This window comes from Arachis hypogaea, chromosome 19 (assembly GCF_003086295.3).
Source record: "Arachis hypogaea cultivar Tifrunner chromosome 19, arahy.Tifrunner.gnm2.J5K5, whole genome shotgun sequence".
Lineage (NCBI taxonomy): Eukaryota > Viridiplantae > Streptophyta > Magnoliopsida > Fabales > Fabaceae > Arachis > Arachis hypogaea.
This window is the reverse complement of record NC_092054.1, coordinates 15916251-15988339: the sequence shown is the minus strand read 5'-3', so window position 1 is coordinate 15988339 and position 72089 is coordinate 15916251. Positions and strand designations below refer to the sequence as shown.

Sequence of the window (72089 nt, the reverse complement as noted above, 5' to 3'; positions counted from 1 at the left end):
TTAAGACAGAACTAGCAGGATCAATTAGTGTACCTAATGTCAGAGCACAGGATTGATACTTGAGATTGCCATCTATAATTAATATATCGAAGCGAGAAACTTTTGCCTATGTAAAAGATAAAGTGACAAAGAAGCTGAATCATTGGAAAAGATCTTTACTTTCTACTAGTGGAAGAGAAATTTTAATTAAGGCAGTTAGAACAGCTATTCCAATCTATACTCTCAGCTGTTTTAAGCTGCCTGAGAGTTTGCTAAATGAATTACACAAGTTAATGATTCAATCCTGGTGGGGACAAAGAAACAACGAGAAGAAGATGCAATGGATTAGTTGGGACACTATGAGTAGAGAAAAGGCTGATGGTGGAATGGGATTTAAAAACATAAGGGCTTTTAATATGGCTATGCTTGCAAAACAGGGATGGAGACTAATTAGCAAATCGCATTTTTTATTTCATAAAATATTTAAAAATGAATATTTTAGACTAACCTCCTTTCTAGATGCAAAACCATGCCATAATCCTTCATGGGCATAGCAAAGTCTATTGGAGGGTAGAAGGATACTGGAGGTGGGGGTAAAATGGAAGGTCTCATCTCAAGGACTAGTCAGGATCAAAGAAGATCCTTAGTTTGGTTCACATCCACCTTTTCATCTGGGCAAGTCGGAATGCGAAGATGGGAATATTGTGTGGCTAAGAAACTTTTTGATGCCTCTGGAGGATGGAATCAACAAGCTCTGGATGTTAATTTCTGCTCTGCAATAGCTTAACAGATTAAGAAAATGGATATTGAACAGACTCTATTATATGGACCAAATACATCTCAGGCTATTATATTGTGAAATTCGATTATTCTATAGCCTATCAATTTTTTCACGAACCACTAACACAGATGCACCCGAGATTAAAAAAAAGGACTATGAAAACACATTTGGGGATTAAGATGTGCACCAAAGATCAGAACTTTTATTTGGAAGATGATACATCAGGAATTAGCAGTCAAAGAAAGACTTTACCAACGCCTTTTCCAAGTCAGCGAACTCTGCCCTAAATGCTATGTCACGACAAAAACTACCCTCCACACGTTGCTCTTTTACCCAGAAATCCAGGAGGTGTGGAATAAGTCGCCGATAGCAAGTGTAATCCCAAGACAACAGAATCTGGAACCATGGCAGTGGTGGTTCACTTTAATTGAGAATGGCAGTAAAATTGGAGAAGCAAAGAAAAGAATGGCACAAATAGCATACTTACTCTGGTGCGTATGGCTAGCGAGAAATTCGTTGATTTTTGAAGGAAAGAGGATTGAGGTTGGAGATATTCTGTTCCAAGCACTTACATATATGAAGAAGAGTATTTTCACCATGGAAGGCACAACACTTATGCAGAACGAAGATAAGATGAATTAGGGATCCTGTCTAATTCTATTCTCTTTTTTTTATTTGTTTTCTTTTTTCTCCATATAAGTCAGTTTGGGAGACCTCTAATTTTATTACCTTTTACATCTTTATGCATTACTAAGTAGGACAAGTTGTAATTTTCTTTTAATTTGCAATATACCATCTTAATGTCTTTGAAAAAAAATTGTAATAAGTCATGTAAAAGAGACCATAAATATTATTTTATGACTATTTTCACTATCTTTTAATTTTTTTTACTATCACATTAAATTTTTACGTAACAAAAAATATTTTAAAGCGATAGTATATTTGTACTATTATTTAAAAAAATGTAAAATGATTCTCATTTTAATTTTTGTCACTCAGGATAAATTAAATTTATTTTATTTAAAATCATAAAAAAATATCTTTAATAAATCAATCTAATTTTATTATATATAATTAGAAAATTTTGTTCAGAACCTTTTTTTAAGGTAATAATATTTTGTAAATATTCATAATTACAATATAAAATAAGAATAGTAGAAATATTATATAATAAAATTTTATTTAACAAAACCAATACAAATAATAATTTTTAAACAAAGAAAAGTTTTATATTGATACAAAATGTATGACCTCAAGCTGAAGTCTAGAATTTAACTAATGTTATGACCTAACATAAAAAAAATTTATTAACACTAATCAAATTCATTTATCTAATTTAAAGGAGGTAAAAACAGTAAAATGATTAAATCAATATATTGGGAGTTAGAGGTTTTATTATAATAGATAAGAATTATTCAGTCATACCAAAAGGAACCTATCCTTGACAACTTACATTAGAGCGATAAAAATTGAATCACTCAATCTTCTTTATACAATATGCGAAGTAAATTACTCACCTCACTTAATTACACTAAAAATGTGCATAAAGCACTTAGAAAAATTTTATTCATCAAAAGTTAGGTAAATTGTCTCACTAAAGGTGTTTAAATAGACTCCTAACAAACTAACTAAAAGATGAGATAAGATAACTAATTTAAATTAGATGTGATCTTATTGGATTAGATCAAATTTTATTTAAATTTTAAAATTCTAAAGAGATGATAACTAATTTAAATCAGATTTGATCTTATTAGATTAGATCAGATTTGATTTAAAATCCTTAAAAATACTACTAAGCAAATCAGAAGTAATTCAAATCTTCCAACAAATCCTAACAGCAAAACACATTAAAAATAAATTACTAAAAATTCGAAAATTAATAAAAATTATGTCTCCCATTGAATTTGAAAAGTTTTATTGAGTTTCTTGTTGTCCTGCCTTAGCTCAATGGGCCTTATGAATCGTTGTCCTTTCGTCACCACTGTTATTGAGACGAACTCTTATCTTCTTGATGTAAGACTGTCATAGCATAATTCTTCTAGTACTCCGATCTTTGAATAGGACAAGATTATAATTTCTCCCCTTAACTCTAAGATGACAAAAATAACTTCTTGATCAGGTATCAAATATTTTCCACGTGCATCCTGTGTTTTTGCTGCAAGTGGGCTCATCAATAATAATTTTTTTATCAATATAGATCTCATTATTATAGACAAAATTTAATCTCATTTTAACACCTCAAATATATATACAGAGAAATTTTAGGCAATTTATACGGTAGCATTGGTCTTAATGTTAATATCAAAGATATAATCATTAATGTTAATTTTTAATGCAATTCAACTCTTTGGCAATAATCTTGATCTTGAGTGTTTTAGGCATGAATGTGTTTCAGTGAAGGAATATAGACAGAGGAGAAAAAGGAAATGATCTATTATGATTCCCAAGTAATCTTCTATTACATCCAATGAAACATTTTGATTGTTAGTGGAATGAATTTTTTTTTAAATTTTGGCGATAAAATACACTTAAAAAAAATATAAGGACTCAATTAAAAAAAATTAATGCAAAGATTAATTAAAAAAAAAATATAGAGATTTAATTAAAAATTTTGTAAAATTATAGAGACTAATAGAGTAATTAAACTTAAAAAAAATCAAAATCTTAGAAAAAAAATTCATGCATTCATAAGAAGATGCATGATAATCAAAATAAAACAACTCGAGTGGATTGATAAAAAAATTACACAGTTAATTAAAAGATGTTAGAATTTTTATTTTGTTTGTAGTCTAATTTATTAATATAAAAATTAGTTTAAGTAGTATTGTAATTATTAATTAATTTTATTGGTAATTGATTTATTCTTTTATAAAAAAAATTATTGTTCATGAAAATTTATAAAATTTGAATTTTTAATTCTAATCATCACAATAAATAAACACAATTTGATTTTATCTGACTTGATGATTTAAGAATTGAAAATTCTAAATTAAATTAAAGAATATAATAACGACTAGTCACAAAAAAAAAAGAATATAATAACGACTGATATCTAACTGAAGAAAGCAAAATGTGATGATAGAGAAGATAATGGAATGAGAATATCTATGGGGTTTTCATTGAGATTTACATGAATGTTGCGTGAGTGTTGTTACCTACTTTGTAGAGTGAAATGGGATAGAGGTGTTTGGGTTGTTATATTTGGTAGGTGACACATTTGTTTAGTCATTAGTAGTTGATTTTGTATTGTATTTATATAGTGATTGATTTGATATATATATATATATATATATATATATATATATATATATATATATATATATATATATATATATTGTTAAATTTTTGTTTTATTTAAAAATGTAGAAGAAAAAAAAAATTATTAAGAGGTTTTATCATCACTACAAGACTATTTATTATAAAATTCAATAATATGCGCCAACAAAGCCGTCCTTTTCATCCTTAGATTCTCTCTAACGACCAACTGAACCTAATATATTTTCAATACCGAATTTCTACCTATCCTTAACAATGGGGATATGCTTATAAAGTGGTGGAGATTCACAAGCCTATTGGACAAGGAAAGATTGGTGCATGCTGATAACAAATATTTAATACTTTAGTTATAATATTATAGGCTCATCATTAAATATTTTTTATTAACTAAACAAATGCTGTATTTTTTAATTAAACAAATATTAATTCTTTATTTATTATATTTTATATTAATAATTTTGATTTAGAATTTAAAATTCATAATTTAAAATTTAAAATTTAAAATTTATTTAGAATTTAAAATTTTAAAATTTAGAATTTATAATTAAAATTCAGAATTTAAGATTTAAAATTTAAAATTTAAATTTTAAAATACAATGAGTGCTATATTGCTTTTTTTTTAAACGTATTAGACTATTAGTATTATTTGTAATAAAATTTAGAAATAAATAATTATAAATATTTCTAAATATTATTAAATATATTTTAAGATCGTGTAACCAGATTTGTGTAAAAAGCTCAATTCATAGTTTTGGAGACACCTTCATGTAGAAAACGTTTTGACTTGGATGATGGTGATTGGTGAATAAAACATTGGCCATATCTACGTTGTGGGCATAATTAGTTTCTAAGAAAGTGCCACTCCTTTAAAATTGGGAAGGGTGTAAGCATGCAAAAGAGTGCAAAGAGTCAAAAATAAATTATAATGATTGACATTATAATTAAGTGGGTCGGATGAGCGATCATGGTGCCATTAATGTGTGATTGGTCTAAGTGATGTAATTATAAAATCAAATAAAATGCTCTTTAAAGATCGTCACAATGCAAGCATAAAAAATTTATAAGGTATCTTATAAAAATGTGGATCAATCTTGTTGTAAGCTATGAAAATTTTGCTAGATGATTTATATATATATATATATATATATATATGGGATAATGTAATATATTTTTTATCTCTAATGTTTATGTTTTTTTTTTAAATATTTTTAATGTTTAATTTGATTCAGTTTTATTTTTAATATTTTAAATTTATTTAATTTTATTTTGTGTATATTTTATTTGTGTCAAAACTATTTTTAAATGCTATTAATTTTGTTTTTAATGTTTTAAATATTTAAAAATAATTTTAACATAAATAAAAAATATTAAAAATAAAATTAAAAAAAATTAAATATTTTAAATACTTTTTAAAATAATTATAAATGTTAAATATATATGTGTGTAGGGGTGTTCGCGGTGCGGTTTGGTTCGGTTTTTGAAGGAAAAGCCATCCGATCCAATCGTTTAATTAAGCTGCGGTTCGGTTTGGTTCAGTTTTTTTCAAGGTCATCCGAACCGAACCAAACCAAACCAATTAAAATCGGTTTGGTTTGGTTCGGTTCGGTTTGTTCGGTTTTTCAATTAAATAAAAAAATTTTCTACCATACTATTATGCAATGTCATAAAATTGAAATCAACAAGCCAAAATACACAATAGCTAACAAAGTCTTGATCTAATGAAATATAACGACAATAGAATTCAAATACGACAATTAAAGAAGTTTAATAGCTCAACAGTCAACACATCTGAAAATAAAAATAAATTGTCATTAAACTGATAGCAAAGTTATGGTGTCTTCTCCAACAAAATAGCTAAAACTTCATAATGCAAACCAACCTGAAATAAAAAAAAAACAGTTACATAACAACAACAACAACAACAACAACAACAACAACAACAACAACAACAACAACAACAACAATAATAATAATAATAATAATAATACAAGGAGAACAATTCATACCATAAAACTTAACAAGATGTACTTTAATCAGACTCAACACCAGAATCTTCTTCATTGGGATCACGAGTGGGTGCAACTTCTACAAAATATATAAAACAAGAAACAATCATAACAAATAATATATATTAATAAAAACTAGATTAAAATAAAGAAAATTATAAGTAGAAACTTAACCATACCTAATTCTAACTTCTCCAATTCCTCGATGATTTTTTGCATTGCGACAACAAGTGATTTTTCATGTTACTAGTGCCATTTTTATGTGTATCACATGCATAACTAGCCCCACACCAATTACATTTAGCTCTAGGATACTGTGGATTACTAGTTTCATCTTTAGTAAAGTGATCCCATGTCCAAGACCTAGGTCTAAAAGGTTTTCTCTTACCTTCGTCGGTCTCAGTTTCAGCAGAGTCATCAACGGGAGCTTCTTCAACAGCCCGCCTTTTCGCTCGGCCTCTACTAACAAGCTTCCTTGTGTTTCGTTGAGGAGCTGGCACAGGAGGCAAAGCAGTCGGAGATCTGATGCTTGTTGATTCATTCGGAATAGGAACTGGAGGCAATCCAGTGTCGCCCATATTCTCACTTGAACTGACGTCAAACTACATAAACAAGCAATAACCATTAACCAGCAATAAACAAGAAATAAACAAAAACAGAACAAAACTTGATAATCTGAACAAGCAATGAACAATTAAACCAGCAATAAACAAGCAATAACCAGCAATATTCAAGTAATAACCAGCAATAAACAAAACAGAACAAAACTTAATAATGTGAACAAGCAACGAACAAATTGAACTTGGCAAATTAAACACTAAACAGAACAAAACTTGATAATCTCAAATTAAACCAGCAATGAACCAAACAAGCAATGAACAAGCAATAAACCATTATACCAACAAATTGAACTTGGCAATAAACAGCAATAAACCAAACAATAAACAAGCAATGAACCAGCAATAAACCAGCAATAAACCAAACAGAACAAAACTTCATAATGTGAACAAGCAATGAACAAATTGAACTTGGCAAATTAAACACTAAACAGCAATACCATTATACCAACAAATTGAACACTCTGACTTGGCAAAAACAATATGAAACATACATGAAATGGTAAACATTACTTATAAACTATTTTTCAGGTTAAATTATGTTAATGATTAATTGATTATATTAAAATTGAACTAGATCCCTAACATCATTTTTCAGGTTAAATCTATTCAATTCTATCAATCTTTATATTAAAATTGAACTCCTAGATCCTAACGTACAAAAAAAGATGATTAAACTAAAGTATAAAATTTTGAAAGAATCTATTGTCGAGATTCAAAACATGGGATCCGAGGCAACAATAACCCTAACCTGAACAAACTGAACATTGAACAATAACCAGCAAGCAGCAATACCAACAAGGGAACAATGCATCAGTAAGGTTTACCTGAATAGATTGCTCGGGCTCCATATGCACTTGAATCGGTGGCTGGGTGGGAGACTTTCTGGGTGGAGGAGGCGAGGTCGGAGGTGGTGAGGTGACCCTACAGAACCAGAAACGCTGCTGGGTGGAGGCTTTCTGGGTGGAGGCGGCGAGGTCGGAGGTGGTGAGGTGACCCTACAGAACCCAGAAACGCTGCTGGGTGGAGGCTTTCTGGGTGGAGGCGGTGACGTCGGAGGTGGTGAGGTCGGAGGTCCTGTGGGTGGGTGGGTGACTGGGTCTTCGTCTTCGTCTTCGTCTTCCTTTGAGGAGCTGGCTTCGACTTCGAGTATCAAGGACAAGGAGTGAAGAAGGTGAGATTTGGAGGAAGAGGAAGGCTTCGGCCTTCGAGTATCAAGGTGGTGGGTGGCTCAGGCTGGCTCCGTGGGGGGTCTGGCCGTCTGGGTGAGTGGGCGAGATGTGGTGGCTCCGATCTGGAGTTTGGGCGGCGGGGTTAGGTTTCCATGGGGGGAGGGGGAGCGGGGAGGGACTCGCGCAGCAAGGTAACGCGTTTGGGGGGGGGGTGGGGTTACTGGGTTAGGGTAGTTTTAATTTTAGGGTTTTGTTAAGAACTGGTTCGGTTCGATTCGATTAGGGTTTTGGTGGCAAGAACCGAAAACTGAACCGAACAGTAAAAAAACCGCAAAACATCACTTTTTTCGGTTTTTTCGATTTTCGGTTATTTCGGTTTTTGATTTTTTCGGTTCGGTCCATCGATTTAATTCGGTCCGGATCGATTTTGAACACCCCTATGTGTGTGTGTATTTATATTGAATTGATTGACCCATATTAAACACGCCTAAATCTTTTATCATCCAATAGAAACAAAATGAAAGGCTTTGTCACTGTTCCACTATTAAGCCAATAACATCCATCAATTGTTCATATTTGAGCACCCTTTTCCATAGTCATTCAAGAGTCGAAGTGATTTATCCATTAAAATAGAGAATCAATTTTTACTCAGAAAATATTAGTTGATCTTTTATTATAATATTTTGTTAATTTTTATTTTCTTAAAGGGTTTAAAATTTAAAATGTGAGTTGTGGTTAAGAGAAGATACATGGTGCAATATAGCATTAACAACGAGAGTTAAGACAGAAAATGCAAGTGAAGATTGAGATAAGGAGCGATAACAGATAGATGGTGCAAGTGCAACAACAAGAGAAGATGCGGTGAGAACAAAGAGAGGAGATGGGAGCGGAGGCCAAGGAGAGATATAAGGTACTGTTAGAAAATGAAACATGCGATCAGAAGAGCAAAATTTATATAATTGACGCAAATGAATACTAAATATTTTAGAGTATATATACCCATTTTAGTTCTCAAAGAATTTTAAATCAGACATTTTAGTCCTTAACTAAAATTAATTACTCGATTGGTCTTTAACAATTAATTCTGTCAGTCATTTAGGTTCTTGGCTCCGTCAATTCTAATGGAAGACAAAATGGTCTCTGAAAACTCTAACATAGGCATTAGTTTCTTAAGTATGAATTGGTTGAGAACAAGTTGAGGATTTTTTTTTCTGTGAATATTAAATTTATAAAGTGTGCATTGTGTAGTTTGAAGTTACAGTGTTAGACAGTTAGTGTTATGCGAGATATGATGAAAATTGGGAGAGAACAATGTCGTTTTCGAACAGAGGAGATCAGTGACCATTTTGTCTCCTGTTAGAGTTGTCAGGAACTATTTTGTCCTCCGTTAGAATTAACGGAGTAAAGGACCTAAGTGACTGACGGAGTTAATTGTTAGGGACCAATGGAATAATTAATTTTAGTTGGGGACTAAAGTGTCCAGTCTGAAATTCTTTGAGGACCAAAATGGATATATACTCAATATTTTATTATTATTGATTTAATTACTCTGTTGATTCTTATAGTTTTGTAAAATTTTTAATTAGGTCCTTATATTTTTTTTCTTTAATTGGGTCCTTACACTAATTTTTTTTAATTGATTCCCTATATTTTTTTCTTTTTATTTGAGTCCCTGCATTAATTTTCTTCTTTTAGTTGGATCTCTATACAATTAAGTCAATTACTACCAAGAGAGACCTAATTGAAAAAAGAATTTGGTGCAAGGACCTAATTAAAAGAAAAAAAAGTATAAAAACCTAATTGAAAATTTTACGAAACTATAAGGAACAACAAAATAATTAAACCAAAAAAATATGATATAACAAAGTTATCAAATCGAATAATTACTTTATCCTAACCAAATTTCTGACACAGAAATATAAAATGGTAATTTATGATATTCCACTCAAGATTAAGTTCTAATTATATCTAAAATGTCAAATTAAATGGTGTAAATGCTCAACTCAAATACAAAGTAAAAATATCAAAATAATACAAGACAAATCTTCTCTAAACAAAGAGTAACTAATAACTTAATACTCAAAACATGTGAAAACATAATATACAAAGAAAAACCTAATAATTTTCTCTTTAGCATTTACTAATTATGAATCATAACTCTTAAAAAATGGTATGCATGCATGCATAAAATTAAAAACCAAACTACTTATTTATAATATTCTTGTAGAAGCAAAACAAAAACAAAAAATCCAACCAAACAACTTGCAAACAAGTTGTCATAATGATCATAATATAAAGATTAGTCAACATTTTTAACTATATTATAATATGACACTTGTAACTTGGTTCATGATAATTCTACTATATTTTTTAACTTAATATTTGTGCAATTTGATTTTAATATTTGTTCGACTTGTGGACATTTATTTTTAATACATTGACAAATTAAAATTGATTTTGACTTCTTTACAATCTCCACCTCAAAATCAATTTTGATAATATCTTCAAAAACTCCACCTGAAATAAAATATTAACATATAAATTTAGTTAATATAAAACATCAAAATAGAGTCTCCACAAAGAATCAACCAATGAGGTCGATATCTAAAGAGCATCTCTATCATCTTCAATAATATTTGTTGAAGCATTTGAATTATATTTTTTTGAGATAAATACCAAATTAGTATTCGAAAGATTTTGACATTAACAAAATAGTACCTGATCTTTGTTATTGACAAAATGATCTCCAAAAAATTTTAAAATTTGACAAAAATGATCAACTGCCAATTGAGTTACCTGAATTTAAAATTTAGGGATGACGTCTCAGTTAATATACAAAATTTACCCAATTTTAATTTTTATAATTTAAAAAAACTCCAATTTCAATTTTTTAAAAGACCCTAATCCTCTTTTTTTTTTCTCTAAAACTCTCATCTCTTTTTCTAAATCATCATCATTTTCTAAAACCCTAATCTCCTTTTTTTTCTTCTTCTTTTTTCTCTTAATGATGCTATTTTTGGGAATCAGATAGTGATTAACGAGGCTCTGGTTGTAGTTGTGGTGGTGGTGGTGATAGCGACAGAGGGGGTGAGATCTTCTGCAGAGGCATCACATGGAAGACCTGTGTTCTTGAGACAATGGTTCAGTTTGCGATTGGAAAGACGTGTGAAGAGGGAAAATGAGCAACGGAGATTTATGATCCAAGAAAATATGTTCGCGTTTGGCTTAGAACCTTCAACACCATCAAAGAAGCCACCAGGGCTTATGACAGAGAAGCTCGTAAGATTCGCGGAAAGAAAGCTAAAGTGAACTTCTCCAACGAGGATGACGAACACTCCATTCAACAATCTCGTAACATTATTCCAAACCTTCCTCCTCCTCCCATTTGAAGATCAAGTAATCATCTTCCTCTGTATCAATATGGTGATGCCAACAACAACAACAACATGAACAACCAGGCAAGGATTCTGAACCTCAACTTAGAGTTTAGTTACGATATGAATTATGGAGGAGCTATTGATGTTGGTGGTGCCATCAACGCATACTCATTTGTGAGTTGTGTTGATGATAATTCTGAGTATGGGTCTAGTTCTGGTTTGGCATCGGAGGTGATAGGTGGGTCAAGTGGTGATCAACAACATCAAGAAGAGAAGAAGAGCTACGAGGTGGAGAAACTTTTGGAGGAGCTAATAGCATATGAGAAAAAAATGAGAAATGAAAAGGGGTTCAGTCTTGAGAAGAAGGGGTTGAGTATCAGAGAAGCATCTTTGGTTAGAAGAATAAGAAGAAAGAGGAAGGTAGAGGCAGCAATGAATGAAAATGAAGAGGATTTAATTGGGAAAAAAAATTGGTGGATGATGATGAGGAAAGGGAAGAAATGAGAGTTTCAGAAGAAAGGGGATTAGGGTTTTTAAAAAATTGAAATTGGGAGTGTTTTTAAAATTATAAAAATAAAAAGTGATTAAAAATTTTGTAATTATTGTAATTGTTAACTGACACGTCACCTTTAAACCTTAACTCCAGATAACTCAATTGACGGTTGGTCGTTTTTGTCAAATTTTAAAATCTTTCGGGGATCATTTTGTCAATAACAAAGATCAAGTACCATTTTATCAGCGCTAGAATCTTTCGAGTACCGATTTGGTATTTATCTCATATTTTTTTTTAGTATAGGACAATATCTCTTCCAATGGTATTGTTGTTGACATTTCTACATCTTTCATCTTGAGATTTAAACCCAAATCTATACTTTTTTTTTGTTGTTGTATCTTTTCAGTTATCTCTACTAACCAAAGCAATTGCTGAATCATGAATTCATGATGGTCACTCCTATCATGATCCATTTTCATGACTTAGAAGCAATGATTTAATCTCATCAATATTTACATGTTACGTTTATGGATGGGTATTATTTTACGAAAATGCTTGTGAGTGAGGTAGTGAACAAAGTAATATTATAGCTTGTTGTTCTCCAAAAAAAAGATTCACCCAACTCTATCACCAAAAATGTAAACTCAGCAATATGCAATTTCACTAAAGTTCCTTTTGTCATACAAAGCATATAAAGACATTGTAAAATACCGAGACGGTTGGCTATTGTCTTGGTCATGTATAATGTCTCCAACTTGGTTCATAGAGTAGTGGTTGTTTTTTCTAAACGAACTTCTTGTAATATGTAACACCCTACCACACCGAGCTTTATGACTAAGATGTAAATCAGAGGTGGCGAGGCGCTACGACCTCTGAAAATAAAAATACTAATGTATATAATTGAAGGAAGTTGTAACTAGGAGTCTTGAAAGAGAAGTTAATAAAAAACGGAACAGAAATTGCATTCCTTACGAAAGTTACGCATAGATGGATAAACAAGTTCGAAAGGAATGTTTGAAATATATACATATAGATCAGAATTCCAAAATACAGATAACAAGCTCCGACTCGACCTGCGAAGCTAAAGCCGGCAAGAGTATATATATATATATATATATAACATAAAATACAATTCCGAACTATAAAATAAACTCTTGTTTCTCCAAGTCAACTTCTAGGAGGGACTAAGTACATAATACAAGGAGTAGAGAACAGCTATGTAAGTATATATACAAGCAGAACATAATGCTAAATCCAAAATATAGCTCTTCACCCCCATAAGGTCTCTAGAATGCTCATTGCGATGCCTCCCGACCTACATCTGAAAACAACAATATATGTATGGAATGAAAATTGGAGGTTCTCAGCATAGTAAAGGTGCCCACGTACATAAGATATAAGGTCCCGAGAAAGCTATAGGCGATCCTAAAACTCAGACACTCAGATATAAAGCTTAGAATTAAAGTTTTAAACCATAATATAAGGTGAGCTATCTAAGGTTCCTAAGTCTAACTCAATTCTACTTATTCCCTTAGCGTCTCACCTTCCTCCAATCCTCCAAAATCTCGGTGCACAGACAAGCAATACAGACAAAATAAACACAAGTAGGATACAGATACAGTAGGCAACAAATATAGCAGGTAAGCATAATAATCACATAGCCAAGTCCAATTAATGCACAATCAAACAAAACACACATATGCATATGATGTATGCCTACCCTATGGCTGATGAGTCTCATCTGTCGGTTATATAGCCAACACGACATGTCCGGTAGCTAACCCAGACATCATCCTCTTGAAAACTGGTAAGCGGTAAACCACCTCAATTCCCGCCATCTGCGGGCGGTAAACTATCTCGATCCCCACAGACATTTTCAATTGAAAAATAGCACACACGTGGGCGGTAAATAACTACGATTTTCACAAAATAATTTTATATCAAATCTGGTGGGCGGTAAACAACTACGATCCCTACAAAAATAATTCCAAATCAAGTTCATTCTCATCATCATATAGTATTTTACTTCATGCAAAATCATTCATTGTCATTATCCTCATTACTTGATACCCCATTTCATTATCTTCATTAATATAATCTCGGCATTCAACACTTCTTCAACCACAAATCATTATTTCTAAACCTCACCATTAAGTTAACTAAATCTCTAGGTTTTCCCCCTCCCTAAGATTAAAAACTAAATTAGAGACTTTAGAAAGTAACTATAAAGGTTTGAAAGTTAGAAATTGAATTAAAATCACAAAAATTGTATTTTTTTCAAAAACAGGGGTATTGCGTACGCATGGATGATCTCACGTATGCGAGGGTACAATTTGCCCCGCTCGCGTACGCGAGCTTTGTCCGCGTACCCGAGCTCCCCTGGATAAAGGCAATTGGTCGTATCGCGTGTGTACTCATGTACGCAAGTCCTCCAAAATTATTAAAAAACAATTAAATTCTGCAAAATTCACTTTTACACACCAAACTTCCGACGAGCATAACTTTTTCATAAAAAATCATTTTTTATCTCTAAACCATCAAAATCACAAAATCTCACAATTATCAAAACCCAAATCACGAACTGAAAAGGGGAGAACTGGATGAGAAAATATGATTTTCATACCAAATTATTTAGTGAATTTTGTAGAGAATTCCGAGACAAATGCGTGGCCACTGACGGCTCGTCAATCAGAACTCCGGATTAAAAGTTATGTGGAATAGAAATTTGAGTGAAGGTTTAGGTGTTCTTCATGCCCCCTTCCTTCCCCAAATGTTCCCCGCGTGTTTCCCTTTGATTTGGGAAAGAAGAATAGCTCTCATGTGTTTGTGAGTTGGGTTGGGTCTTGGGCCTGTTATAGGTCTAGTTCAACCAACTCGGTCCATTCGACCTAATTTTGGGCCAAAACCTTTAAAATTAGTGTCGAAATTCGTATTTTAATTATTTATTCCATTCAAAACTATAAAATTTAATTTTTTAGTTTTTTTAAATAATAATTAATTTATTAGTTAATTATTTATTTATTCCTCAGAGTTTACACAATGCATTATCTGTAATGCATAAAAGAATGGTTAAGAGAGATTTTTATCGAATTCTTTCTCGTTCTACATCATTTTTTATAATGTTAAGTTTATTTTCTTTGCCATGAAATGCTACTCTAACACCTTATTGTGTAAGCATTGCTATTATACGAATTTTTTACATTCCAAAATTGATACGATCATTAAACTGTTGAATCTCGAATTTCATGGAAGACATCTTTGAACAATTGGCCCAGAATTCAACCTCAAACTCTGATACCACTGTTAGAAGATGGAACATGCAAACAAAAGTGCAAAATTTACACAATTGACATATATTAATATCAAATATTTTACTAAAAAAATATATATGATATATAACAAAGTTACAAAATTGGGTAACCATTCTCCTTTAACTAAATCTCTGATACACAGATATAAGGTAGTAATTTGGGACACTCCACCCAAGACTATGTCCCAATTACACTCAAAATACCAAAGCAAATGATGTAAACATTCAACCTAAATATAAAGAGAAGATACTAAAAGAACAAAACTAATCTTTTCTAACCAAAAGATTGACTAATGACATGGTATTTAAAACAAATGTGGAGACACAATATGTAACAACCACCCCTTCTAGAAACAAAATTAAATTCGAAATTTGAAAATCAGTTAGGAGATAAGCTTAGAATTTTGAATTTATGGATAGGAACCTAGTAACCACCCTCCGTTTGAAGTTTAAAATATCCCAACCACCCTATCCCCAAATGTATATAAATAGGGGAGCACCCATAGGTAGAAAATCACTCCTCTCAAATACTAATCCTCTCCCTTCTCTCTCTACAAAGAAATAATATTCTGTGTGCAAACACAATAGGCAAGCTCGAAGAAGCGTTAGGAAAAACAGTAGGAAATTATGCATTTCTCACTTTATGTTGGCATGTAGTATGCTCTAGTTATTTTTCTTCCATCCATGCATGATTACTATCTTTCATGTGTCTCATGGCATTAAGTATATTTTTCTCATCCCTTATCCATATTGACCATGTCCATCTATTTTTGTCATTCATAATCTCCTGATTCATGAGTACATACTTTTCTACCATGTTTTATTTAATTATTTAGTATATCTTAATTTTATCCGATGCATTTACATGACTTTTCATATCATTATATCATCAATGTTTCTTTAATGTTGAGAGTACATACCTTTCTACCATGTTTTATTTAATTATTTAGTATATCCTAATTTTATCCGATGCATTTACATGACTTTTCATATCATTATATCATTAATGTTTCTTTAATGTTGAGAGTACATACCTTTCTACCATGTTTTATTTAATTATTTAGTATATCCTAATTTTATCCTGTGCATTTACATGACTTTTCATATCATTATATCATTTATGTTCCTTTAATGTTGAGAGTACATACTTTTTACCATGTTACATTTAATTATTTAGTATATCCTAATTTTATCCATCTTCATGAATGCTTCTTGTATGACCCTCTTTTTATGTATGCTTAAAATAACCTTGATTGTAAATTGAACTGAGGGAATGATCCTTCGGTAAGGGAAGGTGACCCCCAAAGACAAGATATCGAGATGATCCCTCGGTAAGGGAGGGTGATCGATCGAGATGATCCTTCGATAAGGGAAGGTGATCGCCAAGACATTCGAGATAAGAACCTTCGGTAAGGGAAGGGGACTCTCATTTTATACCGGTTTGAGCTCAATACCTTCCATAAAAGTTATAAGTTAAGAAAGGAGAAAGCATGAATGAAAGTTTGATTTTTATGTTTTTTAAGATTTATTTATGATTATGTTGATGTTACTTAAGATGTTATCCTTCTATTTTCTTTCTATGTTCTTTCCTTTTTACCTATATGTTTTACGCTTTACGAGAGGTTCATATTACATGCCATATCATACGCCCTTTTTTAAAAATCTCGCACGTGGGCTGGAGACGGATATGGAGGTGTTGCATAGGACTCCTACTGAGACGTTAGGTTCTCATTCCTTTTCTTTTCCCATACTGTCTCCAGAGGAACATGGCACAGCGGATAGAGACGACACAGTGCCCCCCAAGGTAACTTCTGAGTATGACCCCTCGAAGCACGCGTGGGTAGTTGCGATCACTACTACCGTGCTCCAAACTATCTACTTAGGCCGAAAATTCGTGGGAGAAGAACCCCAGCTGCCTGTCGTAACTTTCCTAAATAGGAACGCTTCAGCATCTAGGAAGTGGTCATCTAAGGTGATACACCTCGAGTCAGAGACGAGGAAGAAGAATCCGACAACCCTGGCCAGGAGGAAGACACCATGAAGGAGGATCCAGAGGAGGAGTTGAACCCTTGCGGAAGTCCAAAGGTGGAATACGTGCCCTATTCCCCCACTTTAGCACCCCGTCGAGTTTTGGTTCATCCCACACAACGGAACCGGATCTTCACTGCGCGAAAAGGTGTTGGAGAAAGACCCCTGGTACCTCGATTCGTGAATAACTGAAGGGTCCTTATCAAGGATAGGATAGGATACAAGTATGGGAGCCTCTTCGACGAGATTAGTTAGGACATAATTAGTTTCTTTTCTTGTTATAATTTCCTCTAAGTATTTTAGAATCGTACTCATGGTTAAAATATTATTTCACATTTATTCAAATCCAACGTTTTAGTGCTACTCATTTTTCCTCTATGCACGCACTTTCTTCTTTCTTGCGTAACGATTAAGTCATTCTTTTGTTTTATCGAGTGTGGCACCTTATCTTAAAGACCTTCTAGATAGGATAAAACTTAGGGTGTTACACAATACACAAAGAAAAATCCAATAATTTTCTCTCTAGCATTTATTAATTATGACTCATAACTCTTAGCAAAATGATATGCATAAACTTAAGATTAAACTACCTATTTATACTATTCTTGTGAAAGTAAAAAAAAAAAATATTCAACCAAACTATTTGCAAACAAGTTGTCATATTGATCCTAATATAAAAATTAGTTAATATTTTTAACTATATTATAATATGATACTTGTAACTAGATACTTATAAATTGTAATTTGGTTCATGATGATTTTATTATATTCTTCAATTTAATATTTGTTAAACTTGTGCACATTTATTTTTAAAAAAATTAAAATTGATTTTAACTTCTTTATTACAGGTAGAACGTAGTGACAAAGATAAAAGGAGAGGCGAGAGCAAAAAAAAAGAAATATGAGTGAAGGTCAAAGGGAGAGTGACCGTAATAACAAGAGGAGAGTAGAGGAAGAAGGACAAAATATGGTGATGATTTTATTAAAAGTTTTGAGAGAAAAAAAAGATAGCTTGATTAGGTGTATTAAAATAAGTGTAGATTTAGAAGGATGAATTGCAAGTAAAATTGAAAATTAAAAAAATATATCATTAAAAAATATAATTAACTAAAAAATTTATTAAATGGAAAGTATATTGAATTATTATAAGTGATGAATTAGTATTTGTTTTTGTAATAGGTAATAATAAGCTCTGAGTTGTTGATAATTGTATTAGTTTTGTTATGTTTTGTTAAGTGTTTTTAGAGGGTTATTATATTTTGATGACAATGTCGAAAAAAATATTTTAATCGCACATGTTTCTTTTTGTTTTTTTTTTTTAACTTTTGGAGTCGAGTCTATATCAAACTATATAAAAATAAGAAAATTTATTTTCGATACATTTTTATATTATTGATGGATGTAAATATTTAGTAGTTTACGATAAAAGTGAGTTAAAGTCCAAAATGACATTTGAAATTGGTAGCATGCAATAAAATTATTTTCGTGATTCTAATTATACTAATTAAGTCTCTAAAATTGACAAATTTTTAACGGCATAATGAATTACTTGATGAAAAATAACTAAAAATTAACATGGTGCATTTTTCTAATTTCAAATACATATTTAAAACTATTTTAGTATGTACAATAAATATAAAAAATTATTTTGAAATATTTTTTCATAGTATCCTCTTATTTCATAAGTTAAGAGAATTTATCACTTCTAAATTTTATTTAAGTTTATTGCTGGTTAATGAATTATTATACATACAAGACAAAATTTAAATTTTTAATAATTAATTAAACACACTAATAAACTAAGTACTAATTCTATCCAAAGTAATTCTATTTTGGAGTTGAAGTAAATACCAAATCGGTACTCGAAAGATTTTGACGCTGATAAAATAGTACTTGACTTTTGTTATGACAAAATGGTCTCTAAAAGATTTTAAAATTTGACAAGCGTGTCTTCAAGCCCGACGGAGCAAATTTCTAGCAAGCACAATGCTGACATGACCACTACGTTTTGATGACATGGCAAAACCCTCCCCAACCCTAATCCTTCCCCTCCAACGCACTTTCCCTTCCCCTTTCCCAACACACTCTCCCCTTCCCCTTCCTGAATGCACTCTCCCCCCTCCCCAACCATTTTCCCTCTCTCCCCGTCCCTAACCCTAATCCCCCCTCCCCAACGCACTTCCCCCCCTCCCCAATCCAAAATCCTCCCTTTCTGAACTTTAATCCCCTTCCCTTATCCCTTTGAACTCTAATCCCTCCTTCCTAACGCATTGTCTCACACTCTCAACTCACTCTCCTCCAAAACAGCAGTGGAGTTCAACCTTCTCAGTCTTACAGAGCCAGTGTCACCGACACCGCACGGTCGCCATCTCGTCGTCGGGTCTTCTGCGTCCGCCAGTGTCATCTGTCTCCTCCGTCGGTATTGCGTCGTCTGTGCGCTTTTACCGCTGTCATCTTGCCTAAACCCACTCTCCATCATTTCTACACCTTCACTGTCGTGCTTTGCGTTAGTTTGCTTTTCTTTTTGTGGTCGAACATAAAAACAGGCACACATAACATTTAAGGTGAGTTTAGAAATACGTTTGTTAAATTTTAAAATCATTTAGGATCTATTTTGTTAATAATAAAAGTCAAACACCATTTTATCAACGTTAAAATTGGTCAGATACCAATTTAATATTTACCTCTTTTAGAGTCTAACTCGAAAAAAGTCGACGTATAGTGGAATGTTGCACCCACTAGTAACTGTTGCCATGTGGATTCTGACCTTATTTCCACTTAAGCTTTGAGGCCAAAATTCTTCCCAATAACCTTGGCGGTTGAACCCTTTTCATGGTGGTGGGTCATGGGGACCAAACATGTTATTTATTTTTTTTGCTTTAATTTCTATCATATATTATTTTGGGGTATCCACCTTATGAAGCAATTTTGCTCTCTGACGCCAAGCCCACCCATTTTCTTGAATATGCTCACATTAGTGTCTTCTATGAAAGAGAACTAGTGCCTTCCTTCCATAACCTTATGTTTTTAATTTTCCACCCTTTTATTTATTTATTTATTTTTCTTATCCTATGGCCTCTACCTACTGACTCTACTTCACTATAAATAGCTTAGCAACTTCATTGATTTACATGGTGCTTGGACACAATTTTCTTAGCTTCTCATAATAGTGTAAGTGCATTTCTAACATTTTTCTCCTACAGTTTAGGCAAGTTGGATCTTGCAGTTTAATAATACAGATGACATATTGAATCAAATACGTGTTTTGTTCTTAAATTACTTTCAATATATGTGCTGATTCTAATTAAGATTCCCTCTATATGAAGAATATAATATAAACATAATTGTTCGTCTATCCATTATTAGCATCATACGTTATACATATATATTAATTTATTTATTATTATGTGGTTATTACATACTTCATTTAAAATAAATTTAATTATTTTATTAATCTCTATAATTTCACTAATTAAGTCTTTGTATTTTTTAATTTTTAAATTATTTTAAATTTTATAATTAGATTCTTACCATCATAACAAAAATATTTAGGTTAACGAAATATTTCATTTTCAAATTTAAAGATATTATAAATATTTATTAAATTTCTAAACGTGACCTAACTCTTTTTCTAAAATGACAAAATAGTCCTCTTTTTTCCTTGTCATACTTCAGCCAAAAATTCTTTTCTCCCTCCTTTTTCTACGTTGTTTTATATCATGGGAGAAACTCAATTCCATCACTCGTTTTGTATTCTATGTTTTTTTTTTCCCATCGTAACCACCGCAAAGAATGGGTATAATAATAAGTGAACACTTTATAAAAAAAAATGTTTATCGTTAGTAGGAACTTAAGTATAAAATTTAAAATTGGTTTAGGAGCCTAATTAAAATATATATATATAAAGACTTAATTATAAATTTAATAAAATTATATATAGAATTTAACAAAAATAACTTAATCTTTAAAATAATACTTTTAATATAATTACTAATTTGAGTGGTGGAAATATACCTACGAAAATTATATTATCCCCAATTATAATTTTACTTCTCTTTATTAGTAGAAATGATCAATTTATTTCAATAATTCAGATTATGCATCACGCCAATTATACATATATCGATCAAAATATAATACATTCAAGGGCCGGATTCAAATAAAACTTTTTTGTTTTAGATATTGCATTCAATGTCCTCTTTGGTTTCTTTTTTTTACTAGTATTTCACTCTTTTGTGTAGAAAATATTATTATCGAGGGTTAGAATAATAGCACTTGAGAATTCACGATCATTTGCTAGCTCATTGATATTGTCTAAAAAAAAGGGGTGGTTTATCACATATCTGAATATATTTTAAATATATAAAACGTTTGGACCAATTTTTCTCAAGCAATATATTTAACCAACTTTAATTTCTCCTCCGTCTTTCTTTATCGCTCTCTTGCTAAAAGAAAATAAAAATTGTTTGAATTTTTTGTTTGTCGAAAAAAAAATATTCCCTAGTTAAATTGAGGTTTCTAAATATACACACCCTTTTAACTATTACGAGTAAATAAAGTAACAAGTAAATATTTTTAAATATGTAAAATCTTGAAAAATCATTACCAATAAAAAATATTTCATAGGATTTATGAATAAGATAACTACTTATTATTTCTCAAGTTTTTCATCATAAAATTAAAAATGAAAAACATACATACATCCAACATACTTTTCATATTGACCTTTATTACATGCACTTTTGGTTTTCAGCAAAAGAAATCATGTTTTTCTTAGCTTTATTTATTTGTTTATTTATTTATCTTCTTTTGATAAAAATAATAAAGTGAGTGAACTACTATATATAGCTTATAGATTACTTATCTCCTACAAGTTACAAGCCATTAATTCTTTCAAGCTAAGGAAGCACTAAAAGACTTTATTTCTTTTTTATCCTATTTCATATAAAATCCACTATCCCATATAATTCACTATATAATTTAATTTTCTCTTCTTTAGACATAAAGTATAATAAGGATTAAAGATGGAGCAAGGATATAGGTTTTTGGTGCTTTTCCTGTTGGCAATGATGTTCTCAAGGGCAATGTGCATAAGACACCACAAAAGTACCAATAACAATAATGGTTCTTCTTCTTCTCCTTCAAGCTCTTCTATTAATGGAAGCTTTTGCTTGAGTTGGAGATTAGGAGTGGAGACGAACAATGTGCTGCCGTGGCCAACAGTCCCAACAGAGTGCTTGCAATATGTGGAGAATTACATGATCCATGGCCAATATGAGCAAGACTTGGATTTGATCATGGAACAAGCTATGAGCTTTGTGAGCACCATAACACTTGCTGGTGATTCCAAAGATGCTTGGATTTTGGATGTTGATGACACATGCATCTCCAACTTATTTTATTACAAAAGCAAGAAATATGGGTACGTTTTACTTAAGTATAATTACTCGCTTGTTCTTTATAATTTTATTAAATTTGTAATTAAATTTTTATAATTATTTTTAATTAGTTTTTATTATATTATTTTTAATTTTATAATTAAATTTTTTTTATATCAAAAATATTAAAATTAACAGAATAATTTTTTTAAAAAATACGTGATTAAAGATCTAATTAGATTTTTATTTATAAATATCTTCAATTTATATATTTTTTATACTAAAAAATATTTAATTATAAAATTAAAAATAATATAAAAATCTAATTAAAAAATATAAGAACCTAATTAAAAATTTGATAAAATTATAAAGATATAGAAAAATTAAACTTTTTACTTATATTATTTGTATTTTTTTTAAAAAAATTTACTTTTGGTATTAAAAGTAACTAATAAAAAGTGATAAGAGAAAATAAAGGATAGTACAAACATCATTTAATACTTATATTAATACTCGTAATATTATAATATTAACTAATAATAACTTACGAGTATACTACATGAAAACCAGAAGTCATCACCTATCAGTAATTCGTATAGAATAGAATAATTCTGTATTCATATTTATAATCAAATTCTATAAAAATTTAATCAAATTAATAATATATATAATCAAATTTCAAAAATAATACAATTAAAATAGATTTGTGTTTGTAGTCAAAATAGGAATAAATATATAAAAGTACATCTATGCACGGATACGGATATGAATACGAAAACAACACAACATAGGACACGCACACATACACGCGAATTTTAAAATTGTATAAAATACGGAGACACGCATGCATATAAAATATAAAGTATTTTTTAGATAAATCGTAATGATATTTTGATATTTTATTGATATTAAAATATAAATTATTTTTTTAAATGTCTTATTTTAATTATATCAAGTATTTAAAATATTTTTTGTTTTAATAAATAATAATATATACTATATTTAAATTTATTTCAAGAATATATGTTAAGAACAAGACTGAACACGCTGATATGTGATGGTATTTAAGTGTGTCTAAACGTGTTTGGAGAAGAATTTTTTTATTTTTTATTAAGATATGGTTGGACATAGCTGTCGGATGAGTGTCGATAAGTGTCATATCCGAAATGTGTCCGACATGTGGTAATACACTAATAGTAGGTAATTTATTGTATTTACGAGAACTTTAATTATTAGAGACCACTTCGATAAAGACACTAAAAATGTCTTTTTTTTTTTTTAAAGACGTTTACATATGCCATGATATTATTGGACATCTTTTATTAAACCGGTTAATAATTTATTTGTTAATAAACCAGAACAAAATCGGTTTATTATAGCAATAATAATAAATCCAATTATTCGCACTATAATTATTAAACCCGATTTGATCTGATCGATTTACACAATTTAAACCGAATTATATTTAAATTTTTTTATAAAAAGACAAATATATCCCTGATTTTTGTTTTAAAAAAATAAAAAAAAATCATGATCCAGTAGGTTATGTAAATTAGTCGATTCGACCGGATCAGATAACAATTAGATTTATTGTTATTGTTATAAAAAAAATAGTTTTATTCTAGTTTGTTAAGAAATTAAAAAATAATCGATTCATTAATATGTTCAATAATAATGCGACACATAAATGTCTTTACAAAAAGACGTTTTACGCATCTTTATAAAAACATCCTCCTTAATTATTTTCGTAGGAAAAAGTTTTCTTTTTTTATCAAAAACATTTTCATTAAAAATTATGATCAAAACAGAGATAGCCATGAGGGCAATATAGGGCTGGCAATAGGTAGGGTCCTACGAGTTGAAAATTTTATTAAAACTCTATCTTATCGGGTTGAGAATCTCTTAGTCCTAACCCTACCCGCACCCTAAAACTCTAAATCCTATCCTATCCTATCCTATCCTATCTTACCCTGCTCGCAGAAATATCAAATTTTTTTAAACTAAATATAAAATTCAATCATTTCGAATTTTATACATATTAATAATATAAAAAATAAAAAACTAATACTCTAAATTACTAAATTAACTAATTAATTTAGTGGTTGTTCCACTCTCACTTCCTTCACTATATACCTAATTTTTAAAAAATATGTGTTATATATGAAGTGCGGATAGGGTAGGGTAGGGTACACCCTAAACACGTACCCTACCCAACCCGCAATCATTGACGGATGTATGTGTGTGATTGTAGGGGCAAGCGCCCCCACTACAATTTGAAATTTTTTTGAGTAGTATATGATAATTATATTTATTTGCCTCCACTAAATTATTGAATTTGACCCCACAATAATTTTTTATTCAATTTTTGGTACTTCATAATCAATTTAAGAATTTCATATTAGATGTTATTAGAATGATCAATTCTCAATTTAAATTAAATTTGTGTTTTTTTTTAGAAATAGACTCGAAAGAATATTATTTATCTTTTTTTCTATATTAGTTTTTTTTTTTTGTAACAACTGCGTTAATTGAAAGAACTTTTACTATGAATCTCAATAAGAATTGGTTTCTAATTTTATGATAAATAAATTTTTAAATAAGTATTTACTTGTATATATATAAGAATAATATTACACATCCAAGTCTTTTTATGAACTAAGTCTAACCAAGTTAAACAACAAGACTTAGAATAATGTTAGTCATAACTGATTTTTGTTATCTTAAACTAACTTGATTGAATTTGGTTAACAAAAAAATATAAATGTGTTGCATTATTTTATATAAAAAGAAAGATATTTCGATTGTTATTGTTAAGAAAAAAAATTACTTAATTTTTTTAAAATATAAAACCTAAATAATAAAATTCTAAATTATATGTTATTATTTAAATTACTATTTTAGTGTTTTAATTTATAAATTAAATATTTTAAAAACTAATCATATTATATGTACATAGAAAATAATCACCTATATATATATATATATTGAAATAAAAAATATACATTAAAAATAAATTAAATAATATATGTATTTATATATAAATATGTAATAATTAATGAATAATTTGATAACTGATTTTTATGTATACATAATATTTTTATTATAAAAATTATTATTATGTTATATATATATATATATATATATATATATATATATATATATATATTTTACCCCCACTATCAAAATTTTTTGGATCCGTCATTATCCACAATAATACTCAGACCGTACCCTATCCTACCCGCAGCGAATTGAGTAGCCTACCCTACTCGAATGGGTTGGACCGGATTTGATACCCGCAAGTAGAGTATGAATTACCAGCCCTGGACTAATAGCAGTAATAAAGAATGGAATTTTCTAATAAAATACGAAATTATTTTACCATAAAAAATGGTAAAGTTGTTGGGCTGCGGTTGTCCTATTAGATTCCTGTGAGGCCTGCATTCACAAATCACACATGCTCTGTCGGCATTGAATTAAATAATAGTAAAAGTATGTTTTTTTTTCTGATGTTTGTAATTTTTTTAAAATATTTTTAATATTTATTTTATTTCTAATATTTTAGATAAAACTAATATTTAAAAGTAATTTTGATATAAATAAAAAATATTAAAAATAAAATTAAATGTCATAAATATTTAAAAAAAATTATAAACATTAAAGACAAAAATTATAGGTTATCCTTTAAACAATGACTTCATTTCTTTACTTTATTGGTGTTGACTCACATCACGTCATCACTCTTCACATTATCTTTTTTTCCCCTTTATTCATTTAAAAATCAAAAGTTAATTAATGTGTTTAAATGTATTAATTCTTAATAAATTCAAAAAATTAAATAGGCCATTTTTTTAATATAATTTGTTTAAAGCTCGACCCTCTGCGGAAAGGAGTATTAAGGGTACAAATATAACAACACTTAAAGCATGTTAAGAAAAATAAGAACTTACTAAGTTTAAATCTAACCCTCAGTATCATGATCTCGTTATTATATGAAGCAACCTCATTGCTCCTTCGACATATCACATAGCCATCGGGGCAAAAGAGAATTGATTACGTAGTTTTATTAATAATAATAATAATAATAATAATAATAATAATAATAATAATAATAATAGATTTCTTATATCTTCTGTTGGAACAAAAGTAAAAGTAGTTAGATTATGGGTGATTTATCAAATTTGAAAATATATATATATACAGGTGTGACCCATATGATCCATCAGGGTTCAGGGCATGGGCAATGAAAGGATGGTGCACTGCAATTCCATCAGTGTTAGGGATGTTCAACAAGTTAATAGATAAAGGATTCAAAGTGATTATGCTCACCGGAAGAGACCAAGAGACTCTTGGTCAAGTCACTAGGGACAACTTGCATAATCAAGGCTTCATTGGCTATCAAAGACTCGTCATGAGGTAATAATAATACTGTTTAGCTGAATAGAAGTTCAAAATTGAAGGAATCTTTATTTTCTTCTATTAAAATGAATTTAATACTAAGTTGAAGGAATGATAAATATAAAAGTATGGACTTTTGTTTGTAACATTTGTAAAAAATGTCCATTGCAGGTAGACAAGGTAGATTTATAGTAATTATAGAAAAAAGTTCTTAATTTTTTTTATTTTAATAAAGATATAATAAATATAGAATTTAATTTTGATACACTAACAGTATAAGTCTTTCAATCAATCTATTTTTTTGGATAATCATTATAAAACCAATAAAAAAATTATTTTTTTTTACGTGAAATTAGATGCATGTGTAACACTGTTTTATACTGACAATATATCAAAAATAAATTAATAAATATGTTAGAAACTTAAATTTGCAAAATATTTTACAACGACGACAACAAAATAATAATAATAATAATAATAATAATAATAATAATAATAATAATAATAATAATAATAATAATAATAATAATAATAATAATAATAATAATCAATGGGTGAGAGTGAAATTTTCTCTTAAATGGATCGATTCATATTATACATGTACATTTTGACCCTTTTCAGGACCGCCGCAAATAAAGGGCAAAGTGCAGTAAAGTATAAATCAGAGGTACGGAAGCAATTAGAAGATGAAGGTTACCGGATATGGGGGAATGTGGGTGATCAATGGAGTGATCTTCAAGGAAATTCTCCTGGAAACCGCACATTTAAGCTCCCTAATCCCATGTATTTTGTTCCTTAATGTTTTGTTAATGCACGGTTAATATTATTATAAGCAAATGTTCAGCTATGTTATATTCAGCTAACAATTCATAAGGCTGTTCCCTTCTCTTGTTCTTCGAAATAACATACCATAAGTCATCTAATTATATAATTCATCAATTATTTGAAGTCATTTAAGTCATTGAATTTGACTTTTTTTTTTAATTATAATGTTAGTGCATACCAATTAAATTTATAAAATTTGAGTAAAGTACCATTTGTATCCATGGAAGTTGAAAACGCTGACAAATATACCTACGAGAGAAGAAAACTACCAAATGTAACCATCAATCATGACATCAGTGGAACGAAACTAACCAAGCCTTATTTCGGCGTTGACTCCGTTAGTAACGCATTCTCTGTGGCACTTTCCGGCGTGACATGGCTTGGGGGCTTCTTACGTGGAAATTATAAATACAATTACCTAAAAATATAATTGGATTTCAAAATTATAATTTTTTTTTAAAAAAAAAGGGAAATTAGAATTGAACAGTTATCAAAGGTACACCTCTTCGCGCGTTTCACAGAACAGAGGGTAGAGCCCTAAGAGTAAACTGTTCATCTTCTCCACTCAGAGAAAATCTCTGGTGCCGACAATAATCTCTGTGTTCAAGAGAGGGTGCTTGTTGGTGTGGATCGTGTTAGCCGTTGGAATTGCGTGGTCTCATCCATAGGTAAGTACTAACCTTCGATTTCTCTGTCATGGTTTTCTGGATTTTTGGTGCATGTTTGTGGGCATGATGTTTTTATTAGGGTGTCTTTTTAGTGGCTATGATGTGGTTGCGAATTGGTTTTCTCTTCTGTATACATGTGTGTTTGCAGATGGCAACTATCCACATTACGCTAGTCATTAGTCACAGAGAAAAATTTGAAAAGGGTGATGATAGGAAACTGGCGTATGTTGGGGTGAGAAAACAGAGATTGAACGAGTGAATGTGGACACGCTTAATAAGTTCTTCATGAATGACTTAGTAAAGGACATAGGGTACAATGATGTGAGCGAGCTTTACTGGCTTGAACCTGGAAAGGAGTTGGATGGTGGGTTGAGGTTGCTTAGACTAGACATGAATGTGGTGAGTTTGTATGAAGCAGCCATTGCTAATGAGAGGAGAGTTAAGGTGTTCACTGAGCATCCAGTTGACCTTCCTGAGTTCGTAGAAGAAAACAATGAACCCGAACCAGAGCTTGAGATATTAACTGTTAATAGGACCCCAGTGAAGCACAGAACCAAACTGTGTGTTAGGAGACAGCCAACCCCAAAGAAGAAGAGAAAGAGAGTGGTCAAATTGAGTGAGACTGTAGGAGGTGTGCCTGGACCGGATGCTCAAACAGAGGATGCTGTGGTAGACAAAGAAGTCTATCATACCCGAAGAAACATACAACAACCAGATTTAAGCAACGATCAACTAAATATACCCAACCATTCACCAAATGTAACCTTCGATGAGGCACCAAGGATCATTCAGCTACCAAATCCACCCACTGAACCCAACTTACCGCCATATCAACCACTGGAGAAGACTCATCCACACCTTGAACAACCAAATGTGTCAGCTGCAAGTGAAGAAACTAGAAACCAAATTCCAGTTTCTGCGGAGTCAGTGGCTCCCAATGTGAATACAGGGCCTGCCGAATCTGTCGAGATTTTCACACAGTACATCCCACAGCCTTGTCAAGAACTCGGTAGTGGTAGTCAACCCAGCAGTTCACAGCCCGAACCAGACATAAATCCAGATGTGGGTGGTGGCAGTCAACAGAAGTCCAAGAGACAATCAACAGTCAGGCCTCCACCTTCAGGGCAAACATTCATACCTAACCAGGATCCAAACAAGCATCCTTCAATTTTTATACCTGTGGATTGTGAAGATATGTCAGAGGCAAGTGCAGGGATGCATTGTTACGAGTCGGAGGAGCTTGATTCTATTGCAAGTGATGATGAAGACAGTGAGCATGCATCATTTCCTCAAGCGAATCCAGATGCTCCAGTAAGGGAAGTAAAGTTGGAGCTTGGCATGGACTTTGAAAATCTGGACCATTTCAAGAAGGCAGTTAGGAAGTTCAACATCAACATAGGGAGAAGCATATTCTTTCCAAGGGTGGATTCAACTAGGTGCAAGGCCATATGTTATGATGAGAGTTGTCCGTGGCAGATATACTGTGCAAAATGGTCGTTTCCATTAAGCTTTCAGGTGAAGACGTTTGTGAATGAACATACCTGCAGCAGAGTTAACAATAATAAATCTGCAGATGGTAAACGGGTTGTAGAGGAGCTTGAGGACAAGATCCGTGATCATCCAGACATGACTCAAAGGCAGGCACAAGATTTTTTCAAGAAGGAGTATGACGTGATTGTGAACGAGAGGAAGATATACAGGGCTATGGTGAAGGCGAAACAACTAATGGAAGGGAGTGAAATAGCTCAGTATGCAGTTCTTAGGGACTATGCTAATGAAATTATGAGGACCAACCATGGCTCCACTGTGAGGATTAGTACTGATTATGTTGAAGGGACTGGACATAAATTCAAAAGGATATATATATGCTTGGAAGGGTGTAAAAAGGATTTTTCTGTTAGCTGTAGGCCTTTTATAGGGTTAGATGGAACTTTTCTAAAGGGATACTACCCTGGGCAGTTGTTGACTGCAATCGGCCATGATGCCAATAACCACATCTATCCGATATCGTACGCTGTTGTGGAGTGCGAATGCAAAGATAGCTGGAAGTGGTTTCTAGAACTCCTCCAAGAAGACTTAGGTGACGTTGCAATCAATGGTGTCAACTTCATGTCAGACATGCAGAAGGTAATCCCTGAATTCCTATCCTCTGTGTATGTCTTCATTGTTATTTTAGTATGTTATAATGTATTCTGCTTACCTACTGCTCTAGTAGTTATTGTCCATAATAGAGTATAATGATTTAGTCGCTTTACTTATGTAAACCAGGGCCTCATCCCTGCTATGCGTGAGGTGAATCCAGGAGCACATCATAGATTTTGTGCTATGCACATATGGCAGAATTTTAGAAAGCAGTGGGGTGACACAGAGTTGAAAATGGCAATGTGGAAATGTGCCAAGGCCACAACCCCTCAAGAGTTCAATGATGTACTGGATAGGATCAAAAGGGTTAATCCTCATGCTTGGGAGTATCTGAATAGGATCCCTCCAAATCAATGGAGTAGGAGTGGTTTTAGTGAGTACCCAAAGTCTGACAATTACACGAACAACAACTGCGAATCATTCAATTTTAGGATCAAGAAAATGAGAGGGAAGCCTATTATAACTATGCTGGAAGAGGTGCGGTGTTATATGATGAGTATCATTACAAGAAACAAGAAGGCGTTGGTGGGTTATAACGGAGTAATCACTCCTGTGCAACAGAGTAGGCTTGAAAAAGAGAAAAGGGAGAGCAACAAGTGGCGGCCGTTTCCCACCGGAGATGATCCTGGAAATGTGTATGAAGTACAGTGCCTGCCTCATAAGGTTATGGTGGATATAGGAAAGAGGACTTGTTCCTGTAGGTTTTGGCAACTGACTGGCTTGCCGTGCAGGCATGCATGTGCTGCCCTGGCATACCAGAATAGGAGGCCAGAAGAACATGCACATAACTGGCTTTCTATGGAGGCATATTATAGCACATACCAGTTCGTCATCCAGCCTGTCCCTAGTCAAGAATACTGGCAGCATGTTGATCTACCTCCTATATTGCCCCCAGTATACAAGAAGCAGATTGGGAGGCCAAAGTTGAAAAGAGACAAAAAGAACGACGCCCCAAAAGAACCCACCCCAGAAAGTATGGCCCCATCACCTGCAAGTACTGCCTAAAGGTAAACCATAATTCATAGAGCTCCCATTACTTGTGCTTTCAATGTCCACAATTTGAAAGTTCATGATACATGTATTGCAGACCGGACATCGTAGCTGTTCCAAGAAGAAGGAGGCAATGGCTGGGAGTGCTGGGGGACAAAGTTCCAATCAACACCCAGCTGCTGAGGATGAGGCTGCAAGACGGGAGGAGACTCTGGAAGCTGTTGAAGCAGCTGAAGCAGCAGCATCTCAGCCACCACATGTAAGTCTAATGATGTATTTTACAACTTCATTTTAAAAGTTCTTAATCAAATCACTCATATGTGTCTACTGTTGTAGGAGATCACCCCAGTTCCTCAACCCATGCCTAATCCAGTGAGGTCTTCTTCAACTAGGCCACCAACTACAAAAAAGCCACCAAGGAAGAAGAAGAATCTGCGAAGACCACCACCAACTACTCACCAACCACAGTCTGCTCCAGCAACACCAACTACTACTACTCCATCACCCCCGGCCTCTGATGTGCCACCCACTGTGACACCTCAAACCATGCAAGCCGCCTCCCAGGGCACTACTTCCAGATTCATGGAATTCATGCCTACTCCCACAAGGAGAGGATCAAGCTCAAGTAGGTGGCCTCAGCCAGCCTTCCGTCCACCACCAAGAAAGAGGTCAACAACTGCATACTTGAAGGAAGGGTCAAGCGGCAGCAGCAACTCGACTCCAATTCCATGAAGCAAGAGTCTTTATATTATGCTTTTTTTTTGGTACTGTACCATGGCAGTTTATCTTACAATTGTTGGATATGTCACATACTATACCTACAATTGCTTATGTTTTGGTTTTCGGTATTGGTGCATGGTCGTAGTTGAAAACTCATACCTATAACTTGAACACTTCAGTAGCTCAATTTCTACGTACTTATGAGCTTATTTTGCCTGTCTTTCATGTTACTTTGGAGCAGAAAGTAAAAATGACTTGAAATTAGTAATAGATAACTTTTGCAAATTTACAACTCTTATAAGACTCTATTTGACATTTTCTGTATTCCAGACGTCTACAAATGACAAATACAGAATCGAATATGGGTATTTTTGTCCTTTCCTAACACTGAAAACTACTTGTGCTCAAAACCCCCTGAGAATCAGATACATAGTGCAGACAAGGTTACATACCACCACCATTGACATAATCACAAGCCAAAACCTAAGTTTACTAACTTCAGCTTCACACCTCCCTAACATCATCAGCATCTTCAGTTCAGCCTCATCCTCATTAACGTCTTCCTGCATCTTTCTTTCTGACAGTGCTCTCCTCCAACCCTCCCATTGCCCTTCGATTTCATCTACCCAGGCAAAGAAGTTGCAGTCCGAGTTCTATCCATGGCAGAAAAACTAAAATCAAATACCGATTCAACTCACACAGAACAGGGTGTAAAACGGGTTACCTTCCAATTGGGACAACGTACGAACCATCTCCCAGGATTCATCGCCGTCCCTGACTGTAACAGCGTCACCCCCAACCCACAGAAACATCTCCCATTGAACTTCCTATCATGCACCCTTCTTGAAATTGAGCTTTCAGACACACTACCACTACCATTCGAAGTTGGAATAAACAGTCTTAGCCTCGACATTGATATAATTTCGAAGATTTTTGTGAATCTAGGGTTAGGGTTCTTGTTTGGGATGGAACAAGATTTGAATTTGGAAAATTTTGGGGTTGATGATACATTATAACGGTCACACAGCTAAGCAATCCACGTGTGAAGCCCCCCAATCCATGTCACGCCGAGAAGTGCCACGGAGGATGCGTTATTAACGGAGTCAACGCCGGAATAAGGCTTGGTTAGTTTCGTCCCACGGATGTCACAATTGATGGTTACATTTGGTAGTTTTCTTCTCTCGTGGGTACATTTGTCAACGTTTTCAACTTCCATAGATACAAATGGTACTTTACTCATAAAATTTACGCCTAGAAAAATTCTACCAAATAAAGGGATGAAGATTGTTCTCAAATTTCTATACTATGAGTTCAATGTCTCAGACTGAAATTTGTGTGTAGAAAGTTGATATTACAATTGATGTGTTTGAATTAGAGCATGAATCACACAAAGAAGATGAAACATATTCTAATATGAAATATTTAGTGAGTACAAGCTAATATCAACAATCTTTGTGGAGGGTGACCTAACTAAATTGTTATGCCACTGCTCAAACTCATTACCATTTGCAAAAATAGTAGGTACAAAAGCTTTGGATTGGGATTTTGATTCCCTAATTTTTCTCAAACATAAAAGTTAATTTGTATTGTCTTTTGATTCACTAATCATTAAACTTGTAGCTTGAATACACATTAAATATCCTCTATAAAAATTAGGCATTTCTCAATTACTCTGTTGGTCCCTATAGTTTAACAAAATTTTCAATTAGGTCTCTATACTTTTTTTCTTTTTAATTAGGTCCTTGCACCAAAAATTTTTTTCAATTGAGTTCCTTTATTTTTTTTTCTTTTATTTGAGTCCCTGCACCTATTTTTTTTAGTTGGGTCCCTATACAATTAAGCCAATTACTACCAAGAGAGACCTAATTGAAAAAAAAATTTGGTACATGGACCCAATTAAAAGGAAAAAAAGTATAGGGACCTAATTGAAAATTTTACGAAATTATAGGGACCAACAGAGTAATTAAACCTTTCTCATAAATTGGTGGTAACGGAATAGGAAGATGGTTGAAAAAGTATCTGCAGTTTCAATAAAAGATTTGTCATCCTCTCAAATTGGTTATGAACATAACCATGTGATGCTCGATATAAATGATGAATTAATCTCAATACATGCTCCCAGGATGTTTAATCCATCATCATACACCAAAACTGTCAAGGTTTATTACTCAGATTCAACAAGCCTAGTAACTTATCTACTTACTCCTAATTTTAACCTTCAAAGTCCAATTAAGCTTGCCCTCCGGCAAAGGAATGGACCTTGGTAAACGCAGCGGCACCTCATATTCTCCGAGTGTTGCTAAAGGCACTTGGAGATGTAGGTTTTCAGGTGCAATGTTCACACATAGTTGTCTTGCCACCTAAAATTACCATAGCACTTAAGAGTCAGAAGTAGAGGGGAAAAAAATGAAATTAAAGGATGAAGACTCAAATTTGGTCCCTAAAATTTGGGGTTCAGCTGAAACTGATCTCCCAAATTTTCGATGACCCAATTTAGTTCACATAATTAAACTTGTAACTAAATTTGGTCCCTCGATTACTATTTCGTAACGTTGTTCCCTCATAAACCTACACCACCACCGCCTCCTCCTCTTCACTGCCAACACCACCTCCTCCTCCTACTCTTCAACCCCAATCACCAAATGACACCAAGATGGGGTCCTGAGGGTCTGAGGTGAATGGTTAGAACAAGGTAGTGGTTATGGTGGTCAAGGTGGTGGTGAGAAAGAGAGAGAATGTGTACAAAGATAAAGTGAAAAGGAGAGGAAGACACAAAATGATGTCATTTTGGCCTTTAGTCAATAACACCACATCATCACTTCCTCAAAGGAATAATGATTGAGGAATCAAATTGAGTCACATTATTTAATTTCAGGGATTAAATTGGTCACCAAAAATTTAGGGAAAAAATTTAATCGATCCACAAATTTCAGGGACCAAATTGAATCTTTACTTGAAATTAAACTTTGACATATATACATGTTTATAATCTCAAAGCATAAATAATTAAATATGGATGTAGAGCTTTTTATTCATCAAGTTGAAAGTAATACAATAACCCCATAACTTATGCAGATCCTAATTTTCTTTCATAAGAAACTAACTTTTTTATCAGTCATGTCTTGCAGCAGAAACACTAAAAACTAAAACTAAGAGAGTTCTTTCAATTATTAAATTAGAATGTGCAGAGACTGAGAATGAGAGAGAGCACAAGCCTGAGCTTATGTGATTAGTGTTGCATAGGAAAAGATGGAAGTGACGAGGTTTTAATAGGTATCTATATTGCTGGCGTATATATAGTTTAGTATACCATTCTCAAACAGATGGACAGATAGAAGTGGTAATCTATCCAAGCAAGCATGGACTTCTTTCATAGAAACTATTTATTACCAAGTGTCCACAATTTACTAGAGTAAACGAAATATAATAGGTCATAGGTAATAAAGGACAACGGAGCAAAGGAAGGAATTGGACGTCAAAACTTGCGTGTGTGGCAAGGAGGCAGAAGAAGGGAAAAAATCGTAAGAAACAAAGATAAGTGATCAGATTGGTAAGAATGAACAAACTCTCAGACCTCTTTAAGATTTCAATCTTTTCCAATTTTTCAATGAAATGAATAGGGATTCCTGCCATAGTATAGAGATAGACTCTATTTTATCTCAACTTTAATCACACCACCACCATGATAGCACAACGAGGTCTACCTATTTTGTTCTCAATTGAAAACGACAGGATTTAACATACCTAACGACTTGGGAGTACATAATGGTTTTAATATCACATCAAGATGATTAGGTACACAGGAATTCTGCAGCCATTGTAGTTCTTACCAAAGACACGGGAAACTAAAGTGAACCATTGAACAGACCAAGTTGCAAATCATAATGGTAGGAAACGTATAAAATATCCAAAATAAAATAAAGTAAACCATCAATACTAACTGTATTTTGTTTTTGGGGATAAAATAACTGGATTTTTTTGTTAACATGCTATATTCATGTTTCTTATTTTCATGTTGCTATCAACATTTGACTAGTGCAGAGAAAGCATTACCTCAGCCACAAGAGCATCTTTTGTCATAGGTGAACGTAACTCCAAAGGATCATCTTTTGATGCACGGACCTTTGCTTTTTGAACATCAATTAATCTCCGCAAGACCTATCAATACACGCAAATCCATATCAAAATGCCATATATCTATCTACATGAAAGATTTAACATGATAGAAGTAAATGTTTCTAATTTACAACCTTTACGAACTATGTACTTGGGAGTATCATCACAATACCTACTATAATTTGAAGTTTGAACCAGTAGCACATAAAAAGAAAATTCTCAAAATAATTCCTTTGTAATCAGTTAAGCTAAAATCAAATAACTAGAAAAGCTAAAGGATAACCTTAAAAAGAATTGTGCATTTGGTTCCAAACAGCAGTAAAAAGCTTTTAAGAGTAAACTACAAACCAGCTTAGCTTTATCAAGACGAAGCGCAGCCCTTTCATACTCTTTCATCATATCTTTCTTTGACTCTTTAATTACTGTAACATCCTTTTGTTCTTCTTCTCCTTCAATTGGCTGACAGATCTGAAGAATGGAAAATGCAGCACTAATGACTGTTGATGGTAGAGAAAGTTCAAAAGAGTTGGCAATATGAATATGCAATTGTTTACGTGCCAAGGTCAGAAGCATAAATCGTTGACAATGTACACAAGACATGCATTTACATAAACACAGATGGAAAGGGAAAGGATGCTGATATTTTAACAATGCCATCTGACAATATTATTGTCATGCTATTCGAGTAGATAGCAATGCACAGAATTGAAAAAATAGGAAAAAATAAACACGATGATAAATGGCATTGACCAAGTAATTACATAGTTGAATAAAGCAAAACTGAGGTCAAAGTGAAACCGGGTAAAAGCCTAAAATAAACCTTGCGCTGCTCGCTTATGAGATGAGCAAACTTGTCAATATTAGGGACAGCAAGGAGCTTTGGCATTAGGTGGTTGCGAAAATATCCTGGGGCGACTTTGACAGTATCACCAGCCTTTCCCAGCTTATCTACGTCCTTTAAATAGGAAATTGGAAATGTCAGTAAATCGAATTGAATCCATCAAGAAAACAAACATCAGACCTAAGAAAGAGACAATTACAGAGGTGAGGATGACTTGGAGCTTCCTCATGTATCGAAGTCCTTGAGAAGCATACCAGATTGGATTTACGGCAGTACTATCATAACTAGCATCTCTAAATCTAAGTACCTGCTTAACTCCATGTCTGCCATATCTAAGATAACAACCCATTTAGCTTAAGACTGAAATTCACAATCACCGTCTTTCTCTCTGTCAAAACCCAGAACAAATAGCTATTAGTATTGTTTCAATAAAGTCCATTTCTTCAAAACAAGTTTGTTTGCTTTTCTGTAGACTAAAAAGAAATCAAATTCCATTTATGAAATAACAAAAGTTTCTATTAAAATAACACAGTCCTAAAATCAAACTTAAATATAATAATACAAATATCAATCACAAATTACATTAGAGTGCAATACATATCTCAACCCCAAAATACAGTATCCTAATCACAAATTAAAGTAAGATACAAATCTCAATCCCAAATTACTGTATACCAAAAGAAGAAAACATAGTGACCACTTAAAATATGTAAAATGTTTGTAACTTATATTGATTATCCATAAGAAGCCCTCTTCCATGAAGTCTTAAAACTAGTCAATTGAAAGTATCAAAAACACAAAAATCATTCGTATTACATGACATGAATTCTAGTTATAATGTTTCTCTAATTCAAAAAAAATATGGCTAAATACTTCATTTCTTTCAAATTGTCTACAATTAATGAACTTGGTTCCCAGATGCATGAACGTGATCTTTACATACACAATAAAATTACCTCAAACATAAAACGAAATGAAAAAAAAAATCAGATATTAAAAGAAAATTACCAAGCTCACCTGGAAACAACGGAGACGATAAGGATGCCGGCGCCGGAGGGGATACGCAGATGAACGAGGCTGAAGTGCTGGAAGCACACCGCTGCTATTGGCGTTTGGTGTTAGGGTAGGGATATTTTCGGAATTCTACTTCGGTTAGCTATTTGCCTCCTATTTCTCACCAAATCCATGTTGGGATTTACTTTTAATTTTAAATATATAAATTAAATTTCATGTATTCAATTATAACGACTATAAAATTATTTTACATGTAAATCTAATTTACATCTAATTTTACATAATATCCATAAAAAATAATTATTTTTTATATTAATATAGCAGATACGAGATGGATTAGCACTCTCCTTAATTGAACAAGATAGTTGATAAATTTAATCATGTCTAAAAAGATAAAATTGATGTCACCTTAACTAAATAGGCAATTATTTACAGAAAAATAAAATTTCAAAAATGAACGTTTAATTTTAGAGAAAATGTCATTTTAAATTTTTAATTCAAAAATAAATAAAATTTTAATTAATTAAAAATATAAAAATATTTTTTATTTTTTAAAATATGAAATATTTAATTTTTCATTTAAAATATATAAAAATAAATAATTTTTTACAAAAATTTAAATGTTTCGTATTTTAAAAATTAAAAAATATTTTTATATTTTTAATTAGTTAAAAATTTATTTATTTTTCAATTAAAAAGTCAAAACTTTTTTTTATATTTTAAATGGAATGAATATTTGTATTACGTCATATTCATTTATTAAAATGAATATTGTGGTCTATTAATATTTTTTTTACACTAGTTTTTGATTTATATTTAATAAAATTCAATAATTTATAAAAATACAATACATTAATAAACATATAATTATTGTTCTTATTTTAGAGGCTAATTTTTTTATATAAAAAAATTAGAATTTAATGTTAAAATAGATCTATATAAAATAATTACATTGATATAATGCCAGTACAAAACGTAGGTAACTATTTGCTTTCTTCAATTTTTTAAATTAAGAGCCTGCAAACGCAGGTTACATTTGGTGTTTTTATTTTTTTTTTTAAACGAACAATTTGCAAAACACAGGTTGCATTTTATTCATTTTTTTAACAACAAAACGTAGGTTATGTTTTATATTTCTTAATTTATTTTTTTTTTAAAGTTACAAAACGCAGCATGCATTTTGTATAGAAAAAAATATTTTAGTCTAGAGTCTAGCCTATAAATATTTTTATCCGTATTTCATACCAAACCTCCATTCCTCTTTCTTTTGTATTTGTGTGTTTTTTGACAATTAATAGTGTCAAAAAAGTTAGGTTAGGTGAAGTTAAAGTTATGAAATGTATTACAAATTTGTGGATGTATTATAACGGTGAGATTATACCAAACATACACGAAGGAGTGACTTTTGTTTGTGAAAGTCTATTTTCCTTTGCTATTCCATGCACCATGAGTTTTGTAGAGTTGCAAAATGATCTTTGTGAGAACATACAAAGTCACGTTTCAAAGAGAGTGAGCAAAATTTTATATACAAATCATGTACAAATATTTGGTGGGCTAATTTAGTTTCAAATAATGTCCATCACTGACGACGCATACATCCAGCAGATGTTTTATATTTATCAATAAAACTGATTTCACGTGCCAACGATAGAGTTATACGTTGAGTTTGAACAGCATATGGGGCTGGACGTAGGGGTGTCAGGCGGGCAAGCCCGCCCCGCCCCGCCCCGCCCCGCCGGAAGCCCGCCCTCTGGCGGGCTGGCCCGCCCCGCCCCGCCTATTCTGGCGGTCCCAAAATCCTAGCCCGCCCCGCCTAATGGCGGGCTGGCGGGCTAAGCCCGCCTAATTAGTTTTTTTTTTTTTTTTTAATAAGAACATATCTAATATCTTTTATTTAAATCAATATAAATCGGGCTAAACCCACCTAATTAATTTTTTTTATAAGAACATATCTAATATCTTCAATTTAAATCAATATAAATACAAATATTAAATATAAATAGTCTTCAAAGTATATAAATAGTCTTCAAAGTAAATAAACATAATCCAATTATCCAAAATACTCAAGTCATAGTTATAAATAGTCCCATAGACAAAATAAATATATAATCCAAAGTCCAAAAACATAATTATAAATAGTCTTCAAAGCAAATTAAACTTAATTCAATACACTTAATTTTCATCTTCATCTTCATATAAGTCAATAACATCATTGGAACCAACTCCTGAAGAATAGCCTTCTCCTTTTGCAATATCTTCCTGATCTTTATCTTCCTCTAGAAAAAAGTAAATAAATATATTAGCAAAATAGTACATAATAATGGTCAAAATCACTCAAGTATGTATGTCATAAATATAATATACCAAAATCATCATATCCACGTATCCAATTTCTGGTGCAAATCACCGCTTCAACATTATCTGACAACAAACGACTTCTATACTTATTCAAAACATGAGAACCCATGCTAAATGCAGATTCTGAAGCCACGGTAGTAATAGGAATGCTCAACAAATCTCGTGCCATTAGTGATAGTGTTGGAAAACGATGATGATTGTCTTTCCACCATTGCAAAACATCAATGATTGCATCATTGCAAAATAATGTTGCCTCACTCAAATAAATATCCAGTTGGTTCTTTCCACTTTTCACTTCAGCTTCTTGATTACGGGACATCAAATCCTTTGAATTACAAACAATATATGAATCAAAAAGCATGAAAAATTAAAAATACATATAATCAAGTAGATAAAAATACTTACACCAACAATTTTAATAAGCTGAGTTCCAATTGCAGAAGATGTTGCCTGAGAAAAATTACTTGAAAGTTGGGAAGAACTCTCCACAGTTGTAGAGGAATTTTGGTCATAAACCTCAAAAAGCTTGTATAACTTACTCTTCACATGCTCCACTTTGTCTTTAGCACTAATAGGATCAATCTCATTATAGCAATGAACCAAAGTGTTGAGTTTAAATCTAGGATCAAGAACTGCCCCAAATGCAAGAACAACACTGTATTCTTCCCAATATTTCTTGAACTTAATCATCATTTTTTCTCCCATGTTCCTTATAAGCACTTCATCATTCTTTAAACTATTCATTAAAATCAGCTGGATTTGCCAAACTTGTAAAAAATACAAGTTGGATGTTGGGTAAGAAGTTCCAGACATCAACTTGGTAGTTTCGTAAAATGGTAACAAGAAATCACATATCTTTTCAGTTCTTCTCCACTCATCTGATGAAGGACAATACTCCCTAAACCCAGCTTCTTTTACTTTATACAATTCAAAAGCTTTCTTATAAGGAATAGCACTTGCAAGCATTGCATAAAGTGAATTCCACCTAGTAGGAACATCTAAACATAATGCAGTCGTATACTCAAGTCCCTCAATATCTTCAAAACATTCTTTAAACTTAACCATTCTACTTTCAGATTTTCTCAGAAACTTAATACCCTCTCTAATCTTACACACTGCATCACCACATATTTTCATTCCATCTTGGACAATAAGATTTAAAATATGAGCAGAGCAACGAACATGAAAGAATTCACCACCACACAACAATGAACCATGCACATCCAAAGTACTTTTCAAGTGTTCAACACAAGTATCATTAGAAGAAGCATTATCCAAAGTAATGGAAAAAATCTTTTTATCAACTTTCCACTCAGTCAAAAGCGTAAAGATTTTAGAAGACAATTCATATCCTGTGTGAGGAGGAGGCATATGACAAAAATTGAGAATTTTACTCTGTAATTTCCAGTTCTCATCAACAAAATGTGCAGTCAAACATATAAACCCCTCATTGGTACTTGAAGTCCAAAGATCAGATGTTAAGCAAATTCTATTTGGAATGGAAACTAAAATTTTTTTAAGTTTCGCAGCTTCTCTCTTGTGGACTTTCACTATGTCAGCCTTAACCGTGTTCCTAGAAGGAAGTTTCAAAGTTGGACTAATATACTTCACCCAATTTCTAAATCTCCTATCATCAACCATATTAAAAGGCTTATCCCCAGCAACTACATACCCAGCAAACATATCTCTAGCCACTCCTGAATCAATCTTAAGTGAACCCATTTTAAGTTGCAATTCTGCTATAGTTTGACCAATATCTTCATGCTTAATTTGAGTACAACTATCAAGATGACGTTTTATAGTAGAAGTGCCATATCGCTTACCTCCAGCTTTAAACACTTTCTTGCATCCTTTACACTCAGCACGTTCTACTCCATCCTTATCTGGACCGAGCTTTTTGAAAAATTTCCAAACATCAGAGGTTGCTGGTCTCAGCCTTTTCGAACTAGGTTCATCAACCTCGACCGGAGCAGCCTCAGAACCAACTCTAGTAGTAACAAGGTTACTCACAGTTTCAGAATTCATATTTCCTGAAATAAAAGTAAATGAAAATTGTTTATATGAACTAGGATTTTCAACCATTAGCAAACCATAAAAAAACCATAATCAGATTTAACCATAATCAGATTTAACCAGATTTCAACCATAATCAGATTTAACCATACAAAAACCATAATCAGATTTAACCATAATCAGATTTCAACCATAATCAGATTTAAACCAAATATCAACCATAATCAAAAGTCAACCATTATCAAACAACACAAAAAACAGGAAACAATTTCTGAATCTACATCAGATTTAACCAAATAGGCAAAACTCAGCCATTATCAACCATCATCAAAACTCAACCATAATCAGATTTAACCAAATATCAACCATAATCAAAAGTCAACCATTATCAAACAACACAAAAAACAGGAAACAATTTCTGAATCCGCATCAGATTTAACCAAATAGGCAAAACTCAGCCATTATCAACCATCATCAAAAGTCAAAACTCAACCATAATCAAATTTAACCAAATATCAACCATAATCAAAACACAACCATTATGAAACAACACAAAAAAACAGGAAACAAAATATCAACCATTATGTACCATATTCAAAACTCAGCCATTATCAAACAACACAAAATATAAGAAACAATTTCTGAATCTGCATCAGATTTAACCAAATAGGCAAAACTCAACCATTATCAACCATCATCAAAAGTTCAAAACTCAACTAAATATCAACCCTAATTTACCTATATCAAACAGCAGTCACAAAACACAACAAACAACCCTAAATTGATGAATCTCAAACCCTAAGCCAGAAAACTTACCAGAGGAGGCGAGGACCACCGACCAGGACAGAGCCACAGAGGAGGCGAGGAGCAGCCGTGACGGATAGCGAGACCAGCAGAGTCAGAGGACAAGACCCAGCCACCCAGGAGCCCAAGACCGAGACCAGCAGGCAGCAGCGACGACGGCCAGACGGAGAAGCAGCGGTGGCCACGACGACCGAAGATCGACGGTGAGGAAACTGAATCCGACTCAGCGACCGTCAGGGGCGAGGACGCAACTCTGAAGTTCGAGCTGAGAGGTAAGCGAGTGAGGAACGCAGGAACCGAGTGAGAAGACTGGAGACGCAGGAACGCAGGAACCGAGCTGAGAGCCGTCGAGGAGACTGGAGACGACTGAGTATTGCCGACGAGTCGACGACGAACTGAGGACTGAGGAGTGACTGAGTGAGGAAGCTGCAAATTTGGAATTGGCTCTTGGGGTTGGGGGCGTTCAGCGTTGGGGATTCATTAGGTTAGGGCGAAATTAGGCCATTAGGGTTTCGGCCGTTTGGCTGGGGAAAAAATGAGGAATGGCCGAATGGGGAATTGGGGTTTGGGGTTGGGGATTGCCGGTAGGGGTCGGGTCGGGTAGGGGGTTGGCCGGGTGGGTGGGTTCATGGGTTCTGGGTCTGGGGTGGAAATGGGTAAATGGGTTCAGCCCAAAAAAAAAAAAACTTCAGCCCGCCGGGGAAGCCCGCCCCGCCCCGCCAAAGCCCGCCAAAGCCCACGGTTTAAACGGTTTGGGTTAGGCGGGCTTTTGTCTTTCGGCGGTCCCAAATTTCCAGCCCAACCCGCCTATTTTGGCGGGTTACGCGGGCCGGCCCGGCAGATTAAGGCCCGTTTGCCACCCCTAGCTGGACGTGGTTGGTGAGGAGGTGAATATGGATGAGCTTGGAAATATAGATTGGGAAGAAGATAACAACGACAGTGAAGAGGAGTGACAAACCCCATTTGTAGGGTTTATCTTGTATTGATTTTTGGGGATTTTATCACCTTTTACCCATATTTATTCAAGAAATAGCATGGTTTTGTATATTCTCCTTTAATTGTGCTTGAATGTGAAAACATGCTTTTTAGGACTCAAAATAGCTAAATTTAATTCACCTTGATTCTATTAGATGCCTTGATATGTTTGTTAAGTGATTTAAGGTTTAGGAGGCAAAGATTGGATCAAGGGAATGAAGAAAGAAAGCATGAAAAGTTGGAGAACTCATGAAGAAATGAAAGAACCGGAAAGCTGTCAAGCCGACCTTCTTGCACTTAAACGACCATAACTTGAGCTACAGAGGTCCAATTGATGCGGTTCCAGTTGGGTTGGAAAGCTAACATCCGGGGCTTCGAAACGATATAAGATTTGCCATAGTTGCATCACGCATAGAGGCGCGCACGCGCACGGTACGCGGACGCGCCGATGGTGGCACATGACCCACTTAATGCAAACGTGGCCAGCGATTTTAGAAGCTTTGTGGGCCCAATCCAACTCATTTTCTAATGCTATTTAAGCCAAAGATTGAAGGGGAATCAACATACTTTCATACTTTTCATACTTTAGAAGTTAGTTATCATTAGTTTAGTTTTTAGCTTAGTTTAGTAGTGAGAGTTAGTTTCTAGAGAGAGAAGCTCTCACTTCTCTCTAGAATTAGGATTAGGTTTAGTTCAATAACCTTAGATCTAGATTTTAATTCATGCTTTCATCTCCTCTACCTTTCAATTCCTTGTTGTTACATTCATTCTTCTTCCATTCTTTTATTGCAATTTCCTTTATGTTGTTCTTATGTTTTGTTGTAGATCTACTTTTGCTCCTTCTATTTTCTTTCAATTCAATTAGAGGTAATTCATAATAGTTGTGTTCCTTTTGATTGTTGTTGTTAATTCCTTGCCATAATTGTTGTTAGATTCTATTTTTGTTATCAATTTACTTTGCTTTTCTTTTATGCCTTCCAAGTGTTTGATGAAATGCTTGGTTGGATTTTAGTATAGATTTTGTTCCTCTTGGCTATGGTAGAGTAATTAGTGACGCTTGAGTTATCTAATGTCTTTGTTGATTGATAATTAGAAATTGCTAATTGATTTAGATACCACTAAAGCTAGTCTTTCCCTTGGGAGTTGGCTAGGACTTGTGGAATCAAGTTGATTCATCCACTTGACTTTCCTCCATTATTAGAGGTTAACTAAGTGGTAGCAATGGACAATTGTGGTCACAATTGAGGAGGATAACTAGGATAGGACTTCTAATTCTCACAACCTTGCCAAGTGCTTTTTAGTTGTTAGTTTATTTTCATTGTCATTTACATTTCATGTCTCTTATCCCAAAACCCCAAAATACAATCCATAACCAATAACAAGACACTTCATTGTAATTCCTAGGGAGAACGACCCGAGGTTTAAATACTTCGGTTTATAGAATTTAGGGGTTTGTTACTTGTGACAAACAAATTTTTGTATGAAAGGATTATTGCTTGGTTTAGAAACTATACTTTACAACGAGATTTTATTAGTGAATTTCTATACCATAAAAAATCCAATCGTCAAGGAGTTTGAAGCCAACTACGAAGTCGATGACGAACACGATGACGGAGACGAGGCAGGCAATCTGGCAGTGCAAAATGAAGCAGATGCACTTGTAAACCAACACCCCTTTGGTATTCCATCGTTTATGCGAACTTTGGATCTCGTAGCCATGCATGCTCGAAAATTTTCTGAGTATGCGAATATGGGTATGTTATGTTTATTAATTAAAATTACCACTACCATTTCTTTATTTAGGTTTGACCGACTAGCGGTAGTTTGCATGTCGTAGGTGAAGGCAATGTTGCGGCGAAAAATGATAAATTTATTGTCGTAATAGAATTTGGTATACTATCTCTAGAGGAGTTGATTACATTGTGTATGAGTCCATTGAAGCAGACCCATCGATAAAGGTAAAGTCTATTGTTGCAAAAGTTCAATTCAGGTTCAACTACACTGTAAGTTATCGCAAGGCTTGGTTAGCAGTAGAAATCAGTCACAAAAATTTTCGGTGATTGAGAAATTTTTTACCCGACTCTACCAATATAGTTGAAAGCAAGTTATGAAGATACCAAGATCTCGTACTCAAATAAAAGTTCTTATTTATCGTGAGAATGAGGAGGTGAATGATATAAAAGTTTTCCATCGCATATTTTGGAACTTCTAATAGTATATTACAATAATAATAATAATAATAATAATAATAATAATAATAATAATAATAATAATAATAATAATAATAATAATAATAATAATAATAATAATAGTAATAGTAATAGTAATAGTAATAGTAATAGTAATAGTAATAATACGGGATAAGTATTGTTTTGGTCCCTCACGTTGAAGGTCGGAATCGAACCCGTCCCTGATGTATATTTTTATTTAAAATCATCTTTAAAGTCGTATTCGAATTTAAAATCGTCATTTCTAATAAAATTTTTTAATTTATTCCTAAACTATCCCTATAATTAAAAAAATTATAAAATTAAAAAAAAAGAAACTCGTTGGTGGGAGTCGGGGGAAGAAAAGGGTACGAAGGGGGAGGGGAGGGAAAGGGGGAAGGGGAAGGGGGATGGGGGGACGGCGCCGGCGGCGAAGAGAGGGAGGAGGGAAAGTGGAAGAAGCCGGAGAAGAAGAGGAAGGGGGAAGGGGGAGGGGACGGCGACGCGAAGGGGGAAGGGGGAAAGGACACGGGGTGGGGGTGGGGGTGGGGGTGGGGGGAAGGGGAGAGGGGGAGGAGGAGGGGGAAGGGGAAAGGGGGGAGGGGGACGGCGGCGCGAAGGGGGAAGGGGGAAAGGACGCTGGGTGGGGCTGGGGGTGGCGGGAAGGGGAGAGAGGGAGAAGGAGGGGGAAGGGGGACGGCGGCGCGAAGGGGGAAGGGGGAAAGGACGCTGGGTGGGGCCGGGGGTGGGGGAAGGGGAGAGGGGGAGGAGGAGGGGGGAGGGGGACGGCGAGCCACTGCCGTTGGAGTCCGCCTCGCTTCTGCCGCCTCACGCCTCGCCGCCTCCGCGTCGCCGCCTCCGCCTCGCTTCTGCTGCCTCTGCCTCTGCCTCACGCCTTATTTCTGCTTTCATGCTTTTTGTTTCTGTTTGGTGTTGTTTCTGTTTTTGTTTGGTGTTGTTTCCTGCTTTTTTAGTGGTAGTCTTGGTGGTGGTGGTTGTGGTTGTGGTTGTGGTGTTGTTTCCTACTTTCTTGGTGGTGGTCTTGGTGGTGGTGGTGATGGTTGGTGGTTGGTGGTGGTTGTGATTGTGGTTGTGGTTGTGGTTGTTGGTGTTGGTGTTGGTGTTGGTGTTGGTGTTAGTGGTGATGGTGGTGGTTGTGGTGGTGGTGGTGGTGTTGGTGGTGGTGCTGGTAGAGGAGGTAATTGTGTTGGTAGTGGTGAGGGTATTTTTGTCCAAAAAAATTAAAAGGACGATTTTAATACGAAAAAAAACGTTAAGTATGATTCTAAATCAGAAATTACGTTGGGGACGATTTCGATTCCGATCCTCAACGTGAGGGACCAAAACAATATTTATCCCTAATAATAATAATAATAATAATAATAATAATAATAATAATAATAATAATAATAATAATAATAATAATAATAATAATAATAATAATAATAAATTTTAATTATTCTATCGGTCCTATAGTTTTACTGAATTTTTAATTAGGTTTTTATACTTTTTTTTTCTCCGATTGAGTCCCTATACCATATCAGATTTTGTAATTAAGTATCTGCCGTGACAAAAACGTTGGAATTAACGAAATATTCCGTTAAACAAAACGAATATGTCTAATACTTGACTTAATATTTTATATAGTTTAACAGAATATTCTGTTAATTTAAACGTTTTTGTTATGATAGAAATTTAGTTACAAAATCTGATGTGATATAGAGACCCAATTAAAAAAAAATAGAAAGACTTAATTAAAAATTTAATAAAAGTATAGAATTGACAGAATAATTAAACCTAATAATAATAGTAGTAGTTAATAATATGTTAAGAATAATAACAATAATAACGGTAATAATAACTGTATGTTCCGGTTACTTATACTAACAATAACATTTTACTAAATAATTTTAATCTTAATAATAATAATAATCAAACTAACAATTAACTTGTATACCAAAAATTTACTAATAACTCTAATAACAACACAAATAAATAAATTTATTCATAATTAAAATACAAAAAATACTTATTTTAGACATATCCATTAAAAATGATCCAAATATTTAATAATATATTTTTGAGATAATAAAAAATTACAAACTATTATTTAAGCTTTAAAGCGGTTCTTAAAGTTACACTTGAGCCTCAAAATGGTCATTGAAATTAATAGTTACTCAATTTTATTCTCGAACTTACACTCCGAGACTCATACTAGTCTCTAAGGTGCATTCCGTTCATCGGAATACTAAAAACGATGTCACTTTGTATTTATTAAAAAAAGAAAAAGAAAAACGCACTCCCCTTCTCCTTTCCCAACCCTTCCCCGGTTTCCCTTTCCTTTTTCCTTCTCTTTCTCTAATCTGAGGCCCTTTTTCTTCCCCTTTCCCTTCTTCTTTCCCAACCTGAGGCCCTTCTCCTTCCCTTTCCCTTCTCTAACCCGAGGCAACTGCCACCGCTTCTTGCCGGCTTCCGTTATGGCGTTACCCCCTTTTTCAACCTAGTCTCTCCTCTCTACCTTTTCTCTTGTATGGGTTCTTTTTTTTAATTTTTTTACTGCAATGGAGTTTATTTTGTTACTGGTTGCATAAAATTTTAAACTTGATAAATGGATTTGTAGTTTAAGTGGAAGATGACTTTGAATTGAGTTTGTTGAAATGGTGTGTATTGATGAGTAATGAGAATGTTTAGTTAATTCATCTATGAAAATTGATAGTTGATTGTGTATGAAGAAAAATAGAATAAGGTAATTGAGGAATTAATTTTGAGATCAGGGATACTAATAGGAGACAAGAGAAGAAGGAGAGGCAGAGAGAGATAGAGAGGAGACAAGAGTGTAAAAGACTAGGTTGGGGAAGGGGGCGTGCGGCAAGGCGCAGCGCAGCATCGTGACGGAGGCCGGTGAAAAGCAATAACAAAGAGAAAGGGGAAGGAAAAGGGGAAGGGGAAGGGGCTCGGGTTGGGGAAGGAGAGAGTTGGGTTTTCTTTTTTTATATAAATATAAAACGGCATCATTTTCAGTGTTCCGATAAATAGAAAGCGCATTAGGGAGTAGTATGAGTCTCGGAGTGCAAGTTCGAGGATAAAATTGAGTAACTATTAATTTCAGGGACTACTTTCAAATTCGAGTGCAATTTCATAGACTAATTTAAAACTTAACTCCTAATTTTACTCCTCACTCACTCAACATTCTTCCTCTTCCTGGGTCGTCTTCTTTTTTAAAATCAAAACGTAGAAATGATACAAGGCTAAATTGTGCTTACATGCCTTCTAAGCAAATGCAACACACGTTATAAAGACTCCCATCACCCTTTTCCTTACACGTGTCACACATGCAAGCTATTTTTCTGTCAAACTCAGGTCATGTTTAGTATCTCCCAATATGATCAAATTGCAACTTTAGTCTATATGCAGGAGATAGAGGAGATGTTTTAATATTTAGTTGTCCCTCCTTACAAAACGCAAGCAACCATTTTCTTTTTTTCTTCCTTCAAAGCCAATTGTAACCTACGTTTTGCAAGTATATGCACTTGTAGGTCCATATCAGTACATAATACATCATACAATAATATATTTAAATTATTCTATCTTTTACTCCATTATTAAATTAATTTATGCATTTTAGACATACCCAAATGATAGTATCACACAATTGCTTGGGCTGCTTAATGAGCAATGGTGGTAAAAACAGTGAATGGGTATCACTGGAACTCATTTAATGACTGTTACGGATCCGAGCCACGGATCCAGGACCCGAGACTGTATCCAATCCCGGCTTCTCGGGTCCGACCCGCACCTCGCTCAGAAGGCCCAAAAACCGGCCCTCTAGAGCTCCTAACCGACTTTTGAATTCACACGTCCATCTTATCTTAACCAGATAAGATAAGATAAGAATACCTATCATCTATAAATAGAGGACCCAAGTCCCTCCAGGTATTCATTCATTCCTCACACCCTATACCTCTTAGATCCATTCTGACTTGAGCGTCGGAGTGTCTTTGCAGGTACCTCCCCCCATTGCTCCAGTCAAGTGATCCGGCATCTGCCTCAACCCGCAAGTTCTTGATCCATCTCTCAACCCGTACCAGAGACATCTTGTACATTGGCGCCGTCTATGGGAACTTGCGCCAGCCGAGCCGGATGGGGGACGTCCTGGAGGAAACCCCCTCAAGCCAGGATGACTCTCGACCGCTTAACCCAACCCCAGAACACCGGGAGTCACAAACCAAGCAAGAATAGCAAGTACTGTCCATCACACGAACAACTACGTCGTCACGGACCAACGATATCCTGAGAAAGCTAGGGACAAAGCGGCACAGATCATCCAGGATCTCTGCCTCCGGGTCCAGGAGCTCGAAGGCAAACTGACTAATAGAGAAAAACACAACAACGAACGCGGAAGCCAGGCAACTTCCAGATCAAGATCTCACCACGGCAGGTCACCAACCCGACGACATGATAGGAGAGACAGTTGCAGCACCTCAAGCGACCACGGTCACGAGAAATCGTCGGAACGGCGATACAACAAGAAGCACAACCGCAGCGCTTCCCAAGATCTAAGTCGTCAACACGACTCAGACGAAGATCGGAGGTACCGAAATACCAAGCGCACAAGAAACGACTACACAATAATGGGAGCTACACCCTTCATAGAAAGAATCTTAAGAGCGAAACTCCCTAAAGGTTTCAACAAACCTACCGACATGAAGTACGATGGGACCAAGGACCCCCAAAAACATCTAACGGCCTTCGAGGCCAGGATGAACCTAGAAGGAGCGGCTGACGCGGTCCGATACAGAGCCTTCCCGGTAACCCTTGCAGGGCCGGCAATCAAATGGTTCAACGCCCTCCCAAACGGATCCATAGCCAGTTTCCACGATATAACACGAAAGTTCATGGCCCAGTTCACAACTAGAATCACCAAAGCCAAACACCTCATCAGCTTGCTAGGGGTTACGCAAAAACAAGAAGAATCCACAAGGAAATACCTCGACCGCTTCAACGATGAATGCCTGACGGTCGACGGACTCACGAATTCCATCGCGAGCCTTTGCTTAACCAATGGACTCATGAACGAAGATTTTCGCAAACACCTCACCACCAAACCAGTATGGACCATGCACGAGATCCAGAATGTCGCCAAAGATTACATCAATGACGAAGAAGTCAGCCAGGTTGTCGCCGCCAACAAACGGCAGCACGGCAACACCCAACACGGCAACTCGGCTTCTCGCCAAAATCCCCACCCAGAGAGAATCAAAGGGACCACCCCAGACCGACAAATACAAACCGACCACCAAGAATTGGCAAATTCTCTAATTACACGCCCCTGACAGCACCGATTACTGAAATATACCACCAAATAGCAGATCGAGGCATCATTCCGAAAGCCCGAAAACTCACAGAAAGGACGGGAGGCAACAAAACCCTCTACTGCGACTATCACCGAGGTTACGGTCACAAAACACAAGATTGTTTCGACCTTAAAGACGCCCTCGAACAGGCCATACGAGACGGCAAACTCCCAGAATTTGCCAAAATCATCAGAGAACCAAGACGCGCGGAAAGAGACAGGTTGCCAGAAAAAGACGGGCGTAACCCGAGAACCCAAAAGCAACCGCCCAGGGAAAGCCCAGAAGACGACCCGACCATCATCGTAAACGTCATTACGGGTAAGGACATATCGAGCAAGTCGAAACTAACAATAAAAAAGATCTCAAAGTAATGGCGGTGAGAAACCAGACTCCAACCATCGCGGCCGACAACACGATAACCTTCTTACCAGAGGATTGCCAGCACGGCACCTCGGCCGAAGACGCCCCCTTCGTCATCTCGGCTAGAATCGGAACAGGACTAGTACGAAGGATACTGGTAGACACCGGGGCAGACTCGAATATCCTCTTCCGAGGAGCCTTCGATAAGCTCGGGCTCCACAACGACAACCTCCAAACACACCGCAACGGTGTCACGGGACTCGGAGACAACTTTCTCAAACCAGATGGCTCAATCACCCTTCCCATCACCATAGGAACAAGCAACCAAAAGAAGACAATCTTGTCCGAATTCGTAGTCCTAAAAGACTCCACAGCCTATAACGTGATTCTCGGAAGAAAAACAATCAACGACTTCTCCGCAGTCATCTTTACCAAATACCTCCTCATGAAGTTTAGAACCGACGACGGCTCCGTCGGTACCATCCACGGGGACCGAGAAGTCGCAGTCGAATGTGACAACACCAGCCTAGCCCTAAGGAAGAAATCCCGAGACGCGGCCGGGGTATTCCTAGCCGACCTAGATGCTCGGCAAGACGGCCAACCCAAGCCAGAGCCAGAAGGAGACATGGAAAAGCTACAAATAGGGCCAAGCAAAGAGGAATACACCTTCATTAATAGGAACCTCCCATATGATCTCAAAGAAGAACTCTCCCAACTCTTGAAGCAAAACAGAGATTTGTTCGCATTTACACCAGCCGACATGCTGGGAATAAACCCCGACCTAATGTCCCACCGGCTAGCCGTGGACCCCAAAGCTAAACCAGTGGCACAAAGGAGGCGAAAAATATCACCAGACCGAGCCGCCGAGGTCAAGAAGCAAGTCAAAGCCCTACTCGAAGCCAACTTCATCAGGGAACTCCCCTACACGACCTGGTTAGCAAACGTCGTGCTAGTGAAAAAATCTAACGGGAAATGGCGAATGTGCGTCGACTACACGGACCTCAACAAAGCCTGCCCGAAGGATGCCTTTCCCCTACCAAACATCGATGGATTAGTAGATGCCGCATCCGGCCACCGATACCTCAGCTTCATGGATGTATATTTTGGCTACAACCAGATTTCGATGCACCAACCAGACGAAGAAAAAACAGCGTTCATCACCCCAGACGGGACATACTGCTACACAGTGATGCCCTTCGGCCTGAAAAACGCTGGAGCCACCTATCAAAGACTCGTCAACAAGATATTTCAAAACCTGTCCGGAAGCAAACTAGAAGTCTACATAGACGACATGCTCGCTAAGACTGAATCCGATGAACAACTCACCGACGACCTCAAGGTCATAATGAACACCCTACGAAAGCACCAAATGCGACTCAACCCGGCAAAATGTGCATTCGGGATGGAGGCGGGGAAGTTCCTCGACTTTATGATCACGCAACGCGGAGTTGAAGCAAACCCGAAGAAATGTCGCGCCGTCCTCGAAATGACGAGCCCAAAAAACCTCAAGGACATCCAAAAGCTCACCGGCCGATTGACGGCGTTATCACGCTTTCTCGGGGCATCGGCTCAAAAAGCGATCCCTTTCTTCAAACTAATGAAAAAAGGAGCCCCTTTTAAATGGGAGACGGAGTGTGAAGAAGCATTCCAGCATTTCAAGAAAGTCCTAGCGGAACCACCAATCCTCGCCAAACCCCAAACAGGGGAAACACTCTACCTGTACCTCTCCATTACGGAAGAGGCACTCGCAGCAGCACTCATCCGTGAAAACATGAAAAAGGAACAAGAACCTATCTACTTCATAAGCAAAGTCTTGCAAGAAGCGGAAACTCGCTACTCACGACTAGAAAAATTAGCTTTTACACTCCTCACGGCCTCCCGGCGCCTGCGACAATACTTCCAGGCCCACCCCTTGACGGTCCGAACCGACCAAGCGGTCAAACAAGTACTACAAAAACCCGACCTTGCGGGAAGAATGTTAGCGTGGTCCATCGAACTATCTCAATTCCAAATCAAGTTCGAACCCCGGTACGCGATCAAAGCACAGGCCATGGCCGACTTTATCGCCGAGATGACCCCAGGAAACTCCACCCCCGAATCGTGGAAACTACATGTTGACGGCTCATCGAACGTCACCTCTGGAGGTGCCGAAGTCATTCTCGAAAGTCAGAACGGAGTCGTAATCGAACAATCAGTACAATACGAATTCCCAGTCTCAAACAACCAGGCAGAATACAAGGCCCTCCTGGCAGGCCTAGCCCTAACTCGGGAGGTCGGAGCAAAGGTCCTAGAGGTAAACACCGACTCACAGGTAGTCAGCTCCCAAATCAACGGAGACTACCAGACACGAGACCCCCTACTCCAACAGTACCTCGCCAAGGTAAACAAATTAAAAGAAGGATTCGAGCGAGTTACCATACAACATGTCCCTAGAGAACGAAACGCCAGGGCAGACCTACTTTCCAAACTAGCCAGTACCAAACCAGGACACGGTAACAAATCACTAATCCAGGAAGTCGTCAAGTCACCCTCCGTGTCAACGACAACCAACGCTCATCTGACACTCTCGAACCAAGGATCTTGGACCTACCCTATCCTACAGTACCTCCTTGACGGAACACTGCCACCGGATCCCAAAGAGGGAAAATGAATAAAACGGGAAGCCGCCAACTATATCGTTGTCACAGGACAGTTATACAAACGCGGATTCTCGCAACCCCTGCTCAAATGCCATCATACACCAGAAAACAAATTCTAATCTACACTAAGCAGAGACAAAACAAAACACGAAGGAAGATAAAAGGAAACAGAAAGAAGCAGAAGAACACCAACCTGATAATGCGAAGGAAATAAACCCAAGGAGAAGATGCTACGACAGAAGATCAAACCAAAACCACAGAGTGCAAAAGGAAAGTAGAAAATGCTCTTTTGGAAGAAGAAAGCAGTAGAGAAATGAAGCAAACGAGGGAACTGAAGAAGGAAAACCAAAACGGTTTTGAAAAAATAAAATAACGCAAATACCCCTGGAAAGCAAAGCAAACGTGAGGGCTAAAGAGGGAAACACCCCCTCGCAATAAATGCCCCCTTGGAAAAAGTAACTAATAAATCACGCCTCGAAAAACGCAACGGGCGCAGCGGATACGGAAGAGTCACGTCAGACCTAAGCGGTCAGACGAATCTTCCACGAGACGAAACCGAGACACCGGCCTCATCTCGAAAGAACCAAACGACCACTCGAGAAAAACTAAAGGCCTAAGCCCACGGTGAAAATAGCATCTCCCAGCGACAGACCGACCTCGCTCGCTCTCCCGCTGCGGGGGCAACTGTTACGGATCCGAGCCACGGATCCAGGACCCGAGACTGTACCCAACCCCGGCTTCTCGGGTCCGACCCGCACCTCGCTCAGAAGGCCCAAAAACCGGCCCTCTAGAGCTCCTAACCGACTTTTGAATTCATACGTCCATCTTATCTTAACCAGATAAGATAAGATAAGAATACCCATCATCTATAAATAGAGGACCCAAGTCCCTCCAGGTATTTATTCATTCCTCACACCCTATACCTCTTAGATCCATTCTGACTTGAGCGTCGGAGTGTCTTTGCAGGTACCTCCCCCCAGTGCTCCAGTCAAGTGATCCGGCATCTGCCTCAACCCGCAAGTTCTCGATCCATCTCTCAACCCGTACCAGAGACATCTTGTACAATGACTAAGGGATGAAGGACACGGATCAGAAGAACAGGGTAGTGTTGATGGCTTTAGAGGGAAGTCAATTTTGAAAATCAACGTCGAACTCCAGAGACAACGGCGGAAGACGGCGAAGCCTCAAGCACGACAAGGGTCCATTAGCTAACATCCATGGAGCACCGCTCCAGAGATTCAACTGAAGATGTCGTATCGGGTGGCGGGGCTGGGTGTTTCTGAGTCGGATCAGCTTGTTGACTTGGCCCATAGCAAAAAAGAAAGGATCCGAATTAAAACCAAAATAATTGTTTACTATAAACATGATAAAAATAACTCATTCTAAGAGTTATCCTTTTTCAAATGATGAGTAAAGTATCGTTTTTGTCTCCAACGTTTGGTATAAGTCTCAAAGTTATCCAGCCAATGAGTAATAGCTCAAATGGCATAGTCTCCCCATACTCAATTAGAGGTTACGGGTTCGAGTCTCATATCTTTGGTAAAAAAAAAAGTCTCAAAGTTATTCATAACGTTTCAATCATCCTATTTAAGTCCCTAACGTAGAATTGACGGCGGGACAAAATTGAGAACGTTAGGAACTTAAATAGAACGAAAATGTTGGGGACAAAAATAATACATAAAAATAAATTTTAATTTTATCCTTCAATAATATCACTTTTTATTGTATATAATATAAGTTAATATAAAAATATAAAAAAAATTATTTAGAATTAAAGTAGTGTGATTAAGTGTAATTTACTTAGATGTGATTAAAAAATAATTGAATATTATATATAGTAAAAAATTGATATTATTGAAGGATAAAATTAAAATTTATTTTTATGTATCGTTTTTGTCCCCAACATTTTCGTTTTATTTAAGTTCCTAACGTTTCAAAATCGTCTCAATTTTGTCCCGCCATCAATTCGATCCCTTACGGCAGGACAACATTAAGCCAATTTTGAAATATTATGGATTTAAATAGGACGATTGAAATGCTAGAGACAACTTTAGAACTTATCCCAAACGTTTCAGGCAAAAATAATACTTTACTCTTTTAACATTATTTTCATGTATTTAAGATAGTGTTTGGTTAATATCTTTTAGACATAAATACACATATATAAATACATAATTATACTCATACAAAGATATACAAATTTTTTTTATTGTATTTAGTAAGGTTACATAAGACACTATAGTCTAAATAAAATATCAATTTTACCTTTCAAATTATAATCACTACTTCACCACCATCATCCCCAGTTCACCAGCACTTTCATTTCTTTCCACCATTATCATAATTAATTTTCAATCTCAACCCAAAATACTATTATCAACCACTCTAATTCAATTATCAATTCAACAATTAATTGAAAAAAACTAAAATCAATAATTAATTAATCAATTTTTTTAAAAGAAAAAAATAAAAATCGAAGAAATTGAATTAGTGAGAAAAAGGCGGTGAAGGTTCGGCTTACAAATATAATCTGTAAAACAAATGAAAAGATAGAGGGAGACAATACGTGATGAAAATAGATACATAGATACACACTAGAACACAAGATGACAAGGTACACAGAAGAGGAAATCCATAACAGCAATGTTTAGAGGAACAAACACAGCTGAGTGTGAAAATAAAAAGAACAGAAAAAAGGGAAAGGAAAGAGAATAAGAGGGATTAAGTTTAGGTTGGGGATAAAGTTAAAATTTTAAAAAGATAAAAAAAAAATAAAAATTTATGCCTCATAAATTATGTCTCATGTGTCATAAATTTAGAGATACAGAATATATATATATATATATATATATATATTATGTATTTCTGTGTACTCCCGTACTCATTTACATTCTGTGTCTCAGTAAACAAATATTAAAGCATTAAATAGTAATAACATGCCTTGCTTAATTAAAAATTAATATATTATTAATCACTGATCACTCTTGTCCTTTGTCATGATTAGCTTTTCCACCTTACATCACTCCTATAACTCCATTTTACACGCGTTAGTTTTATGGTGAATTAAATGGAATATGTTTACGTAGTCAAATTGCATGTATATATATAGATGAACTAGGTAAGGCTAATAACATTTATAACAAATTAAACCCTAGCTGACAATTTCTTAGATATGAGTTCTCTAATATTTGTTTTTCTTATTGTCCTTTTTACTGATGATGGTGTTCTTGTTAGAGGAGGAAATAGCGAAATAAACTTTGATCAAAATTACAAGGTGATATGGGGTGATAATCATGCTGTGTCTTTAAATCAAGGGACAGAAATTCAGCTCTTAATGGATAATTCTTCAGGAGGTTAATTACTTAATTATACTAATAAATCATGCATATTTTCTTTAATTATTTAGTTTAAAAATATATTGTTTTAAAATTTATTTTTTCAAAGATGCTTTCTAAGCCTCTTTTATATATATATATATATATATATAGTACATATATTTATATTTTTTTTATATGTAATGTGATTTGTATTTGCATTTTAGACAAATAAAAGCTACACCATCAACATGTAATATTACATAAAATTAACGACTAATTTTAACTTCTCCTATCAAATATTTAAACCGGTTGGATACTTTGACTTTCGTATTTATTTATTAGTATTCTTGTCCCTTTTCCATGCCCTAAATAGATAGAGTACATCCCTTCAATTACAAATTATCGATGGAATTTATATTGCATTTTTATTATTTTTGTAGCTATATTATTATATAATCAGTAATAATTTACATTCATATTTATAGAGATTTTATACACATAAATTAATGCAGTTTATATATACATTTTTTAGAATTTATACGTATAAATTAATAAATTTATTTGTTAAAAATAATTTAATATTTATATTAGTCAAATAATAACAAAAAATACTAAAAATTACTATCTTGCATTTTGTTTTTGTTGCTGGTTTCAATTTAATTTATTAAACATGAAGGAGCTGGGATTGGATCCAAGATGGACTATGGCTCCGGATTCTTTCATCTAAGGATCAAAGTACCAGGAAACGATTCTGCGGGAGTTGTCACGGCCTATTATGTAAGTTTTGTAATTATATTTTCATATGTTTTTTTTATAGTAATTAAAATTCTATGATTTGACCAATAAAAAAAAGTGATATTTTAGTTAGTAATAATCAAATAAATTTTATCAATTTAAAAACAATCACATTTTTATTTATTTATATATCTTTCATAAAGTATAAAAATATATACTACTTTATGGTAAAAACCACCTTATAATAGTACATTATTAGTATTGTGGCCACAATATATTTGAATTAATATTAACCAATTTTGTCTTTTTTACAATAAAAAAATATTGGTTATCCAGCGTTATCGTAGTTTACTTGCGACTTAATGTGCAGATGAGTTCACAAGGAAGTTCAAGCAGGCACGACGAGCTAGACTTCGAATTATTGGGTAACAGAGAAGAGAAGCCGTACATATTACAAACCAATGTATTTGCAGATGACGGAGGAAATAGAGAGCAAAAGTTAAAGCTTTGGTTTGATCCTAGACAAGATTTCCACGACTACCAAATCCTTTGGAACCAACATCACATTGTGTAAGATATAACCTATGCTATGCGAATTTGAAATTTGTTTTAAGTAAAAAATATGTTAAATATTTTTTTAATATCTTGTTTTACAATTTTTTATTTTAGAAAATAACATGGATATGATATTTTTTTTAATAGATATTATTTTGATATTAATATATTTTTAATAACTAAGATTTTTTGTTGTTAATTAAAAAATAATTTAAATATATAATTAATTGATAACAATCATTTTAATACAAATTTTACAAATATTTTATGTAAATTATTTGTTATCAAATATAGAATTGTCAAAATAGGTCATCGGACTATCTAAGTACGTGGATTATACAAACTAATTTATTTATTTATTTATATACCTTCATTTTTAGGCTCAGACTAGCTATTATTGTTAGTTCAACAAGTTGTATAGATTTTTTTTTTTTGAAAAATATTTGAATAAAGTATTCTAATTTGAGAAAAAAACTTAGCCATATATATGATTATACTATTTGCCAATAATAAAAAAATCTTGCATATTGTAGCTTTTTTGTGGACAATATCCCCATTAGGGTATTCAAGAACATGAGTAATATTGGCGTTAGCTATCCAACAAAGCCAATGCAAATACATGCATCTTTGTGGGATGGAGATAGTTGGGCAACAGATGGAGGCAGAACCAAAATAAATTGGAGCAGTGCACCTTTCAAAGCATATTTCCAAGGCTTTGATGTTAAAGGCTGTGAAGTTCTTCAAAACTCATCAGATATTCAACATTGTGATTCTGATAAGTACCAATGGAATACCCCAAGCTTTTGGCAACTGGACCCTGTAAGACAAAGACAATATGAAGATGTGAAGACGAGATACATGATCTATGACTATTGTACTGATAGGAAGAGGAATCCCACACCTCCTTTGGAGTGCCAACATTGAATTATTACCATTAAATTTTCAATTATTATTGTTGCGGTTCTTGTTCTTAATAAATAGGGCTGAAATAATGGATTTTTTATTTAAATAAGTAAAATAAAAATAATATTTACAGATATATATTGTACTCAGTATTTACAGAAAATTACGTTTTTTTATTAGTTATTTTATTGGCACAGAAAATAATATAATTATGAGTGTATCTCAATGAGTAACAAAAGATTTTATACATATATTATTTGTTTCAGAAAAAATTTGTATTTTTTAAAAGTGAATTATAGGATTCAGAGTAAAAGTCATACAGATTTAAAGATTTGCTTACTGAACTACACTTTCTAAAGCCACACTTTTCACTTAAAATTATAGCTCTTCACAAAGAAAAGCGTCACCTAATGGAAAAAAGTAAATTAGAAGATTTAAGAGAAGAAATAATTAAGTTATCAAAATTAATAGATAAAAAATTAATGATTTTAACTAATGTTAACTGTAATGACACCGAATTCTTAAAATCAATACAAAATGATTTTTCTCAAAATCTTTATTTTACTATAAGTTTTATTGAAGGACTTTAAAAACCTGAAAAAACTTATTTTTCACACAGAATTTCTAAAAAATGTTACCATGGAAATGATTTCCCACATCTTTATCATACTTTTAACCCACAATTAAATTCTATAGTAGATATGCTTGAAGAAATATTAGTATCCATAAAATTTCAAAAAAATAAGGAAAAAGAGAATTCCAAAGAAGAAAAATTTCAAAATATAATCAACATAACAGATTTAAAAGTAAAACCACCACTAAAATTATGAATATTGAGAAAAAATTAGAAGAAGTTACAATGCTTTTTAAACAATTAAAAATGGCTCAAGAAAATAATATTATGGAACAGAGTTTTCAAATAGAAGAAGAATTAGTAAATTCTGAAAATATAGAAAATGAAGAACACATCCTAGATTATTCAAGTGACGAAGAACCAGCAATTCCAATACAAGTAAAAAATGAAGCTGGAACATCTAAGGATAATCAATCTCAATTTAAATGGGAAACAGGTTTTGATAATTATGCTTTTAAAAAAGAATTTATAAATAAAGATTCAAAATATACAAAAATACCATCAAAATACGTTCATAAAATCCAGGAAATGGAAGGAGAAAGAATGCTCGATTTAGACTGTAAAAAGAATGAAAAAGAAATTTTCACAAACTGGTTGAATTTCTTCTTATTAGAAGCCTTTACTAATCCAAAATTTAGTGAATTGTCTGGAAGAGACATTTGGAATTACATAGGGTTTCATACTAAAGGAACTATAAGAGATTATATGACATCAATAGAAAACCAAATAATAGAAGAATTAGCAACAAAAACAACAGCTTATGATAATATATTATATATAATGATGATTCTATATAAAGAATTTTTTGGAAAAAATATTATAGATCATAGACAAGAAGTCTATAATAAAGAATATCAAGAAGCAAAAAATCATTTAGCTAATATTCAGATATATGATTTATGTAATGTGGAGTCTTATATATGTGAATATAGAATACATTATTACAAATTAAAAGAAGAAGATAAAAATCATTATTTTAGTATGTATATAACAAAACTTCCATATCCTGCTAATGAATTTATAATGGGAAGATTTATAAGAGAAATAAATAGAGGGACAATTGAAAATAATTTTGGTGGAGCAACCTCTGCAATAAGAGAGGAAATAAAAGAACGTTGTATGCAAGAAGCAACTCAAAAAAGATTTACAAATATAATTAGAATTTGCTGTCAGGATAATGAAGAGATACCTCAAAAATATGGTCTTAATAAAAATTTTCAAAGAAAAAGAAAATATCAATTTAGAAAAATAAAATACTATCCAAACTGGAGAAAAAAGAGGTATTTTAGGAAGAGAAATAACAATAAAAACAAAAGACAAAAAAATGACTATTGCCCAAATAAAAAAGAAAATTGTAAGTGTTGGTATTGCCAAGAAGAAGGACAATATACAAATGAATGTCCAAAAAAGAAGGATAAAAAGGATCGTACTAAACAAATAGAAATTGCTAAGTCTTGTTTCATGGAACCATTAGAAGAATCTGATGATAACTTAGACTATATTTTTGAATATGTCTCAGAAACAGACTCAGAGACTGAGTAATAATGCCACATTTATTACTATAAAAATAACAGAAAAGTTTATAAATGCTTTCATAGATACTGGAGCAACACAATGCTTTGCTAGTACAAATATAAAACTTGATTGGAAAAAATTAAAGAAACCATTAAGAGTTAGAATAGCTGACAAATCAATACATAAAATTGACCAAAAAGTAGAGATGGCTGAAATTTTTATTCAAAATTATAGGTTCATTGTTCCATCTATATATATGTTAGATTTTGAAATGGATTTTATCATAGGAAATAACTTTTTAAAGCTATATCATCCATTCATTCAAGAATTAACATATATAGTTTTAAAAGCCCCACACGATTTTTCAATAAATCAAAAATCAAGACGTATAAAAATACCAACTACTACTATAGATAAGATCTTAAAATTTAAAATATTTTCTATATTAGAAACATGTTATTTAAATTTATACTTTCAGATAAATATTTCAAAAAATAATCTTGAAATAAAGATAGAAGAACTTTTGGATGAAATTTGTGCTGAAAATCCTTTAGATATTAAAAATACAAATAATGAATTAGTAAGCATTAAATTAAAAGATCCTACAAAAGAGATAAATGTTCCAAATAAAATTCCTTATTTCGCAAAAGATAGAGAAGAGTTCTCATTAGAATGTAGAGATCTTTTGGAAAAAGGAATTATAAGATTAAGTAGAAGTCCTCATGCGGCTCCAGCCTTTTATGTCGAAAACAATAATGAAATTAAAAGGGAAAAACGAAGAATGGTTATTAACTATAAGAAGATGAATGAAGCAACTATTGGTGATGCTCATAAACTTCCAAGAAAAGATTCTATTTTAGAAAAAATCAAAGGAGCAACTTGGTTTTCATCTCTTGATGCAAAATCAGGATATTGGCAACTTCGTTTAGACGAAGAAACAAAGAAATTAACTGCTTTTACTTGCCCAACAAAAGAATCAACAAGTGTGTTGCTCTATGAATGGAATGAATTACCATTCGGATTAAAACAAGCCCCAGTTATTTATCAAAGATTTATGGAAGAAAATCTAAAAGAGTTAAATGAATTTGTTTTAGTGTACATTGATGATATACTAATTTTTACAAAACAGGATAAAGAAGATCATCTTCAAAAATTATTAATAGTTTTAGAAAGATGTAAAGAAAAAGGATTAGTTCTTAGCAAAAAGAAAGCAAGAATAGCAAAACAAGAAATAGAGTTTCTTGCATTAATTCTATCTACTCAAGGAAAGCTAAAACTTCAACCTAATGTTCTAGAAAAGGTAAATTTATTTCCTAATAAAATAGAAGATAGAAAACAATTACAAAGATTTTTAGGGTGTATAAATTATATTTCTGATCAAGGATTTTTAAAGAATTATGTGAAAAACTTCCAGAACTTTATATTTCAGAAGAAAACGACTACTTAATAGTAGAAACAGATGCTTCAGACATAACCTGCTCAGGATGTCTAAAAGCTAAGAAAGCTATAAAAAGTTTGGAATAAGAAAAAGAATCACTAGATTCTAAATATTCCCCAAAGGAATTACTTTGCAGGTATATTTTAGGGACTTTTACTCCAACAGAACAGAGATATACCACTCATGAAAAGGAAACTCTAGCAGCAATTAAATCTCTTAAGAAATGGAAAATTGATTTACTACCCAGAGAATTTACATTAAGGACAGATTCAAGTTACCTAACAGGTTTCATACGATATAATTTAAAAGTTGACTATAATCATGGACGATTAGTAAGATGGCAATTATTTTTGTTACAATATCCAATAAAAATTGAATATATTAAGGGTGACAAAAATGTTATTGCAGATACATTAACAAGAGAATGGAGTTCGTCTACAACGCATTAGATCAAGAAATTCAAAAATATGAGCAAGAACTCGAAAAATACAAGCATTGTCAGCAAATAAGGACACAGATCCAATCCCTCAAGAAGGCCATTGAAACAATGAAATCAACACAACGAGCAAACCATCAGAGTTCAGCCAGCTAAGCATGGTGGACAAATCAGGTAAAGAAAAAATTTCAGAAAATAAAACAATTGCTGAAATTATTAAAAAATCCACCCAAGATAAAAAATATTATGTAATTTATAATGGCCCCATGAAAGGAGTATATGATGCCTGGGAAAAAGCAGCACCATTCACACATCAATCAAGGATAATTCATAAAGGAGGGTTTTTAACACTGGAAGAGACAAAGGAATCCTTCAGGGAATATGAAGCTCTTCATCCAGAGCAAACTCTAAAAAGAGCAGATAAAGCTCCAATTCAAACCCAGAGAACAGGGATAATAAGAAACATTCCTACAAGGGCTGAAATCAAGGAAAAGAAAATGGTATGTAGATCAAATCTCAGAGAAACCCTTAACATAGTCCTGTATTGGACTGAAGAAAAAAGGGCAATTTTGGGATATTATCCTATTGCCAAGGAACAGCTAATAAAGCTGGTTATATTTCCAAATGCTTCCCCATCTGACACCTATCAGTTTTTTCAGTATGGATTAATTGATACAATTTTAATTTTTAATGACCTAAAAATTATTAGTGAGTTTCCTGCAGGATTCGTTGATGCAGTGAAGAGATTTAAAAATATGATTGACAATGTAAATCCAAGGGATATATCCCTAAAATTTACAAACAGTCAACCTATTTTTAATGAAGAAGAAGAATGCTTGGTTCCAGCACACCAAGTAATATTCATGTCCGTCTTCCCAGGAAATTTTCAACCAATTGATCAGATTCAAGATTTAACAATTTACAGTCATGAAGGAAGGCTAGTCAGCACATTAGCAAGGGTCTTTGAAAGAACTCAAAAAATAACGAAGGAATCTCACACAAGGATTAATTATAAAAGTAGAAATACTCTGCTTGTGTCCAGTAAAAGAAATGAAATTGAAGAAAGAGAGATGAGACTCTTGAATCAGCATTCTACAACTTATTTGGACTTTTAGAAAAGCTCCCTGAAGGGATAAAGAAGAATCTCTGCTATTTGATAAAAGACAGAGAAGACCACAAGTGCCAGCTATGTGCCTCAGAGATATCTGAAGAAAGCAATAATGAAACGGAATCAACTCACATGATGAAGGAAGAAGACAATGCATCTGAGGGTCACATGATAAAAGAGGAAGACAGTGCATCTGAAGCATCTCTCAACATTATTGCATAGTGACGTAAGCACTTAGGTCATAGAGCACCAACAATGTAGCTGGTGCAAGAGAACAAACAATGACGTAAGCAATGACGTCATAAGAAGGGTAAGGATGGAAATTGTCCATCAAACCCAACTATTATAAATAGTTTGCTTAGGCAATTGTAGAAAGCATCAGACAATAGGAAGCAGGAGGCTAAGAGTACTCATATGCTAGGAGAGTAAGGAGGAAGCTGCCGAGGCGATTCTATAGTCTGAGGAAGAATTCCCTTAGGGAAAAATAGTTCTAAACTCCCCTCTGGAGTTAGTATCTATAATCTCCCCTCTGGAGATAAAAACCCCTTATGTAAAATATACTAAATAAAGGAAGTTGTTCTCCAGAAAGGTACATCTTCATTCTAGTCTTTCAATTATGAATTATTTAGAAAATTTAGAATTAACAGAAGAATCTGATTATTATAGATTAACTGCTTTATTAGATAATGAAAAGCAGGCTATTCTAAAAACATAATTAAATCTCAAATCAAATGAAAATTTTAATAAACAAAATCTTTTAAAAGAAGTTTTTAATAGAAAAAATATAATATACTATGGAAAAATTCAACTTGAAGCTCCTATAAAGATAAAATCTGCCAATGGAGAACTTGAAATAGCTAACAGATTGAGAAAATTAAGGATCAACAAAAAAGATCTAAAATTGGATGGATTCATATTAGTACTATACAAGTCTTAATCAAATCTACATATATGAAAGGAATTAATTCACCAATAAATTTAGCAATCTGTGACAAAAGAATTACTGATGACCCAATAGATCAAATAATTGGAATTGTTCATGGAAATTTGGCAAATGTAAATGTTAAATTTAATGCCCATCTTGGATATGCTATACCTTTATCAACTGAAAATCTTGGAAGATCTATAAGTTTGGCTTATAAATTTCATAGAAAGAATCTAATGGAACAAGATGATGAACCATTTTCAATTACATATGCAATAAATTATGCTTTAACAAATAGCCATCATAGTATAATATTTAAAAATAGAGAAAGAATTTATGTCGATGAATTATTTCAGAAAATTGTAAAAACAGAAATACCAAAATATAAAGCTATTGAAAACTCAGTTCTATTATTAAAAGAACCATCAGGAAAATTGGTTTCATCAAATTTTCAAATAAGAGAATCTAAAATTAATAGCCCTTTAAGTTTATTTAAGTTAAAGATTAAAGAAGAAAATTTTGAAATAAAAGAATTAACAAAAAAGGTCGAAAAATTAAATGAAACCCTAAATACTAAATTATGACAATAAATAAAGAAGAAATATATGTAACTTATCAAGATAAGAAACAAGAGCTCTTTGAAAGAGAAAATCGTTTGAATTATTTGCAATTTTCTGAAATAAATCAAAGAGCATTTGAAGCTCTAAAAATAATCTATGACAAGTTAAAAAGAGAAGTTGAAGAGCTAGAAAAATTAATAGAATCTCTAGAAAATAGTGATGAAGCGATGATAGAATTTGCAGAAATTCTAAAATAAATAATGAAGCATACAAAGATTGAAAGACCAGAAAATAAAATAAAAAGAAAAAGAGAAAAAGAGCGAAAAAATTAAAAAGTAAAATAAAGGAGTATAAAAGGGAATTAAATAATCTTCAGATGGAAATTAATGACCTTATAATAAAAAGGATAGAAATAAGAATAAATATAAACAAGTTGGAGTTAAACTTAAAAAATTTATAAATGCTTGGAAAACCATATTATGACTTAAAAGAATTAAAGCTGTTGAAAGAAAAAATGGAGAATGAGGTTGAAAAATTAAAAAGATATTTAAAAACAACAGAAAGTGTAGAAATAAAAGAAGTTTTTGAAGATTTGAGAAATTATATTAAAGAAAAAGACAAACAGATAAAAGATTTTATATACAATAATCCATGCAAAAAAGAATATTATAAACTAAAACAAGATTGAAAAACTATGAAATCAGAATTATAGTAATAGTAGAAATGGTCAACATTTTTTATAATTTGCAAATTATTTCAAATCTATATAAATTATAAACTTATTCGAAGTAAAATATGAAGAGTAAAATTGGTATCAGAGCCAAGTTAACGATTAAGGGTAACACTTTCTCTTTAAGCAACACTTTTAGTGATACGCTTTTAAATCAATAAACAACCAAATAAAAACAAAAAATCTGTAAATCTGTACCAAAACACATCTGTACACTAGATGGACCCTTTTTTAAAACATATTTTATCATTCAAATTCAAATGAGATGCTTCATAATTATTTTGTTTGTATTACCAATGTCCAATGAGATAAAATCAGATTTTACAGTATATTTAGATAAATTTAGAAAATAAAAACCAATTTAAAAAATATTAATATTATTTTTATTTTACAATCTAATTTAATTTTATTAAATTAATTATAATTTATATTGTATCAATTTAAATTTATTTTAATACAGTTCAATTTTAAATTTCTATTGGATTTTAAATGTATTTGCAAACAGATCCCTAAGTCGGTTGACCGTAGGAAATTTCCCTGTGTATCTAAACTTGAAGTATGCTACATTGATGAGTTTTTTGTTTTTTCAAGTATACATGATGAACTCTCGTGGTTTCCATCCACTTCCATTATCACTTCACTTGTGCCTTTTAAAAATTATTAAGGATTTCTTTTCTTTTGTCTCTCTCTCCTTTTTTGCAAATACAATTGGCAAGATGGGTTCATCAACAAAGTCCTTCTATATTAGTTGTACAAATAGGATTCATCAATAGAGATAAATGATTTGCAAACTTAAATGCCTTTACACTGGTTACATCATTAAGGTAGCGTTTGGTAGAGAGACAAAGACTGAAAGACTGAAACTGAGAGATAGAGAATAAAAGACAGAGACCGAAATAAATTTCAGTATTCTGTTTGGTGTAAAGTGAGAGACAGAAATTGAAATAAGAATAAAACTCTAATTTAATTTGCACAAAGGATAAAATTAAAATTAATTAATTGAAATGAGGGTATTTTAAGTATAAAATGTTATTAAAATTTCAGTCTCCATCTCTAAAAATTTCAGTACCATGTGTCCCTACTTTTTGAAAGTACTGAAATACTGAAATTTTAGGGACAGAGACAGAAATTTTAGTACCAGTCTCTAAACCAACAAATATGATACTGTGTTTCAGTCTACCAAACTCTGTCCCAGTACCTCAAAACAAATGCTACCTAAAGCCTCCATTGCAATACGGTTGAGTGGCTAATTGCACTCATATACCTCGTACCAAAATGACTTGGTACATAATTTATCTAGGGATGGCGACAGTCGGTATCGGGTGCGGGTACTCTTGTTTCACTCCATTCCTATTTATAAAACAATAAAGTTTTTGTTACGGATCTGGCCCACGGATCCATGACCCGGGATTAAACCAAATCCGGTTACCCGGGTCCTACCCGCCTCGCTCTTCTAGAGGGCCCGAAGCCGGCTCTCTAGAATTCCCAACCGACTTTCGAATTCAAACATCTCCCTTATCTTAGTCAAACAAGATAAGATAAGACAACTACCATCACCTATAAATAAGGGACCCAAGTCCCCACAGGTATTCACTGATTCCTCAGACCTTATACCTCTCAGATCCATTCTGACTTGAGCGTCGGAGTGTCTTTGCAGGTACCTCCCCCCATTGCTCCAGTCAAGCGATCCGGTATCCGCCTCAACCCGCAAGTTCCCGATCCATCCCTTAACCCGTACCAGAGACATCTTGTACATTGGTGCCGTCTGTGGGGATACTTGCGCCGACCAAACCGGAATGGGGGACATACTCGAAGAAGACTCCTCAAGCTGGGACGACTCACGAACAAAGAATCCGACCTCAGAACACCAGGAGGTCGCAAATCAAGGAAGGATAGCAAGTACCGTCCACCATGCACAGGATAAGGAAAATGATCACGTCGTGACAGAAACGCGACACCCCGAGAAAACGGGGGACAAAGCGGCACAAATCATCCAAGATCTCTGCCTCCGAGTCCAGGAACTCGAAGGCAGATTGGCCGCCAAAGGAAAATACAATAATGAACACGAAAGCCATGCAACTTCCAGATCAAAATCTCGCCACGGCAGATCGTCAACCTGGCGACACGATAGGAGAGACGATCACAGTACCTCGCGCAACCACAGGTGAGAAAAATCGCCAGAACGGCGATACAGCAAAAGGCACAACCGCAGCGCTTCCCGAGATCTGAGTCATCAGCACGACTCGGACGAAGATCGGCGACTCCGAGAAACCAAGCGCACAAGAAACGACCACACAATAATGGGAGCCACACCTTTCACGGAAAGGATTTTGAGAGCAAAGCTCCCCAAAGGTTTCGATAAACCCACTGACATGAAGTACGACGGAACTAAAGACCCCCAAGAACATCTAACGGCCTTTGAGGCTAGGATGAACCTAGAAGGAGCGGTCGACGCAGTCTGATGCAGGGCCTTCCCGGTAACCCTAGCCGGGCCAGCAATCAAATGGTTCAACGCCCTCCCAAACGGATCCATAGCTGGTTTTCATGACATCACACGAAAATTCATGGCCCAATTCACAACCAGAATCGCTAAAGCTAAACACCCCATCAGCTTGCTAGGGGTCACACAAAAACAGGACGAATCTACAAGGAAATACCTCGATCGCTTCATCGACGAATGCCTAACGGTCGACGGGCTCACGGATTCGGTCGCAAGCCTCTGCTTAACCAACGGGCTCATGAACGAAGACTTTCACAAACACCTCACTACCAAACTCGTGTGGACCATGCACGAGATCCAAAACGTCGCAAAAGAATACATAAATGACGAAGAGGTCAGCCAGGTCATTGCTGCCAATAAGCGGCAACACATCCCCACCCAATACGGCAACCCGACACCACGACATAACCCACCACCAAGAGAAATCAAAGGGACCACCCCAAACTAACAAACACAAACCGATCACCAAGAATCAGCAAATTCTCTAATTACACGCCCCTGACAGCACCAATTACCGAGATATACCACCAGATTGCGGATCGAGGCATCATCCCGAAAGCCCGACAACTCAAAGAAAGAACGGGCAGCAACAAAATCATTTACTGCGACTACCACCGAGGTTACGGGCACAGAACACAAGACTGTTTCGACCTTAAAGATGCCCTCGAACAAGCCATAAGAGACGGCAAGCTCCCAGAGTTCGCCAAAATCATCAGAGAACCAAAACGTGCAGAAAGAGACAGGTCGCCGGAAAGAGAAGGGCGCAACCCAAGAGCGCAAAAACAACCCCCTAGGGAAAGCTCAGAGGAAGACCTAACCATCATAGTAAACGTTATCACAGGCAAAGACATATCGGGCAAGTCAAAATCAACACTAAGAAAAGATCTCAAAGTCATGGCTGTCAGAAACCAAACCCCTACCACCCTGGCCGACAATACGATAACCATCCTACCCGAGGATTGTCAGCATGGCACCTCAGCTGAAGACGCCCCTTTCGTCATCTCAGCAAGGATCGGAACAGGACTAGTACGAAGGATACTGGTGGACACCGGTGCAGACTCAAATATCCTTTTCCGAGGAGCCTTCGACAAGCTCGGACTCCATAACGACAACCTCCAAACACACCGCAACGGTGTCACGGGACTCGGAGATAACTTCCTTAAACCAGACGGCTCGATCACCCTCCCCATCACCATAGGGACTGGCAACCAAAGGAAGACAATCCTATCCGAATTCGTGGTCCTCAAAGACTCCACAGCCTACAACGTCATTCTCGGAAGAAAAACAATCAATGACTTTTCCGCCGTCATCTTTACCAAATACCTCCTCATGAAGTTCACAACCGACGACGGCTCCATCGGCACTATCCACGGAGACAGAGAGGTCGCAGCAGAGTGCGACAACACCAGCCTAGCCCTACGGAAGAAATCCCGAGATGCGACCGGAATATTCCTAGTCGACCTGGACGCCCGACAAGACGGCCAACCTAGGCCAGAGCCAGAAGGCGACATGGAAAAACTACAAATAGGGCCAACCAAAGAGGAATACACCTTCATCAACAGGAACCTCCCATATGATCTTAAAGAGGATTTTTCCCAACTCCTGAAGCAAAATAGAGACCTATTCGCATTCACACCAGCCGTCATGCCGGGAATAAAGCCCGACCTAATGTCCCACCGGTTAGCCGTGGACCCCAAAGCTAAACCCGTAGCACAAAGGAGACGAAAAATGTCACCAGACCGAGCCGCTGAGGTCAAGAAGCAAGTCAAAGCCCTATTCGAAGCCAACTTCATCAGGGAACTCCCCTACACGACCTGGCTAGCCAACGTCATACTGGTGAAAAAATCTAACGGGAAATGGCGAATGTGCGTCGACTACACGGACCTCAATAAAGC

The 72089-nt window shown here is 34.3% G+C and overlaps 5 protein-coding genes, 1 long non-coding RNA gene and 1 pseudogene across 10 annotated transcripts; 4 read left to right on the top strand and 3 right to left on the bottom strand.

The window, feature by feature from the left end:
- The first annotated feature begins 8711 nt into the window (after positions 1 to 8711).
- LOC112777988 (uncharacterized) lies at positions 8712 to 11953 on the top strand (annotated as a pseudogene).
- An 8124-nt stretch (positions 11954 to 20077) lies between these two features.
- LOC112780147 (acid phosphatase 1) lies at positions 20078 to 27760 on the top strand. Its single transcript, XM_025824492.2, has 4 exons — positions 20078 to 20210; positions 22039 to 22461; positions 26618 to 26830; positions 27434 to 27760. Exons 2-4 carry the CDS (start codon positions 22064 to 22066, stop codon positions 27609 to 27611), a joined length of 789 nt encoding a protein of 262 aa, XP_025680277.1. The 5' UTR covers positions 20078 to 20210; positions 22039 to 22063; the 3' UTR covers positions 27612 to 27760.
- A 6401-nt stretch (positions 27761 to 34161) lies between these two features.
- Positions 34162 to 38329, bottom strand: LOC112778954 (uncharacterized). Of its 5 annotated transcripts, none has more exons than XM_025823215.3 (6): positions 38132 to 38329; positions 37314 to 37502; positions 37094 to 37228; positions 36622 to 36741; positions 36211 to 36315; positions 34162 to 34517 (listed from the first exon to the last, which is right to left on the bottom strand). In XM_025823215.3, the coding sequence occupies exons 2-6, from the start codon at positions 37461 to 37463 to the stop codon at positions 34353 to 34355; spliced, it is 675 nt and encodes a 224-aa protein (XP_025679000.1). In that variant the 5' UTR covers positions 37464 to 37502; positions 38132 to 38329; the 3' UTR covers positions 34162 to 34352. The 5 variants fall into 5 exon arrangements, with proteins under 5 accessions (XP_025679000.1, XP_025679001.1, XP_072083202.1 ...); XM_025823216.3 differs by having other exon boundaries at positions 38123 to 38327; XM_072227101.1 differs by having other exon boundaries at positions 37422 to 37502; positions 38132 to 38299.
- A 1957-nt stretch (positions 38330 to 40286) lies between these two features.
- Positions 40287 to 40808, bottom strand: LOC140181971 (uncharacterized). The gene is made up of 2 exons (XR_011877685.1): positions 40493 to 40808; positions 40287 to 40404 (listed from the first exon to the last, which is right to left on the bottom strand). It is a non-coding gene; the product is annotated as an uncharacterized lncRNA (long non-coding RNA).
- A 93-nt stretch (positions 40809 to 40901) lies between these two features.
- Positions 40902 to 42511, bottom strand: LOC114925931 (zinc finger BED domain-containing protein RICESLEEPER 2-like). Its single transcript, XM_072228285.1, has 2 exons — positions 41026 to 42511; positions 40902 to 40936 (listed from the first exon to the last, which is right to left on the bottom strand). The coding sequence occupies exons 1-2, from the start codon at positions 42509 to 42511 to the stop codon at positions 40902 to 40904; spliced, it is 1521 nt and encodes a 506-aa protein (XP_072084386.1).
- A 9698-nt stretch (positions 42512 to 52209) lies between these two features.
- On the top strand, positions 52210 to 54849 carry LOC140182161 (uncharacterized). Its single transcript, XM_072228284.1, has 3 exons — positions 52210 to 52551; positions 52651 to 53151; positions 53317 to 54849. Exons 1-3 carry the CDS (start codon positions 52210 to 52212, stop codon positions 54847 to 54849), a joined length of 2376 nt encoding a protein of 791 aa, XP_072084385.1.
- A 3161-nt stretch (positions 54850 to 58010) lies between these two features.
- On the top strand, positions 58011 to 60369 carry LOC112777987 (xyloglucan endotransglucosylase/hydrolase protein 2-like). The gene is made up of 4 exons (XM_025822363.1): positions 58011 to 58191; positions 58835 to 58932; positions 59261 to 59460; positions 59979 to 60369. The coding sequence occupies exons 1-4, from the start codon at positions 58011 to 58013 to the stop codon at positions 60367 to 60369; spliced, it is 870 nt and encodes a 289-aa protein (XP_025678148.1).
- The last annotated feature ends 11720 nt before the right edge of the window (positions 60370 to 72089 follow it).

Excerpts from the sequence above, each read along its gene's own strand:
- LOC112780147 (XM_025824492.2), top strand. The coding sequence starts at position 22,064 with ATGGAGCAAGGATATAGGTTTTTGGTGCTTTTCCTGTTGGCAATGATG. Across the intron at positions 22,462-26,617 it reads TACAAAAGCAAGAAATATGG|GTGTGACCCATATGATCCAT; the intron begins GTACGTTTTACT and ends ATATATATACAG. Across the intron at positions 26,831-27,433 it reads TATCAAAGACTCGTCATGAG|GACCGCCGCAAATAAAGGGC; the intron begins GTAATAATAATA and ends GACCCTTTTCAG.
- LOC112778954 (XM_025823215.3), bottom strand. The coding sequence starts at position 37,463 with ATGGGTTGTTATCTTAGATATGGCAGACATGGAGTTAAGCAGGTACTT. Across the intron at positions 37,229-37,313 it reads TCCAAGTCATCCTCACCTCT|GACGTAGATAAGCTGGGAAA; the intron begins GTAATTGTCTCT and ends TCCTATTTAAAG. Across the intron at positions 36,316-36,621 it reads GTCTTGATAAAGCTAAGCTG|GTCTTGCGGAGATTAATTGA; the intron begins GTTTGTAGTTTA and ends GTGTATTGATAG.
- LOC114925931 (XM_072228285.1), bottom strand. The coding sequence starts at position 42,511 with ATGAATTCTGAAACTGTGAGTAACCTTGTTACTACTAGAGTTGGTTCT. Across the intron at positions 40,937-41,025 it reads CAAAGTGGAGCATGTGAAGA|GCAACATCTTCTGCAATTGG; the intron begins GTAAGTTATACA and ends AATTTTTCTCAG.
- LOC140182161 (XM_072228284.1), top strand. The coding sequence starts at position 52,210 with ATGGCGGTGAGAAACCAGACTCCAACCATCGCGGCCGACAACACGATA. Across the intron at positions 52,552-52,650 it reads AGACAATCTTGTCCGAATTC|TTTAGAACCGACGACGGCTC; the intron begins GTAGTCCTAAAA and ends CTCCTCATGAAG. Across the intron at positions 53,152-53,316 it reads GGTTAGCAAACGTCGTGCTA|ATTTCGATGCACCAACCAGA; the intron begins GTGAAAAAATCT and ends GGCTACAACCAG.
- LOC112777987 (XM_025822363.1), top strand. The coding sequence starts at position 58,011 with ATGAGTTCTCTAATATTTGTTTTTCTTATTGTCCTTTTTACTGATGAT. Across the intron at positions 58,192-58,834 it reads AATGGATAATTCTTCAGGAG|CTGGGATTGGATCCAAGATG; the intron begins GTTAATTACTTA and ends AACATGAAGGAG. Across the intron at positions 59,461-59,978 it reads TGGAACCAACATCACATTGT|CTTTTTTGTGGACAATATCC; the intron begins GTAAGATATAAC and ends TGCATATTGTAG.